The sequence below is a fragment of the Lolium rigidum genome, chromosome 2 (genome assembly GCF_022539505.1).
Source record: "Lolium rigidum isolate FL_2022 chromosome 2, APGP_CSIRO_Lrig_0.1, whole genome shotgun sequence".
In the NCBI taxonomy this organism is placed as follows: domain Eukaryota; kingdom Viridiplantae; phylum Streptophyta; class Magnoliopsida; order Poales; family Poaceae; genus Lolium; species Lolium rigidum.
The window spans coordinates 227414973-227487061 of record NC_061509.1 but is presented as its reverse complement, the minus strand read 5'-3'; the positions used below and the strand labels follow the sequence as shown (position 1 = coordinate 227487061).

General features: G+C 44.6%; 2 protein-coding genes and 1 non-coding gene across 3 annotated transcripts; all 3 read right to left on the bottom strand.

Moving 5' to 3' along the window:
• Positions 1-7190: 7190 nt before the first annotated feature.
• Positions 7191-7271, bottom strand: TRNAL-AAG. Its single transcript has one exon. It is a non-coding gene; the product is annotated as a tRNA-Leu (tRNA).
• A 15234-nt stretch (positions 7272-22505) lies between these two features.
• LOC124688260 (MYB-like transcription factor ODO1) lies at positions 22506-23642 on the bottom strand. The gene is made up of 2 exons (XM_047221961.1): positions 23335-23642; positions 22506-23241 (listed from the first exon to the last, which is right to left on the bottom strand). The coding sequence occupies exons 1-2, from the start codon at positions 23595-23597 to the stop codon at positions 22710-22712; spliced, it is 795 nt and encodes a 264-aa protein (XP_047077917.1). The 5' UTR covers positions 23598-23642; the 3' UTR covers positions 22506-22709.
• A 3338-nt stretch (positions 23643-26980) lies between these two features.
• LOC124693068 (mediator of RNA polymerase II transcription subunit 23) lies at positions 26981-52699 on the bottom strand. Its single transcript, XM_047226522.1, has 21 exons — positions 52544-52699; positions 52414-52457; positions 52009-52108; positions 50958-51920; positions 49868-50102; positions 49427-49644; positions 48092-48305; positions 47528-47814; positions 46981-47064; positions 46699-46793; positions 46443-46605; positions 46123-46368; positions 45437-45604; positions 45244-45357; positions 45000-45125; positions 32774-32919; positions 31430-31673; positions 30585-31350; positions 30261-30442; positions 27540-27643; positions 26981-27406 (listed from the first exon to the last, which is right to left on the bottom strand). Exons 1-21 carry the CDS (start codon positions 52682-52684, stop codon positions 27205-27207), a joined length of 4842 nt encoding a protein of 1613 aa, XP_047082478.1. The 5' UTR covers positions 52685-52699; the 3' UTR covers positions 26981-27204.
• Between the last annotated feature and the right edge of the window lie 19390 nt (positions 52700-72089).

The window sequence follows — 72089 nt, the reverse complement described above, 5'->3', positions numbered from 1 at the left end:
GAAGCACATAGGAGAGAGATGAACCACATAGCTACCGGTACAGCCCCGAGCCTCGATGGAGAACTACTCCCTTCTCATGGGAGCAGCAGCGGTGATGAAGATGGCGGTGAAGATGGCAGCGGTGTCGATGGAGAAGCCTTCCGGGGCACTTCCCCGCTCCGGCAGGGTGCCGGAACGAGACTCTGTCCCCCGGATCTTGGCTTCGCGATGGCGGCGGCTCCGGAAGGTTTCGTGGGTTTCGTCCAACGTAATAGGGTTTTCGCAACGGAGGCTTTAAATAGGCGGAAGGGCAGCCTCGGAGGGGCTCGGGGCCACCACACCATAGGGCGGCGCAGCCCCCCTCCGGCCGCGCCGGGGTGTGGTGTGGGGCCCCCGGGGCTTCCCTCGGCGGCTCTCGGGTGTTCCGGATGGTTCCGGGAAAAATAGGAACCCGGGCGCTGATTTCGTCCGATTCCGAGAATATTTCGTTACTAGGATTTCGAAACCAAAAACAGCAGAAAACGAGAACCGGCACTTCGGCATCTTGTTAATAGGTTAGTTCCAGAAAATGCACGAATATGACATAAAGTGTGCATAAAACATGTAGATATCATCAATAATGTAGCATGGAACATAAGAAATTATCGATACGTTGGAGACGTATCAGTATTCACATCCGTGAAAAAATGCCGCTTGCAACACACTGGACACAGTACAAGAAAGATGCAACTCTCAAACATGTCATTCCTCATGCTATAAGTACAGTAGCGGTGAGTCCTGTACAATCTTGGTTTAACCTAATTAGTATGCTACATGATCAACTATCTAAGAATCTACCGATTAATGCATCACTATTTTGCGGGGAAAGTTTAATATGGACAAAAATGATGAGGTGGCTCAAGATGTGTGCACCGATATGCTGCAAGTTAGTATTCGGCAGTTCCGATATAGGCTTAAAAAGGAGTATTGGCCGAAAATTAAAAATCTCACACCTGGAGCAAGCATATCTCAAGAAGCCAGGTCATGTAGAAGAGAAAAGCTGGAAAGAACTGGTGAAAAGATGGTTTGATGAGAAGTACCGGGTACATAAACGTTATTCATTTCAATAACAGACTATCGAATTCTTACATTTCTCCGATCCGGATAAATAAAATGCATGTACCGAACATAGGGACTGTGTGTAATAAATGGAAAGAACAGAGAAGCCGTGAAACAGTTCCATACCACTGGATCTCGAAGCTATGTTGCTCACTGGGAACATCTAGTAAGTGTTCTGAATTTCCCAATACAGTTCATACTTCTGTCATACACAGTGTACAATGGTAATGTGCATTCTACATTTTTTCAAGCAGAAGGCTAAGCAACAGGAAGAAGAAACCTCTCCAATTGAATTTTTTAGAATCACACACACTAACAAGGATAACATTATGAGTGCTGAAGCAAAAAGTGCATATGTAAGAAATATTTCTTATTAGCACAATATAATATAATCCAGTTTTGTATGTTGTCCATGCAATGATTGTAATCTTTATGCAGGATCAAATGGTGGCAAAAAAGCGGCGCCACGCAATGAAGATGAACCTGATTTGACTGATTTGCAAATTGTTCAGCTAGTTCTGAGCGAGAAAAGCCCATCCACCACCTGCAACAAGACATTCCTACCAAGATTGGGCGTCGCAACAAGTTCCGGGAAGTCTTCCGTCTCGCCTACACGCATCCAAGAGCTACAACAAAGACCGCGGATCAAGAGCGGAACTCCATACGAGCAGCTGAAACGTACCACGGTGAGATGCGAGCAAGACTGCAAGAACAAGATGAAAAATTTGAAGACATCGGGAAGAAGCGAGGAGGAAGAACTTGAAGCCGTGAAGAAAGCCCAAGAAGAAAAGACTCGGCTTATGAAAAGAGGTCGACGTAAATGGATGCCGTGCTTAATTTGCTCTTGAGGACATCCCAGCCACCATCCATGTCTCAATCCCGGGGCAACTAATCTATTGCACCACCGTCCTACAACATTATTAATCATAGGTCTTTTAATTTCTTTGTGTTCCAATTGTAATTTTCTTATGAATCTTTCGGTTCGTGAGAGACATATATACTTCTTGTGCCACCATTTAAGTATGATATTTATTGTCTACTTTTTGATATTTCGCCAGTTTTTTTGTTCCCCAAATTTCGCAAATAATTCAAATGCTCTCAAATTTCATCAAATTCAAAAGGTGACGGAAAATGTCACAACGTCACTGTTAAATGAAACCACGTGGCACCAATTTCTGGTCCCACTTGTCAGAATTTGTGGGTCCCACCAGTCAGCATTATTGGGACCCATATGTCGGCAACAACCTGGTCCCACTTGTCTGAATTTTGTGGATCCCACCGGTCAGAATATTGTGGGTCCAGACTTGTCATAATATTTTGTGGGTCCCACCAGTCAGCACCATGCCGGTCCCACATGACAGATATACATGTCAGCGCCATCGGACCCATGTTGTCAGAAGCCAAATGGGACCCACATGTAAGGCCACGTATGCTTTTTTTGGACCAATCAGAAACTTCGCAAGATTTAGATATTGACGAAAGTTGCAATTTTTCGTGACAAACCTGTCTGTCAACAATGAACCTTTGATGTTGACGAATTTGCAGGTCGTCACCATCAAACATTTGACGTTGACGAAAAAATGCATACCGTCACCCCCGATATTTTATGACGGAGCTTCCTTGACGAACCCCATGACGATCAAATTTTGTCACCGCGAAGTAATCCTTGACGAAAATTGGCCTTAATATGACGAAAGTGATTTGTCAAAAAAATTGTTTTCCTTTGTAGTGATTGTTACTTTCCATTATGCCTAACTAGTGTAAACAAGAAACCAAAAGATGCAATTGCAGGATCTAAAGGAAATAGCTTCGAGCACTCACACACCGGCAACAATGCTAAGAAATAACTTAGTAGTCGGAGGATGTGAATACCTTTTACCTTACCTCCCCGGCAACGGCGCCGTGAAAATAGCTTGATGTCTACTCACGCTTCTTTTCCCGTAGACGGTGTTGGGCCTCCAAGAGCAGAGGTTTGTAGAACAACAGCAAGTTTTCCCTTAAGTGGATCACCCAAGGTTTATCGAACTCGGGGAGGAAGAGGTCAAAGATATCCCTCTCAAGCAACCCCGCAATCACGATACAAGAAGTCTCTTGTGTCCCCAACACACCTAATACACTTGTCAGATGTATAGGTGCACTAGTTCGGCGAAGAGATAGTGAAATACAAGTAGTATGGATGTATATGAGTGGTAATAGCAATCTGAATAAAATATGACAACGAGTAAACATGCAACGAACGATAAATAAGCGGTGTTTGCGGTATTGGAAACAAGGCCTAGGGATCATACTTTCACTAGTGGACACTCTCAACATTGATCGCATAATAAATAATAACTTCTCTCATTTGTGCTACATACACTCTTTTGTTGGATGACAAACACCAGTCGTTGTGTAGGGCTACAAGAGCTCCCACAAGCCGGAGTTAACAAGCGCCACAACATTCAGCATTCATATTTAAGTAACCTTAGAGCATAATAGATCTTTGCAAAATAGACCGAGTACTAACATAGCATACACACTGTCACCTTTACACTATGAAGGGGGAATAAATCACATCAATACTATCATAGCGATAATCAACTCCATAACCTACAAGAGATTATGATCATAATCTACGACAAGAACCACACGATGCATACACTGTCACCATTACACCATGCAGGAGGAATAGACTACTTTAATAACATCACATGAGTAGCACATAGACTAGTAGCGATACAAAGCTCATATGAATCTCAATCATGTAAGGCAGCTCATGAGATCATTGTATTGAAGTACATAGGAGAGAGATTAACCACATAGCTACCGGTACAGCCCTTAGCCTCGATGGAGAACTACTCCCTCCTCATCATGGGAGCAGCAGTGTTGATGGAGATGGTGGTGGTGTCGATGGAGAAGCCTTCCGGGGGCACTTCCCCGTCCCGGCGGCGTGCCGGAACAGAGACTCCTGTCCCCCAGATCTTGGCTTCGCGATGGCGGCGGCTCTGGAAATTTTCTCGTACCGTGGCTTATTCGTCTCGAGGTTTTAGGTCAGGGAGACTTTATAGGCGAAAGGGGAGCCTCGGAGGGGCCCTGGTGGGCCCACACACTAAGGGGGCGCGCCCCACCCCTTGGTCGCGCCGCCCTGGCGTGTGGGGCCCCCCTGGCTCCTCTCTGGTACTTCTTCGATGCTCTGGAAGCTTCCGGTGAAAATAAGGTACTGGGCGTTGATTTCGTCCGATTCCGAGAATATTTCCTTACTAGGATTTCTAAAACCAAAAACAGCAGAAAACAGGAACTGGCACTTCGGCATCTCGTCAATAGGTTAGTTCCAGAAAATGCATCAAAACGATATAAAGTGTGAACAAAATATGTAGGTATTGTCATAAAACAAGCATGGAACATCAGAAATTATAGATACGTTGGAGACGTATCAGGGCACGACCAAGATCACGACGGCACCCGTGACCACCATCATCACGATGGCGCCCCCGATCATCATCATCGTAGTGACGGACGTGTTCATCATCATCGCAGCGAAGACCGCGGTAATCATCATCGCGGCGAAGACCGCGGTAGTCATCATCATGGCGATGTCCACCGTCATCGTGGCATCGGTCACCATCATCACGATCAATCACGTCGTTCCCAATCATCATGGCATCGTCCTTGGACAATACTTCACAACAATCAGCATCATGGAGGTCACCGCGGGAACCACGATTACCACGATCAAGAGACCGCCCACGAGGAGAGTCAACACGGCCACGACGAGCGGCATTAGCCGATGGAGTGAAGGCAGTCTCGTGACATGTTTCGGCAAGCATATTCTAGCGCATATCGTGAGAACTAATTTGACCAAATAAATCTTCGAGAGGTAGACCGGGGTTGGCATAAATGGTGGAGGCAAGCGAGTTATAGGATCCATCTAGGCCATTAACAATGTACCCGACCATCTCAACTTCCGTGATGGGTTTGCCAACGGCAGCAAGCTCAGAGGAGAAGCCCTACATCTTGGCAAACCAATCTGGAATGGTCATGTCGTGCTTCTTCATGTTATATATTGAGAGCAGTGGGGAGGTGGTTGATCTTCGTCCGCGATGCCGAGGAGAACATGTTGGTGATGACGCTCTAGACATCGACGGTGGTCTCAAGCCCAATAATGTGGGCAAGGAGTTCCGGCGACAACGAATTCACAAGGAACCTGTGCACCGTGGCGTCCGGGGTGATCCACGCAGCATAGGCGGGATTGGGGACTGTGAACTTCTCGATTTTATCATCTTCAACTTCTAGGGTTTTCACAGGCGTGACGTCGGTACCATCGAGCAAGCCGAGGACCTGAGCACCACGGAGGGGCTAAAAGACTAGGGTTTTCTAGAAGATGAAATTTTCCCGAGTCATTTTTTGGGAGGGAGGAAAGCCGAGAAGACTCGACAATGGGAGCGATGACGAGGAGGACGCCATGGCTGCCACGAAAGGTGCTTGGTGCGGTTTTTCTGGGTTTTTTTGGGCGGTGGCGGCGAATCCTGTGGGCACAGTTACCAGCGGTGGAAAGTTTTTGAAGATAGGTTTTCGATTTGTAGGGTGGCGGCGGCAAGGGGAGAACCTACGGCGACTGCAAAAATTTTATAGATCAATTTCGACGACTACTAGGTCATGGAAAAGGTTCGCTCTGATACCATGTTGAAAGACTAGGTGAAAATGATACCCTCCTAGGCTCATGTTGCTTATTTATATAGATGAGATATAGCTCTCACAAGCGTGTATACTCTTTGTGCAAAAAAAAAGTGTGTATACATAAGAAGGTATAGTATTGGGTGGAGTACTACTCCATACCAATATGTATACGGTTTACCACCGCCGCCATTAACGTTCCATCGCTGTTAGAGACAGAACATCAATCCTTGACATCGGGTGGAGGAAGGCAACATGCGTCAGGCCACTAGGGACACACCCGACCTAAACGGACCGCGACCCAAATTTTATCACGAACCGAGCCAAACGGACCAAAATGGATCGCCATCGCCCCGCTAGAGATTCCCTTACTTCGGAGAGACACGCGTCATGCGGAGCATCACTAGCACGCGGAATGAGACCTTCACAAAGGTTGGTCAAGCTTGGTCTTCTCATAGTGGTATCGAGGGAGTATATACACACCCTAAATTTTATATATAGAAAATAGGAAAATGATGTATGGAGCCAATGGGCCCGGCCTGATAGGGAATCTCCGGTTGGACAATGGAAGTATGGAACGCAGGAGCAGTGTAGGCCGTAGAAATTGGGCCTCAAACTGAATCGGTCTGACTCCCTACTAATAACCTCTCTCCGATGGAAGAAAGAAAAAAACCGAATCTGTCTGGCCTAAGGCGATTCCTATTCGCCGCTTATTGCGGGAGCTAACTGGGGCTCCGCACAGGGCGGTGAATGTTGGGCCGGCCCATTAGCACATCAGTCGGTTTTTGTTTAGGTTTCTGGGTATGTTTTTTCTCGGTTTTTTATTTCGTTTTTCGTTGGTTTTGCATGTCAAAAATTTTAATTTTTTTTAAAGAAATTGAACATTTTCCAACTTGAACATTTTTCAAATTTGAACATTTTTCTGTTTTGAACAATTTTTTTTGTACAAGTTTGAATTTCAATTTTTTTTCAAAATTTGAACATTTTTAAATATGAAATTTGTCATTTTGGACCATTTTAATTTTGTAATATTTTTAGTTCGAACTTTTTGAAATTCGAAATTTGTTCAATTTTGAAAATTGTTCGTTTTTAAAAATCGTTCGATTTTGAAATTCGTTCGGTTTGAATTCTGTTCTTGAAATTTGCTCAATTTTGAAATTTGTTTGTTTTTAAAAATCGTTCAATTTTTAAATTTGTTCATTTTGAATTTTGTTCCGTTTTCGATTTTGTTTCGATTTTGTTTGGATTTTAAACCAAAGTATACTCATGCTGGATTGTTGTCACTTGTCACGTAGACAAAGCAAAGACAAAGTAAATGGGCCCAGCCCACGGGAGGTTAGTTGGAGCGGAGCTCACGTTCGCTCCCGCTTAAAGCGGTGAGTAGGCGCTCCCCTGGCCTAATACAGTAGCGAGGACTGTTTAAATTAAACGGGAAAAAGGCGTGTCGCAAAAAAGATTAATGTTGAGAGTGGGATTTGAACCCACGCCCTTTCGGAACAGACCCTTAATCTGCCGCCTTAGACCAACTCGGCCATCTCAACAATTATTGATAACAATATAATCCGTTCAATAAAAATTTAATTACGGCTATTACTACGACCCAAACGTGACAAAAATTCGCAACATGCGGAGGGATATATTCGATCGGTAACACGTATGATTTACCTGACGATCGTTCTATGCATCCTCTTGTTTTATCTTCCGCAACCAATGGTCCATGTACTCTCATCTATATGCTTGCATAGTATTTTTTTTCAACGTATATTTGTGCAACGTATACACTGAAATCTGAATATCAAACCCTCATGCCTCATTTGGAAACAATGAATTTATGTGTTCTAGAGTATATAATCTACCGCATTTTTGGTGAATAAACTTTGATCACCCGATCCTCTTCTCTCTCCCAAGAAACGCCAGCGTAAGAAACGTGAGATGCACCTCATGTCTAACAATCTCGTCAATCCGACGTGTTCCTATGGTTTTACTTAGGCTTACATTACTTAAAAATAGGCTGCCAAACGGGCTAAAGAGTGTATTTTCGAGTAATGGTCAAGGCTGGTAAAATACACATGTATCCACCTAGAAACCTGGCTGCCAAACAAGGCCTCGCGCATTCTTAATTTCTTATATCTAAATTGGAGGGAATAACAAAATTGTAAGAAAGATATCTCTATGCAACATATCATGTGGATCTTACAGAGAGAGAAAACAGAGAAAACAAATACTTTTTTAGGGGAGAGAGAAATCGTATGCTAAATGAAGGATGTGCAATCGCCACACTGCACCGTTATAACTATCAACTGATGGGCCTCTCAAAGTTATCTAGTACCCCTCCGATTATTTTAGTTTTAGATACATCGATGCTAAAGAAAATTATTATGGATCAGAGGGAGTAATATATTTTTTATCAATGACAACGGAATGTCTCAAAGTTGGCGAGGCTGCACTCTAGCGGGTGGCCGCCATGTGCAGCTTTTGCATCCACCGGCATCGGCTATGTGCCCCTTGTGGCTCCGAGTCAACAAAGTAAGCGTGATTCACCTGAGAAACGGTCAAACTTGCATATATTTTCGGTAATTCTCCATCGGGCCGGCAACTATGGGGCAGCATGAATTCAGCAAAAACTTAAAAAAAATTTGCGAAACAATCGGGATTGCACAGCATGTATCACAACAGGGCACACGGGACATAATTTTTTGTCTTGATTTTAGTTTAACGGATGTAGCCATCCAAAATCCAAAGCAAGATGAGCAAGCTGTTCTCTAACGCGTGCAGCGGGAACCAGCGTGACGTGGAACGTCACAGTCCCATGTTACTACCCACGCACTCACGCTGACTTGCGAACCAACTCCCCACTCGTCGGCGCCGGGCCGCCGGCGTACGTACGTGCAGTCATTCCTTTGGCCATCCTCGATCCGCCATTTCCTCTCCTGCCTTTGCTTCCAGCTCCTCCGAATCCCAATATTCTCCTGTCCGTTCCGGCCGGCACGTAACAGCGGCGCCGGCAGCGGCATGTCATGCACTCGTGCCTACGCGGCGAGTTTGCTTCACACGCCAGCATCCGATCGAGCGTTGGTGCGCATCGCGGTCCATGTCATGCGTGCTAGCGAAAATACAGCGGCATGTCACATTGGCATTGGCATTGGCATTGGCAGTTCGGCACTGCACACAGGCCATGCCATACCGCCATGCCACGGCAGAGGAATGCTGTAGAAGGCTTTGGATGGAATGATAGTGGAGGAAAGGCAGGATGGCCGGACCCGGAGAGGATAAGCTAGTAAAAGAAGCGGAGGCGGGGCAGGGGCAAGATCCACCGGCAGCCACTAGCGATCTACGCCATCATGCTGCTGGCCTCGCTTTGCAAGCAGAGCTAATCTATGTGTCATCACGGGCGGTGTCTGCTGCGCATCCATCTCATGTCACGCACGTCCCCTCTCGGCTCTGGCGTTTTCGTTACCCAAATCAATCACACGCACTCGGGATCGAGCCACTTTACGTTGCCGTCACATCCGTCGACAACAGTAGTTTCCCATTTTAACCAATAGCTGGCTAGCTTGCTGCATGTATGTGTGTGGTGTTTGGTGGAAAATGGTACCTGAACTCACGAGCTTGTGGGTAGAACGTGTCAGTAAAGCACACGGTTGACTAAACTCGTCAGTAGGGATTTGGAGACATTATGATCATAGTACTAGTGTACTACTACTTAATTAGAGTTATCATAGGTTACTGCCATGCATAAAAGAAAGGCGATGTGTCGTTTTAATTAACGATGAGAGAGATCGTAGTGGTATTATAGGTTGACGTTGTATCATAGCATGTAGAAGTAGAATAATTAATATCAAATAGATCTTGTATGCAATCTTACGGTGAGATTCTATAAATCAATAATTATAATGAGATTACGATACTTCCGCCATTCACAATCACCCCGCGTTCTGGATTTAGTCAAACTCAAAATTTGTGAAGTTTAAGCAAGAATAGAAGAACATTCATAATTTCAGTTGCATATAATTTAAAAATGTATACTTTATGACGATTCTAATACAATATATTTTATATTAGATGTCGATATTTAGAAAAAGTCGCAAGATCGATGATGTTTTTTCATTCTTCACGTGAGCAGAGACTTTAGGCCAAATCCATTTTTTAAAACAAGGCAAAAGATTTGCCATTTTTATTAATTAAGGAGAAATTTAAGAGGTCTTACAAACCAAGACTTGACCAAAGAGTTAAGTCCAAAAAGAAGAGTCTACTCCATTTTTGAATCACTTTTTTGGGTCGCTCTTCCGCAAGTTCTTTCTTAGCGGTGAAATACATGTGCTGACAATTCTAATACAATAGATTTTATATTAGATATCAATTTTTTTTAAATATCAAGTCTTTGATAAAGTTTGACATTGACTAAGATCAGAACGCGAGTAAATCGCGAAGAGAGGGAGCATACACTAGTATCATATGCATGATATTACTACCCACAATGATTTGGGGCTGGTGGATCCTAGTGCCCTTTTAGATTTGATTAATTTAACATTAGCTAAGGTAGACCGTAGGCGCTTTGATTGAACTAATTAGGGTTTGCAGGTGGACATAGTGCCCTTTCCGGCTTGATTAATAAACACTGACTGGAGAAGTCGTTACAACGGAGCTGCCTGCAAACTGACACCGGTCGGATTTGGGAGTTTAAGGATGAGCAAGCACCGCCCCATGAAAGACGGCACCCAACTTTGGGCAACAGCGCACGGTTCCACCCGACCCAATGACTCAAATATTGCATGCAATCGTTCTACCAACCCATCCATCTTCTTCCCTACGCAGAGGCAGCAAACCCATCCATCCTCATAGTCTCATAGATAGACAAAACAAAGAAGAAAAGCGTCCGTGAGTGTGGTTTGGTGTGGCCCAGGATTAGATCCCGGGCAAGCACGATTAGATCCCAGTTCGTTGTCGCATCATTGCGGCGTTTGACACATCGCCGCCGCTTTACCTTGCATGCCCATAAGCAAGACAACCTTTTCCATGGCCCATTTCGACGTACGTGAGCCCCTCCATGGCGGGAAAGAAAGAAAGAAAGAAAAGCGCGCCGCGGAGGACCGCCGCTTCGGCCGCCGCCAGCCACCTGGTGCCCTGCCGGCCGCTCGACGCCGGCCAGCCGCGCGCCTGACACACACTCGATCGCTCATGCACATGCATCTGTGGCGTATTTCTCAGCATCATAACCTGTCGACGATCAACATCATCGACAGACATTCTGGCCGGCTGGCTGCATCCATCTATCATGCTCATGCCATTCTTCGCAGTGCGCTTTGAGATGTGAATGATGTGCTCCGCGATTCTTTACAGATGGACCGATGTATGCCATATTCCACAGGTTTTCAGATTTCAGAGAAAAGCATGATTTAGGTGTCAAGCTCCCACTGGTTAGCCCTGAAGATGCACATTACGCTGATCGATGAGTTTGCTTGCAAAAGCCTAGTGCGATTGTGCGATTTGTTGCAATCAGGCTCCACAAGGGCACCAGGAGCTGTAGCGGCGATTTACACAAAAATAACCCAAAAGTGGAAGAAAAGCACAGACTGACCCTCCGGCGAAACTATTTCACCAATCTAACCCTTTTGTGTGGCGCCCCTCCCACGGGCGCCACACATGCCCATGTGGCTCCCCTCCTGCCGGCGCCACACACCCAGCCGACGTGGCCCCCTCGCCGCTGAGCTGGTGCGCCCGTCCGACGTGGCAGCATGTGTGGCGCCCCTCCCAACGGCGCCACACATGCACTTGGAATCCCCTAAAACATACTGTGGGACAAATCCTCTGGGACTTAGCCGTTTTGCGAGCTCGATGTGTGGCGCCGATGACACGGGCGCCACACTAGCATGTGTGGCGCCGATGCCACGGGCGCCACACATAGAGCCTCGCAAAACGGCTAAGTCCCAGAGGATTTGTCCCACAGATGTTTTGGACCCAATGGTTCAAACAAGTTGGCATGTGTGGCGCCGATGCCACGGGCGCCACACTAGCACTTGTGGCGCCGGTGTGAAGGGCGCCACACATGGACTTGTGTTGAAAACATGAAAAATCCTACCAAACTCCAACAGATTACGAGTACAACATTGGACACAACAAGTAGAAATTTCATGACAGACACATATAACACTTCATACGTCACATTGTAGCACGTAGATTCGAACAACAAGTAGCATTACAGACCATGGTTCGAAATGACATAGGGTTCACAAATCGATACTTATGAATATAGAGTTCACAACAACACGTAGCACATCCTAGTAGCGTCCTCGACGTGCCGTCCTCGTGGGCTGCTTCCGGACGGCCATCCTCTTCGTCCGCTGCCTTGGCTGCTCCTGCTGCTGCTCCTGCTGCTGCTGCTCCTGCTGCTGCTCCTGCTCCTCCTCCTCCTCCTCCTCCTCCTCCTCTGAAGAGAACGGCTCGTCGTTCCTCATCCTCGACATAGCTGATCTCCGCGGCGGCCCGTCATCCTCCTCAGTGACAACCTTCTTTCCTCGGTTGACATAATCTTCCGGAGTGTACCGGTTTGGAGCCTTGCCCCTTGGCTTCAACCGGTAAGCTGACCGTTGCTTGGAGGTACGCTTCGGAAGTACAGCTTGACTCAGAATTAGGTCGTCCTCAGGAGGAATCTGCACAAACATGAACACATGAGATTACAAAAGTTGAAATTAGTAAGAACATGTTTCACAGCAACAAAATAGTCCATACATGTTCTTCGGAAGAGGAGGATGTAGGGATTTCGCCTTCGCGGCAACCTAGCAAGTTCGCTAACCGCCGCATCTTTCGTGCGGTGTTCACGCGTCATGGAACTCACGGTTACAAAGCCACCAGAACATAATAGTGTACATTCAAAGTTGGTGATCATACCTTAATGAAATTCCGCAACGGTGAAACAGGCTTTTCATCTCTGTGGCTCTGGTCCCACATAGTCTCGCACTCCTCAGCGGTTTTTTGGATCTCCTCCCGCTGTGACAAACATAGCATACACAATTTGCGGCTGGTGGTGTTCAACAAGCCACATGCATATGAGTGGGCAGCGCATACGCCAGAACCGCGCCTCCTCCGTGCACTTCGGGTTTAGGTCAGTCATCGCCGCGCCAATACGGTAGTAGCTACCATATGGCTCCCATTCCACCTGCAGACATACAATTATTTAGTAGATGCCGGTAGAATCAATCAAAACTAGGATTGCAACTCCGCGGTGATCGGTTACCTGCTCAGCGGTAAGAGTGTCCAACTCCGCGAGTGTACTGCCCGTACATGACCATTGGATCGCTCGTCATCTCCGAGACATTGTCCCAAAGGTATGCCCAAGTGGGCTCCCGATCGGAAAGTGAGGGAAATGAGGCCATGGCGTCTCGTTGAGTACCCCGGGACGCCCAACCGATAGGCGGTCCCAGCTCCATACGGAAAGTAGGAGCATGCATCCACCAATACCGCCGCTCCCGGTCTTGCTCCCGATCCTGCGACAAGTCTTGCTCCCGGTCCTGCGACAAGCTTCGTCCAACTGCGTACATAAGATATTTGGTTACTACTTTGTGTAGCGCACTACTATAGGAAAATAGTACATAGAACAAATCATCACCTGCCGGTAGAGGTAGGCAAGTGCCGCTGTTCCCCAACTCCACCGGGCGTCCAACACCGTAAGCGCCTTCAGCCAACACCAATGGGCCAGCTTACCTCCACTGTCAGGAAAGAGAGTCCTGGAAATCATGTACCATAAGTACACGCGGGCGTACGTCCTCCGAGTGTCCTCGTCGGCCTCTATGGGGCATTCTGCAAAGTTAGTTCTGATCCAAGTGAAAGACGCGCCGGCGGGAACTCTCTCCTTTGGATTTTCCGGCGGCGGAGGAGCCCCGCCAATAAGGTCCTCCATCTGTCCGCGCCACCCATCGGAAGCTGTGTTCATACAAAGTGGCTCGCCTCGAATAGGTAGTCCAAGGATCATGGAAACATCCTCGGAGAGTAGGGGCCATCTCGCCGGCCCTCAAGTGGAAGGTGTGAGTCTCCGGCCTCCACCGGTCGACAAGGGCGGTGAGTGCCGAGGGGTTCATGTGTGGCCCCCCACGGCTTACAAGGGATATGAACGGCATAAGACCGGTAGGCCGGATGAACTCCGTGTACCTCTCGTCATAAGGTATATCCGGTGTGCCATGGTAACGAATCTTCAAAGGGTGAAGATCCGTTCCCCTCTCCGTCATATGAACAGCCCGGTGGTCCCTGTCGTACTCTTCATCCAGAAGCCACACCATCCTACATGTATGAGCAACACATACAACATATTATGAGCCATTCATACCAAATATGAGCAACACATACATGAGAATATATCCAAATAAGCCATCACACATACATTCCTAACAAATATGAGTTATTCCATCAAAAATACATGAGAATATATCTAACTTTCGAATCACATATACATCACACATACATGAGAGTTCATATCCAAATACATCACACATATGAATTTCGTAAGACATACCATTCCTAGGCCCATAATAGACATATGTAAGACAATAGAATGCATTTGCTAAAATTTCAACACATACATGTAAAATTTCATTCAACACATCTAGGGTTCCTACATATCTAGGGTTCCTACATATCTAGGGTTCCTACATATCTAGGGTTCCTACACATACACATTCAACACATACATAGCCATTTCAAATCTAGTTTCCATGTCTAGGGTTCATGTGCAAATCTAGCAAGATCTATGAAATTAGTGGATGAATGTGAGGGAATCGAAGGGGAATACCTTGAGGAATGGAGGAGGAAGGACTTGGCCGGCCGGATCTGACGATTCCTTGGTCGATTTGGTGGGGGGCGGAAGGGGAGGCGGGCGGCGGCGGCGGTTGGGGGAGAAGCAGAGAGAAGAGGAAGAAGAAAGAGAGGGTCGGGCTGGGCGCGGGCGCGGGCGCCACACTTAAGTGGATGTGTGGCGCCCGTGGCATCGGCGCCACACATGCTAGTGTGGCGCCCGTGGCATCGGCGCCACACATCGAGCCTCGCAAAATGGCTAAGTCCCAGACGTTCCGGAGCCCCTGGATGTTTTCGACCGAAAACATGATATAAGTTGGCATGTGTGGCGCCGTTGGGAGGGGCGCCACACATGCTGCCACGTCGGACGGGCGCACCAGCTCAGCGGCGAGGGGGCCACGTCGGCTGGGTGTGTGGCGCCGGAAGGAGGGGAGCCACATGGGCATGTGTGGCGCCCGTGGGAGGGGCGCCACACAAAAGGGTTAGATTGGTGAAATAGTTTCGCCGGAGGGTTAGTCTGTGCTTTTCTTCCACTTTTGGGTTATTTTTGTGTAAATCGCCAGCTGTAGCTGAGGCCCTCCGCATGACAAGTGGCTTGCCTCCGCGCCAAGCTGCTCATGAACCGGGTGGCAGGTGCATTGTCCTGTTCAAGCAATGGAAAGCAAGGTACATAAACATCGGCCTCACGGCCTCATCTCCTCACGTCAACATATTATTCGTGATGTAGTCCTCCCCATGTACTACATGAATAACACAATGCCTTTGACGATTTCAATGATCCGAGGAAAAAGATCAAATCACTTAAAATTGCACACCACTAGCTCAGAATTGATTATTTCTTAGTGCCAAACCTCACAGTGACAATTTAGAAACGCCCATAGCTAGATGGTAAACCAAAGAATTGAAAACAAAACATGACCGGAATATAAGTCGCATGGAAAACCTATTATGTTGTGATCCAAATTCATATTAAGGGTCGAGCGGAGAACGAGGCTCGTTGCCGGAGGCTTGGGCTAAAACGGAGCGGTACAGATCGATGCTACCATCTATATATACCTCTTGTAAGCCACCGGCTAGAATTTATCAGAATATAAGATAACCATCGGCTTTTGTAAATACTTCTCGATTTAGTAAAGAATTTGCTAGCTTGCGTCCGTGATTTATCCCCCTCTGTGTTTGAGGGGCTTTCCACATTAAATTTTATGTCTTCACTGTGATTTCTTTTTCATTCTTCGTTATTTGCTTGTCGCGTTTATAACAAATCCTTGCACCACATAGGACATGGACTTATTTTATGCGGCCACTACAATAACGGTTCGGAACGTTGAAAGAGCCTCCTTTTGGGAGGCGCCTTGGCTTCATGGGAGAAAGAAAAAAGGGGTTGGCCCAATTGTGATGTTTGCCCGCTTTGTAAGAGAGCCCCGGAAACAATCACTCACCTTCTTGTGCATTGCCGCTTCACCGTCGAGCTTTGGGGGTTCATCAAACATTGGGTTCGTATGCATTCCATTGATACCCAACAATGGATGGGCCTATCCATTCAGAGTTGGTCGTTCAAGATGATGGATGGTTCGTTCCCAAACCGCAAGGCGGTGGCTTCACTCATATTACTCACTTCGCGGGAGATATGGAACGAACGAAACGCAAGAATGTTCACAACAAGCATACCCCAATTACAATCATCCTCGACAAGATAAAAAAAAAATCTCGCCATTGGGTTACCACGGGGGCAAAAAACTTGAGTGAACTGATGTCGGGAGAGTAGTCCCACTGCATTCTTTTTTATGTGCTAAGTTCTTATCAAAACTTCTCCTTAATTAATATAATGGGCCAAAGCTTTTGGCCCCGTTTCAAAAAAAAAAACAGCCGGTTTATAAACTATCACAAACATTTTGTTACTCAATGTGCATATTGCTATACCCATTTTTTTTCTTCTTATGTTTGGCGGCTTCTTCAATGTGAATCGACGGTAGGAAGGCATTGTTCCAATAAAAAAAAATACAATGTGTCTAACGGTTTCAGTGATCTTAGGGGAGGAATTGTATCACCTAAAATTGCACTCTATTAAGCTCATAATTGAATAATTTTAGTATGGCCTTAATCAGATATTAGCTCAATTTGGTTATTACACATACGATTTAGAGAAGTTGATAGCTAGACATTGCTCAAGGAATTGCATATTTAACTGGAATATAAGTCATCGGGACATTAGAGAGCGACACTATGAACACTAGTCAAAATTCTCTTTGGCAATGGAGAAGGGGTTAGTCCCCACGACCCTGATGTTAAAGGCTCGTTGGCTAAAAAGGAAATAAAAGGGACATGTACATTTGTCCAATTCGGATGAAGTAACACAAAGACATTTGATAACTCTGAATCGTTGATGGAATATTTTTAGTACAACCTTAATCAGGTCAGTACAATTTGGTTATTACACATAAAATTTCGAGAAGTTGATAGCTAGACATTGATCAAAGAATTGCATATGTGACTGGAATATAAGTCATAAGGATATTAGAGAGCGACACTATGGGCACGGGGTTAAAACTCTCTCCGGAAATAAAAGGGACATGTACCTTTGTCCGATTCGGATCAAAATAACACACCGACAATGTATAGCTCTGAATCTTCGTTGGCTTAGCGTTTGTTTGGAAACGGTGCAATGAGAATTTTAAGATTTTTGAAATCTCATATTTCTGTCACTGACCAATTACATATTTGATAGGAGCTTAAAATATTTCATAGCACAAGAAGGAGTATATCGACACCAGCAATTTCATAAAAAAATAAAATTTTCATGTCTGAAATAAATTTAAAAATTTCAAAGGAAATAAGCAGTTTGAACTTAACCATATACGACAAGACTAACACGCTACACAATGAAGTTGTTCAGCACACAGATGCAATTTCAGCACCTTGGACTTTGCTTCTTCAGAAACGAACTTGAGATCTCCCAGCCCTTCATCGAGATGTGAATAATATGCTCTGCGATTCTTTACAGATGGACCGATGTATGCAATATTCAAGAGATGTTCAGAAGGGCTCGCAGAGCATGCTTGAGTTGTCATTTGTCAAGCTCCCACTGGTTAGTTCCTGAAGATGCACATTAGGATGATCGATGAGTTTGCTTGCAAAAGCGTAGTGCGATTGTGTCCTTGTTCTAAGGCTCCATCAGGAGCTATAGCTGAGGCCATCCGCACGACTCGTGTCTTGCCTCCGCGCCAAGCTGCTCATGAACGAGCTGGCAGGTACATTGTCCTGTTCAAGAAAAGAAAAGCAGGGTACATAAACATGCATGGGGCTCACGGCATCATCTCCTCACATCACACATTATTCGTGGTGTAGTCGTCTCCATGTACTACAATGGATAATAGAATACCTTTCACGATTTCAGTGATCCAAGGGCGAAAATCAAATCACCTATCAAGCTGCACTGTACTAAGCTCAAAAAATGAATATTTTCCAGACCCTAATGAGATGCTAGTACAAGTTAATTATTACCCGGTGACTATTTAGAGACGTCGGTAGTTAGACATTGATCCATGTCATTGAAAATGTGGCTGGAATATAAGCCAAAGTCAGTTAGTTTATGAACTGTCACAAACATTTTGTTAGTATGGGTACATATTGCTATAACCTTTTTTTTTGTTTCACGACCTCTCCGATATAAATCGATGGGAGGAGGGAATTATTCCAATAAAAGGATATTCTCCATTGTTAGGGCTCACGTTGTGCAAAAGGCATACCAATGTGGATAATTTTGCAATAAAAAGGCTTTGTGCATCACTGGATGCAGAAGCCGGGGTTTCACCCCCATTTTGAAGGAAAAAAATGCGCATCAATTTTATGGCGAGGGCGGAGGTTTCAACCATTTGTTAGCTAAGAGAACACAAACCTCATTTTATCATCTCACTTTCCTTGAGCTCAGCAATTATCATGGTTGACAGTGTTGTATACATCATAGCAATTGTATACATCCTAGCATGGCATGAGAAGAAAAAGGTTGGAGTACTTCTACAGGATAGTAGTACTCCCTTCGATCCATAATATTTATCGTTGAATCGTATGTATCTAAACAAAGATAGCAGTACTTCTACAGGATAGTACTTCTACAGGATAGTAGTACTCTCTTCGATCCATAATATTTTCTACAGGATAGTAGTACTCCCTTCGATCCATAATATTTATCGTTGAATCGTATGTATCTAAACAAAGATAGCAGTACTCTCTTGATTACTTCTATTCACCCATTCTACCGACAAGTATAGTAGGTAGGAGTATTGAAATTCAATTCGGCTCCCGGGTGCATATGCTCCCTGTACCAAAAACTTATATTTTCAAATGTCAAAAAAAATTGACAAAAAATTCTACATGTACACTTTCATAATATAAGTGCATTCGCCAAGTTTCATGAGGAACCAATATGTTTTGTAGTCCGTGTAAAAAAGAGAAAAATTATCTTCTGAAAAGCCATATTTTAAGCATTGAATTTTGTATTTTTACACACGTCACACGAAAATTTGTTTTTTGATGAAACGACTTTGTAAGCGTGTAGCACGTGAAGATGTACGTGTAATTTTTTTGTTTCAACTTCTTTGAATTTTCAAAATGTACGTAACATGCATTTTAAAACAAAGAAAGCATATGCTTTCATGTGTCAAAACACCACTTCCGAGTAGATTCTACTCCAGAAAAGGATAAATGGCCGAATTTCCTGAGTAACCTCGTGTTGACACAGCAGTGAGTCAGTGACACGCGCCCAGCACCCTACACAAATAGGGACACAAGAGGTGACATGGTCATGACGCCACGCTGAGGTCACGCCGATAGACGACGCCGACCGAGCGAAGAGGAAGACATTCGCGCAGGAGATCGAGTGCAGCAACTGCTGCAACGATCAGCTAGCAGATGTGGGGGCGCCCAGCTTAGCTAGGGACATCAGCTTTTCCCAAAGCCCACTTCCCGGCACATCACCTTCCCGTCGGGCATATCTGTCGGTCACGCGCGCGCGCGTGCGTGCCGAGCGGAAGCTATCACCGGCGACGCGCCGATCCGGCTGTCCCTCCTCCCATCTCCGGCCGGGCTCCGCACGGCGCCGGCGAGTGACCGGGCACCTACCGGCTGACGGCTGACGACACGGCCTCGGGAAAAGGTTGACGCCGATATATCGGCCGTGGAACAGTGCGTCTACGATTGTGGTTTCTGGTTCTTTCACTCCCTTAATTTTTCGGTACATGGGTGCTATGCACCACATAATCCCTAAAATTCTTAATAATTTTAATAATTGAAAAAATCAAATCCCCCTAAAAATAAAAGATATTTGGGCTCGAAATGGTTCCCACGGTATGCTGAGCAAAAAAAGACAAATTTACGACGAGTATAGAGTGAATAGCACATAGACTTGGGGATTTCCGATTTTGCATTTTATACCTAGGATACAATAAAAGTAATTCCCTCGCAAAATATATTTATACAAGTATAATACTTAGTCATATTTGGTTCACAAAAGGATTCGGATTCTCAAAACTTTTTTCTGAATTACCAATTTTTTTGGATGTACCGGGTGCTTGGCACCCATGAGCGTGGATGTATTTTGCCATGTACATTCTCCGTTAGGGATTATAAGGGCGATGGTCAATTTGCTAAGACAAAAAACTCCATAATTCAGCTTATTGATTATTGTATGTACCAATAGTTTCACATGAGAGAAGAGAGAGAGACAAAAATAGAACATGAATTGAGAGAGAGCGCGCAATAAGTAAGACAAGTCTTATAATGTATAACAATTTTAAAAATCTCACACCTTATTATCCCTAACAGATGGAGTGCGATGGAAGGATTAGGGACATGCTTACAAAGTTAAATAGGTTATGCTTATTTCTAGATTAAATGCCTAATTACTCCTTCATCCATTTCAAAATGACTGTCATGGATTTATCTAGATACGCATATGCGTCAAAATTAATGTGTCTAGATACACGTGAATTTAAATAAATCAATGATACTTATTTTGAAATGGAGGAAGCATCTGCCTTGAATAAATAAGCACCGGTGATTGACAAAAATAAATTTGCTTTTGTAAGCATGTCTCTTAAACACCTTGCATTACACCAAATACAAGTATTTTTTTCTCTCTCTCTCTCGTCACCGCGCTAGTACACGCACAAACTTTAAAAAAAATAGTGAAGTGTTTACTGTTTACTTCCTAGTATTTATTCTTACGTTATTTTTATTTATTGCACGCCACGTTTTGTTTCTAGAGTTTTTTATGTTGTGCCAAATTTTATCTCATTTAGTCATTTGCCCCACAAGTCAGACCGATGAGAACAGTGAGTCAACTGCTCACTAACAAACATAATACCTCCACAGGGTATCCCATTGAGGAGTAGTTAAACGAGTATTTTGTATCGAGTAAGTAGTATAATTTTAGTCAAATGTAAAAAAAATATTAAGTTTGACCAATATATGAAAGAAAATGTCAATATCTACAATATCGAATAAATAAGCTATAGACATATATTTATGGTGGATGATCTACTGAAATTTATTTGGTCCCATAAATATTGATATATTTTTTTATATCATTGTTCATGCTTTTATAAGACGTTGACTTTTGACTAAATTTATATATCCCCTCCATCTAGAAATAAATTATTTGGATATGTCTAGATTCGCATGGGCAGATACATGAAAATCTAGATAAATCCGAGTCAGTTATTTTCCGGACGGAAGAATTGCAACGGTCTACAGTTTCATGTTGAAAATATTTCGCCCGGCGATCCACTCTTCGAGGAAAAAATAAAAGTAAACATGTTCATGACATCTGTCACGATGTCAATCTTTCCTGTCCAAGAGGTAAAAGAACATGCATATTGTTTGGAAAGTGGAGTGCCATCTCTCAACAAATTCTTCCGATAACGGAACTTGGGATCCATCCTGGATATGGAATGAGCCTTTTTCTTAGTGGGAAATGAGCTCGGGAAAGAAAGTAGACCAAAACAAATTGAGCCTAGCCTAAAAAGTGAGGATCCTATGAATCGCCGACTTGTGATAAACGTACTTTCTATGAAGGAGTATAGTTTGCCACCTCATTCCACATGTAACTGGAGAGAATCCATGTCCTCTTGGTTACTCGGTTAGCGGTTACTATCACTTTGTGAGAAGCCAAGAGTGAAAAGATGTGTTTGTTAGACCGAAGGGCCAATTTTCGAAGAGAAAAACATCAAAGGGCAAAATCAAGGAGAATTTGTAATGATACAAAATTTTGCGACAGCAGGACATTGTTCTTTTGAGGATAGTACCTTTTTTTAGCAAATGACATGAGCCGAAGGTTTTGGGTTCGTTTCAAAACACATCAAGGCTAATTATTGGTGTATAATGTCCCACTGGAAGGATACTTTTGCAGAACTGGCAAAGAGAAGATTTACGGTGACAAGGCTGCGCCTAGAAAAAAAAAACAGGTTTGCAGAGAAGTGCTTCTTAAGATCATTGTTTTTTGTTGGGATTATGTACAAGAAGGATCCTTTTGTGCATTGAACCTTTCTTGTTACCAGATGGTTGCATGGTCATATTAGCAAGAAACATTCAGAAATTAAGTATAGTACTGGTGCTAAAGAACAGTACTCACAATGCTTAATCCAGGCTGGTCCCGGAACTAGTGAGCTTTTCTTCCAGGGAGACTCTGCCGCAGTCTATCATTGAGTGTGCACAAATACTATACTATCGCAATTCAACCATGCGCATAGAAAATGCTTTTCTTGACAAAAGGCTTAACTTTTCGCTTTCAGGATCGAATATGTTTATTGGTGCGAGTGGGAATGTTTGTTTTTTTTTGCGCGTGTGCGTGATCCTGTTACGATGTGTTAAACTATATACTCCCTTCATTCGATAAAGATTTTCTAAGATTTATTAACATCTAAATTTTAATAAATCACAGACAACTTTCATGAAACGAGTGGGTGTCAATGGAATACAGTGACCATGCGATTTTCACAAAACACACTGGCCATTTCTCCCATTCCATATCAACAAGCAAGCATGCATGCATGGACACATGGACACGACGAATCTTCTCCTATGAAACCGAAGAAAACAGAGCATGGAGAGAGTGAATGAGTGAGAGGAAAACAGAAGAAAGAAAGGGATGAACCGAGGTGATCCACCTGACCCAAAAACTAACTCTAACCCTCAAGCGATCACATCCACACTTCCTGGTCGAAGGCGACGTCTGAGCAATGGTCGAAGAGATCGACGCCAATGTCGCCGCCGCCGCTGCCGGACAAGATGCTGGCCCAGTCCATGTCGATGAGGGCGTCGACCTGGAAGAGGTCGACGGGGTCGGGCCAGTCCACGACGTCCGCGCCACCGGGCGTGGCGACGGAGGCCGAGGCGGACGAGGATGAGCAGGAGGACGGCGACACGGCAGCGGACGCGGAGGAGGCAGAGCAGGCGGCGCCCTGCTTCGGCTCCGCGTCCTCGTCTTCGTGGGCGCCGGAGCCGGCCGGTTCTTGAGACGAAGGCTTGGGCGGCTCGTCGCAGTCCGCGTGCTCGGGATCTGGCAGCAGGTCCTCAAGGGGGTCGTCAGGGCGGGTGGCGCAGGGGACGACTGGCTGGTGGGTGACGGGGTCGAGGCCCATCTTCTTGAGCTTCTTCCTGATGTGCGTGTTCCAGTGGTTCTTGATCTCGTTGTCCGTCCTCCCGGGCAGCCGCGCCGCGATCTTGGACCATCTGGACACGCACCACACAGAACCAGAATTCAGAATCCATCCACGACGCGAGCGACATGCATGTTTGAGGAACAGCATGCATGGGAGAGCATACCTGTTGCCGAGCTCCGCGTGGAGATCAATGACGAGCTTCTCCTCGTCGTCGGAGAGGAGGCCGCGCTTGAGGTCGGGGCGCAGGTAGTTGGTCCACCGGAGGCGGCAGCTCTTGCCGCACCGGAGCAGGCCCGCGAGCTTGGGGACGAGCCTCCAGCAGCAATGGCCGTGCGAGAGGAGGAAGGCGACCAGCTTCTGGTCCTCCTCCGCCGTCCACGGCCCCTTCTTCAGCCCCACCTTCGCGCAGCACGGCTGCCTGCCCATGTCGAACCTGCCTGGGACTGGGAAGGGAGGCAGCCCCTGCTCGAGTCTCAAGGCGAGGCAGGGAGCGAGTAAAAGCGGCGGCCTTAATTTGGGAGCAGCGCGGGGGATAAATAGCTGCGGCCGGAAGTGGAAATGGGCCACGCGCACGTGTCAGAGGCCACTCGTACGTGTGAGCCTGCCTCTGAGCTGATCTAACCCACACGGATCACGGATGGATTCTGTATACTGTTGCTGCTGCTACGTTCCATATTAACTGTCCCAGATAGATACGCATTTATCTTTATCTGCACGTATTTCACTTTTTTTTGCATGGTAATACAATTTTCATTGATAAATAAAAGATGAGATACAAAGTACGTATATACCGATCTTACCGATCTGAAAAGATAGGATAAACCTATGTGGCATATCAATCTTCGGCACCACTGTAGCTGCCACCAAGAAAAAAATGGACATATCACCTCTTCACCTGAGCTCGACGTGACTCCATCGCTGATCATCAGCTTTTCGGATCTCCAATGTAGTTTGCCATAGGACAAACCATTGTCGTTGAAAGAATCAGACCAGGGCAGCATGTCCCTGGACACGCCATCGAACTTCGGCACTAGCACCCACACGCACGACGATATCGGAGTAGGGAACCGGAACCATCAGCCTTCAACCACGAACCCACCACAAGGTGCACCATCTTTCCGTCACCAGTGCAGACCACCGTCTGCACGTACTCCTGGACGAATCCTCTCTGCTCCATCTTGGCGCCGAAGACAACGCCGCAGCAACGGGGACAGAACAGGAGGAAAAAAACCATCTGATGGAGTCGTCACCGCCGCCTTGCCGACGTATTTCACATTAACTATTATAGATTTACATAGATACTAACATTTAAGCGTATATACATGCGATGTACGGAGTAGACTGAATGGATAGAACAAAATAATCAAAAGTCAAACTAGAGCGGGCAACAAATCATACCGTGCTTCTTTCTTTCTTTCTTGCACAATATTTCCCTTGCTACCGGATGGATTTAAGCTGTAATAAGTATAATTATGTTAGTTTGGAGACTACTTTACATATTCGCTAGTTCTGAGAATTAAGTTCATCATCAGTTAAGTTCTATATCGTTAGATTGCGTCGTGATTCATGTATATAAGTTACAAGTTGGGTTGTAACTTAGTTTTTTTCAGTTACAATTAGTGTTGCAGTTAAGATTTTTTCAGTTACATGCAACCAAGAAAAATGATTTGGACCGTTAGATTTTTCCGAAATGGGAACTGAGTCATGGTCTCTGCATCGACATGATGCATACGGCCTTTATTGCTTTATTAAAGAATTCAACATCCAGTACAACAAAACTTATTACAACTCACGGATCACTTAAGATCGATACATGTATCAACCATCTAAAAAGAGACAACAGAAGAAAAAAACGCAAGTAAATTAGCATGTGAGCCTACAATCAATCTGCCAACCGTACTGAGATTTGCTTTGTGATTCGTGCTAGCCATAAGTTGCAATACGAATTGCATCTAAAATTTAATGACATCATCTAATTACGAAAGAAGTTAGTTCTCAGAACTGAGAACTAAACAAACACATTTAATGAATGTCTTATGCATCTTTTCGATAAGAGAACTGAGATGTTATCCCTATTTCGAAAAAGCAACATACGAATATAGACAAATCTCCCACACGAAGGCAATGCTAGAAGGTGCACGGCACCGCCGCCGGAGCCAGAGGCCTCTTGGTAATCAACACGGCAATATTTTTGAAAAAGAGGTACTAGTCTTCTTGTTTGTTCTCATTCTCTGAATTAATGAGCTGATGGGGATCGAGAGATTACGAAATACGACAAGTTTCTACTGAAACGTACTCGACGTGTAGCATCGGGAGTTAAACTAGCGTGACAGGCACCTGCATTGCTCCTTGAAGACTTTAAGGGTGTGTTTGGTAGCTCGGGGCTGCTCAGAATCTCTTTCTCCCCTCAACTATGCTGAGCTCAACTATGGTGAGTTCAGATTTTTACCCTTGTTTGGTAGACCGGGTGTGTTGAGAGTTTCTCAGCTGAGAAGCTGTTTGGTTGTCACGTATGAGTTGAGCTGTGCTATACAAAAATAAAAAGCAATCTGGTCCCTGAATACAAACGGTCAAAGCAATCAGGTCCCTGAACAAAAAACTAAAAAGCAATCGGGTCCTGGTCGTCGCCGCCGGCGAGGGAAGCCGTCGCCGCCGGCGAGAGAGCCGTCGCCGGCGAGTGGAGCCGCCGCCGGAAGGGGAGTCCCTCCTGCTCCGCGCCTGGTGAGGGCGAGCTGCTCCCCTGCTTGATTGCTGGTGGAGTATGCGTGCTGGCCTGTGGAGGCCAACCCCGCGCCTCGCGCCGGCCTCCCCGGCCGGGCCCAGCAGCGCCGCGGAGGCCAGGAACCCCGCGCCCAGCGCGAGCACGCCCCTCCTGCCGGCGCCGGTTGCCGACGCCGCCGCATCGGAAGATGCCGACGTGGACGGGGACGCGGAGGAGCTTGGTCGGGCGCGGCTGTTTGGTCGGGCGGCCGGAGGCGACGGGATTGGGCTGGAGCCTGGAGGCCATGGCGGCTCGCCTGCGGCGGCCATGGCTGTGGAGGCCTGCGGAGCTTGGACGGGGACGCGGAGGAGCTTGGCTCGGGCTCGGTGGAGGGAGAGAGATGGGGGAGAATGGGGACGAAGAAAGGTGGGGGCGCGTTGACCCCTGCGCGCTCGGGCTGAGTTGCGGCCTCGCGGGGGCGTGTTTTCGGGCGAGCAGAGCCGGGATGAGGAGCGAAGCTCAAAAGCGAAGCTCGATTTGAGCTTCGCTCGTGGGCAGGGCTGCGACCCCTTTTCCGTATTGGTTGGGAGTTTCTCTGTTGGGCCGAGCCGGTCTAACAAACAGGATCTCCTGGGTAAAAGTGGGATGAGGAGAGAATATCTGAGCTCCCCCAGTCTACCAAACACACCCTAAGTGTTTCCGATCTAGCCTTCTTGTTTCGAAAACGAGAGAAACGACCTCTGATGTCTACGAGACAGCTGACTCTGGTGAGCTGCTCACTGCTACAATTGTAGTTTGCGCAGGAGTACAGAACATGTAAGGAGTATTAAACTGAAAAGAATGAAAATTTGGGCTAACCCATATCGGACAGAGAGATGCTGCCGTGCACGCTGCGCTCCACTGTAACACGATGTCCACGGTTCAGAATACATTGGTATTTATTACCCATAAACGAGAACAGTCCTTGGCGCCTGCTCCGTGACAACCGTGCAAGCATGCAATGCAATGTGATGCTCAGCTTAGATCAGCATCAGAATGGTAAGCCATGACAGTGACCGTCAACCAGACGAGGCATTGTCTTGCACCATTACAGCAAAACAGGTACCCCTAGTACACAACTGTCTGCTGCTAACTCCTGCCAATGGATTGCAGAGCTCTGGTGGGACGTATTGAGTTGACGATACATATAATAACGCAATTTGCACTAACGAACTAGTACTACGACAGTGCTAGATGGTGTGTCCCTAACCATTCTGATAAGATCCAGATTCCAGTCTGGAAGTTACAGGTTACAAATGCTTGACGTTCAGGCCTGTACAGCTTACATCAACGTTAGGACGGGTGCTGCACTAGCTTTGGATGGGTCGCTGCATAAATTGAGGAGTTTGGATCCGTCTTCAGGTGGGAGAGGAGGTGCTGCACATCAGGCCTAAGCATATCCACCACTTTCCCGCACAATGTCAATATCTCCACTTTAGGTTTGCTAGTACTCTGAACGGGGCCGCCTTGACCTTCATACATAACCGCATGATGCCTGTTTTACCAACAAGAAAATGAAGTGATTCATACGACAACTTGTACAGAGAACAGTTGAACGCAGAGCAAGAACATTAATATAAGTGTGTGCCAGAGAAATTTCAAAGAGAAACATGAAAAATATGTCTTACAAGAAGTCGATGATGTCTGAAATTTCGGATGCCTCTACATGAGGCGAGGACTGAGAATTCTTCCCAAATACATCTCCTAACACGTTGAACAACAAAGCCAATGTCTGCAGAACCCAACAACATAAGAAAATTAGTAGAAAATTAACAAAATATTATACTTCTTGTTTTTTTAAATACTTTCTTCATGCAACAATGTATTTGACCACCGGTGAAGCCAGTAGCGGCGCAGGGAGGAATGGGGTCAAGACAAACATTATCTTTTTTTTGGTACGAAAGTGGTGAGGGGATGCTATGGGCCATGGCCACCTCTGACTAGCATGATGCTCCCCGCCCATGGACAAAATCATGAAAACATTGGTCACGGAAACTTCAATAGCATATGTTGGTAGAAATTCTAGTACTAGAATTTGAGCTAACGATGAGTTTGTCTTGTCAAAAAGATGGATGAAAAATTAAATGGCATGGAAGGGGGTAGAACTAATTAATGGAGATGTGACCTAGCCAATTCATCAAGATGTGGTGACAAAAGAATGGATGTACTGGGATACAGAGTATGTGATGGATAGACCACCCACAAATAAGGAGGCTAGGTAATTACTCAGAAACATTTTGGAAGGCTTCAAAGTTTTTTTTTTTTACTATGGACGTACTTGTTGGATGAAGCAGTTAACTACTAGCTAGCTAGTGCCAAGTTTGATGGGCTTTTGCACCATGTAAGGATACACGTCGTCAGCCGGCACCGCCTCCAATTTAATTACCCCCAAAAAGTTCTTCTTGAAATTTCTTTTTTTAGGCAATCAGGATGCATGATAAATTAAGGAAACGGTTTTCCCTAAGCCTTTGGGTAATGTGCTTGCCTCCTTATTTATCTGCGGGGTATCCATTTGATATTCTATATTCCATTCCATACAATTTTTCGTCATCACATGATGATGATTGATGAACAGGCTTGGTCACAAATTCCATTAGTTAGCACCATTTCATGTCAATTAGTTTTTATCAGAATCTTCATGACAAGACCAACACATCACTAGCTCAAATTATACTACTTGAATTGTATCATGTATACTACTTGAATTGTATCATGTATCATGTATGACCAAGTATCAAACACGACTCAACATAATCCAGTGCTACCGATAAATCTGGAACCTCAGTTGAAAATTTTGCACCAAACTTAATTCTAACGACCACATATATGTGACATTGCAAGAAAAGTCTTTTAAACGGACGTTAGTGGTCATCTTTTTTCTATGTTAAATATCACGCAGGATACAATCAAACTAATTTCCTATCTATCCTTAGTGTTTTTTTTCATGGTACCCTATTTATTTGAAGAACGTAGCAGCAGTTCGATTCATGTTGTGAATTTGTGATGTGTTGCCATGCATGCTTTCTTTAGCAGCCTAATCTTAGTTGTATCACTATACGTTCAATCAACCCTAGGTATGGCAAGATCAATGTGAGCCCTATGGTGGAGCCGGCGCATCGTATCGGCATCCCATGTTGCAGTTGCAAAGCCTAGACAGGCGGGTGGCGACCATGGGCCATGTGTGCTAGTAGCAGCTAACTGGGCGGCCAGCCCACAAGCACGAGAGGCAGTGAGTTCAGATCGACAGCAAGATCGTCCTCGCAAGGCCATATTGGTAGCCAATCAGACCCAGGCAACATCTGCAGGACACATACTGCAGCGCCATAGGTCATCTAATGTTGTGTGAAACTAGTGTTTGTTTTTTGTACACTGAACGAATGGGATGAATGTAAGTAAGTTGATTTACCATACGCTTATTTGTGTTACAGATAGCTGCTCATTTAATTGCATCGATGGGATCATCACCGTCCTAGCTACAGCCTACAAGTTTACAAGTAAACTTTCCAAGCTACAAGGCTACGGGGAGAGCAAAGACACAAATATTTTTTTTTCCATGAGGTCTAAACTCATCCCCTGTTCCAACCATATACTCCCTCCATTCCAGGATAATCAATGTTATAGTTTTGTCCTAAGTCGAACTACTTCAAGTCTGACCAACTTTTAGAAAAACATATCAACATCTGAAACACAAATTTGGTTTTATCACATTAATGATACAATAAATATTTGTACTATATTGATTTGACGTTGTGTATATTTAGACGTTTTCCCATAACTTTGGTCAAACTTAGAACATCGATTATTTTGGAACAGAGAGAGTAGTAACTATTCCTATATAATTGGCAATGCCTTTTTCTTCTGAAACAAAAGACAGAACACAAGACATTAAGATGCCAAAATGATGAACATGATATTGCTTTGATGGTTGAGATTGCAGGTACAACATACTCCCTCCGTCCACAAATAAGTGGACGTGCGGGATTTTCAAGATAGATTAGCAAAAGGGAAGATGCAAACCAACATCTCTCTCCTCTTTAATTCTTTCACCTCCAATAAGCTAAGTGTATGTAGAAAATTAAGATAACATGTGCTGAATAGTATTGGGTTTGATTTCCGTGCGATGAGAAAGAAATAATTGTTGCTACTTTAAAATGCATTGGGAAGATAGATGTACACTCTTTTATGGACAAAGTTTGAGGCTAAATGTCCACCTATTTGAGAACGGAGGAAGTATATTGTTTCAATTCACAACAGTTAGAAATCAACTCCAAGTTCATTATGTAAACTGTAAATCCCAAAGAACATGTTTTCTTAGTAACCAGTAAGCAGGTAGGGAAAACAAGGCATACCTTCATGAATAGAGGTCGAGCAAAGGCTAGACGAGGCAATAAGGGGCCCAATATGCGAAACGCAATTCTCAACATGGCAACTGAATTCACTGGCCGAAGATGTTTGATGACGGTATGTGAAGATTCCAGCCACTCTTGTGGAAGATTGCTAAAAAATGAGTGTAGAAGGGCAACAATATTACCTGCAATCAAGGCAGAACAAACATATAATGTGAGCGCAAAACAGCAGCAGCATATAAAATAAATGCTGAGCTGAATGGACCCAAATATTGAAGTTGAATTTGTGCAAAAAAAACACAACAAAACTAAAATGTCATACAGTACCTATGGCTGTCGATGTATTATCTTGAGAAGCCCATGTTGGGTCCAGAAGTGCATAACCAACAGCAGAGTCAAGCTCTTTAACAGGTCTGGAACTGTCAGCAAGCCAACGACAATCTTTTATGATTCGGGCTGCTTCTGAGTATAGTTGCATGTGAAATTCTGGTGGGAGTTGTGCCAGCAAGAAGCCACATGCTTGAATCATCAAAACAGATAATTGCTGGCAGGAGTAGCCACTTCTAGAAACAAAGTTAGCACTGATTCCACTTGCAGAAGTGTTTGCTCGGTTGGCAGCTGCAGATTCAGCACCCCCGCCTGAAGGTGAAGTTGGCAGCCCAGAGTTCTGGCCCAAACCACCAGACATTCCTTGACCACTATTTGATTGTATAAGCGTTCCTTGTACATGTGCTATTAGTTGAACTAGAGAAGACACTATTTGAGAAGCTGGCACAGAAAGTGACAGAATCTCAATAGCTGCTGTTTCCAAAACAAGTTGTGTATATGACCCAGGATCCTGATTTTGATAAAATGCCCTCTGACCATCAGCATTACTACTTCCACCAGCTTGCGCAGATGCATGAGGCTTGCTGAAACTTGTGCGTGCTGTATTTCCAGAAGCATCTGCTGGATTTGATTTGGACTTGCTACTCAAAGGAGGTATGACATTATTAACAAGGCCTAGCAAAAGGTTGGCAAAGTATTCTGGTGGTGGGCAAATAGAAGAGTTTGACGACCCTAATGTTTGAGCAAAGGAATCTGAGAAAGGAGTCTGTAAGATGTTCACCGTTAGTAATGAATGAAATAAGACAGGGAGAAGAGTTCCATAGAAAAGAGAAACAGGGGTTTACCTTGGTGCTAACACCCAGCACGTTGAGGATCCTGACAATTAACTTGCTTGGAAGATGACCATAGAAGTATGCAAGAATATCGCGCACAAATGTAAATCTTAGTGGGTGGAAGGCGAGAAAGGTAGAATAAAATGCAAGAACCCTGTCTGCGATATCTGTAGCATCATTCTCAATAAGCCTATAAATTATCAGCGGGATGACTGGAAGCAAGCGGGCAGCAATGTCATCGAAAAAAGGCGGATATCTGCATTAACAACGCGACTACAGTGAATCAAGCTTCTATAACTTGCATAGAACCCCAAAACGGCAAAACCCTAGTACAATATTATTTTCAAAGTAAAATATATTGAAATCAACATAATTTGTCATGCTACGAGACTACACGATTGTATAAACAAAATATGATACTATCAGAGGATATTTATCAGCCAGGGGCTTCAGGCTAGCACTCCCTTTGTTAATTTTACAAACACCAGCATCAAGAGAGGCAACACATTGCTCGCTACCCCATGTGTCCCAAATTGGAGACCCACTAATCCTTGGTCTCATCTTATACCTTTTTACCATATGCCCTTTGGCCCTCTAATCTGGAGCAACATGTTGGGACTGTTGGCATCGGGCCAAGCAGTGTATTGGAAGAATTGTCCAAATCAAATCTGAACTTTGATCAATTTCATAACAATGTATTCTTAATACTACAGAAGCATGCTCATAAGAACGTAGTTCAAAATAGAAATCTAAAGGTACACTTTTTTCATCACTAAACCTATATAATGCTTTACTGATTATTACGAGGATTTTAGAAACAAAAAAATCAAACATGACAAAGGTAGTTATGTTTCTTATATCAGGGAAGTAGATATATAACCCACTGCTAAAATAAAATCCAATCGCAGCAATAACGTAAAGAAAAGCATCTAACATCCGCACTTACAAATTCAGTAGATCAAAAGCAAGTGGCCACATAGTTGGGACTTGGGAATAAGACAACGATTTCTCAAACCGGCGAGATTCAGGCAAAAACAAGGATGGTACAATTTGAGGCTAAGGAAAATAAATGGATAAATACACATCAACCATACCAGAAAAACGTCCCTTACTAAAGATGAACTAACCACCATGGTGCCCTCAAATTTATCAAGAGCTCCAAATACATTAGACCTTTTTGTACCAGGCAACGAGACTAACAAAAAAAAGATTCATGAAACAGCTAGCATGTATTGCAATTCAGCAGACAAATACTATTAGAATGAACCTGCTTTATGCATGTGTGCAACGAATAAATCATATATCATGCAAATTTGAAATGTTGGACTTGAATATCAGTTAAAAGATTGGAATTACCGGTCCTTCCATGAGAGATGGTTACCAAGAGCTTTCTGGAGCTCAGCTCTTTTTGGATGTTGATTTTTTAGCCAATGCTCGGGAGAACGAGAACTGCAGAATGCTTTAATTCTGTGCTGAAGTTCCGGTCTTTCAAGCAGACTGATCTGTAATGTTAAATTTACAATTAAAGCAAGTCCAAGGTTTTGTATGCACAGGTGAAACAGCTAGTAAGTAGTAACATTAAATTTATCAGAGTATAATGCCTTCTAAGTACCAAAGTACCTTGGTATACACAATAGAAAATATAGACAGTTATAGTAAAACTAGCTAGCTCAGGCACTGGTTGTTTCTCAATGACCCTGTTTATTGGGCTTCATGCTTTAGCTTGTGGTGCTTCTAGTCCTCCGGAAGCACCAACTCAACAAACACCTAATGTTTTTAACTGCGCTTGGTAGAAGCACTTGTCGGTTTTACACTGGAGTGGAGAAGCACATATATAAAAAGAAATGCTTCGCAGTTTTCCCTTTTCCCATCCCTAATCTAATCTCCTCCCATCTCAGGTGTGATGAAGCTGCCTAAGGTTTGAGAGAAGACAGCAGCAGCAGCCGAACTCCACCTTTGGCACCATCCGTGAGTCCTTGCCACCCTCCTCGCACACCCATCAATCCCAAGATCTTCCACAATTTCCATGTCCTATGCCGAGCTGGAGCTGAACCGCCAGCTACCGCGAGTCTCCGTCCTCCGCTACTCCCAGATCTCCTCTGCCCACGGCCGGTAGTTGCCCTTGTGCTGCCCTTCCATCCTCCCTTTGTCAACTGTTGCTGCCAGTCCTACCGGTGACAGATGCATTCTGGAGCTCGCTGTGCTCGCACTTGTGAAAGAACATTTCCCGCCCTTTTGGGTTTTGTGTGTTTGATGTCAACACTAGGTATATATTTATGTGCGTTGATGTAGACAGGTTCAAGATTTCATGATATATACATGGCTGGTGGTATTGTATGTCAGTTCTGAAGATTATGCAGGTTTTTCATCTCTGGCGGAAGTTCCGGCCCCAGCTGGCGGAACTTCCGCCCTGTTGCTTCCAGTAGTGGCTCCTCAGCGCCGTTTTTCCTTGAAGGTTTGTTCGCTGGCCGGAAGTTCCGGTGCAGTTGGCCGGAAGTTCCGGTCAGCGGAACTTCCGCCCAACTTCCGAGCAAGTTCCGGAAACGTCAAAAATGTGGCTCAGTATGTCCAGTATGGTTTTTCTGGAATTCCAGAACTTGGTCACCGGAAGTTCCGCCCTAGTTCCGCCCCAATCTTTTTTGACCAGGTCGCCTGATGCAGAATCTTCCAGGCGGAAGTTCCGGCCCTCCTGGCCGGAACTTCCGGTGTTACTAAAAATCGTCCAAACGGTCAGATCTGAGAGCTCCAATCATATAAATAGCTCTCTTCAATCATTGCACAAAAATCTGCCAAGCTTCACCACCATTAGAGCCACCTCAAGAACTCAAGATTTGCAAGATCTCCTTCCTCCCCCAACCAAAGCTCTTGATCTTCGGAGATTCGAAGGAGAAGACACCGATCTACATCCTCACCGAAGCGATTTACATTTCCCCTCATTTGTTTGAGGGCCCCCTTGCTAGTGTTCCTCTTTGGATCCCTAGTTGATTTGTGTTGATGTATTGTTGTTGATTGTTGTGTTGTTACAGATTCGGGAGCCTCCAATTTGGTTGTGGATGTGTGCCCCAAAAACTTTGTAAAGGCCCGATTTCCGCCTCGAGAAAATCCCTTAGTGGAAGTGGGCTAGGCCTTCGTGGCGTTGCTCACATTAGACCTGAGTGAAGTCTAGACGTACCTTCTTGCAAAGGAAGGGAACTACGGGAATCAACTCCGTGTCTCCGTGTGCTCCACTCTCGGTTACCTCTATCCTTTATCTCCTCTATATTGTATTGCTATATCTTGCTTAGTCGTTAACCTTGTCATATAGGGAAATTCACATAGTTGCATATCTAGAGAATTTACCTTTGTGTCAAGCCTAAATTGAAAAAGAACTAAAAATTGGTTAGCACCTATTCACCCCCCCCCTCTAGGTGCGGCATACGATCCTTTCAATTGGTATCAGAGCCTCGGCTCTTATTCGGGCTTAACCGCCTAAGAGTATGCCGGACGATGGGCCTATGGAAGAGGCCGCTAAGATGGTCTCCATGGATGACTTCAATTCGTTGAGGTCCTCCATGGAAGCTCAAATGGAAGGCATGAGAAAAATGATTTCCGAGCTTTTGACTCCGGTCCCTCCCATGGCTCCCGCCGTAGAGGTAAAGGACACGGGTGTGTTAGAAGAGGGAGGTGCTTCGGCATTACCCTCCGCTACCAAACCCGTGGATGGTGATAACTCAACTACTATCAAATCTCCCATTGTATCTCCTAGGGGAACTAGTGGAGGTGAGAGCTACAATCGAGTGGCTCTGCCTTTCCTATCTCCCGATATCCCGGTTCCCCATCCTCATATGAACATTAGGGGAGACCCACCTAAGTTTAATATGAAAGATTACGATACATGGCAATTTGAGTTTCGTTCTTATGTTCGTAGTGCCACCAATGAACTTTGGAGAGTCATCGTGGAAGGCTTCAAGCCATACAACCCCGACAAGTTGACTAGAAGAGAAGCGGTTGATAGTCAACTCAATGATACCGCCTTGCACATGATTCAAACTAGTGTGGGGACAAAAGAATTGTCTCGTATTCGGAATTACACCACCGCCAAGGAAGCTTGGGATGGTTTGGCCACTAGTTGCATTGGAAGTGATAGCATGAGAAGGAACAAGTACAATTCTCTTCGGAATAAAGCCGAAGGATTCATGAGGCTACCGGATGAAGATCATGAAGACATGTATGCAAGACTCATCACCGTTGCCGATGCTTTCCGGAATGTGGGTGCCACCCACATCAATGACTCTTGGATCAAGGATAAGTACATTGATTGCATGATGCCATTTGAACCCATTGATGTCAAGACTCTTGTTGGGAGAGAATGCTATTCCTCTCTCACATCTCAACAAGCCGTGCACGAGATGCAAGCCCTCAAGGTGCTCGAGCAAAACTCCCATGATTCTCGCAATCGTGCCATTGGTATGTCGAAAGGGAACAATCTTGCCTTGACGGTCAATTCCATGGAAGTGATCCCTCAAGAACAATATAGGGCATCTTGGAGTATGACCTATCCGGAAGACTTGGAATTCCACTACAATGATCACATGGCCTTCCATGTAAAATCTTTTTGGGTTGATCCCTCCAAGGCCAAGGAAGACAACATCAAGAGAAACAACAAAAGTGGGTTCACTACCTTGGGTCCAAGAACAAGATCATGCTACAATTGTGATGACAAGCGCCATTTCATCGCCGAATGCCCCTATGAGAATAGGGAGACTCATGGTGGAAGACTCATTCCCAAGGATAAGAGCAAAGACTCAAAGGGGCAAATATTCAAAGGCCCCCAACAACAAGAAGTTCTACAACAAGAGCAAGAAGGGCAAGAGGCCTCCAAGGATTGTGCTAGTGACTAGGGAAGAATATTCTTCCGATGAAGTTAAAAGTTCTAGTGATGATGAAGACGAAGAAAGCTCAAAGGAGGTGGCCGCCATTGTCACTACCAACATTCCCTCTTCATCTCTTTGAATCCCCCAATGAAAGTCCTCATATCAAGAATGCACATTGCTTCATGACAAGGTCCACCTTGGACACATCTATTGTGCTATCAACTCATGAAGAATATTCCTCCGGAGATGAGGATGTTGTTGATGAAGAAGATGATGCCTCAAATGGATTGGTTGCTCTTGCCTCCCTCTCCACCAACTCTTCATCACCAAGTGAATCCACCAATGAAGTCATTCATGTGGAGGAAGAAAGTTGCCTCATGGCTACATCCTCCGAGGTATCATCCCCTAACCCCTCTATGCCTAACATATCAAATGATCTAGGGGTGGACCATGCTAGTTTAAAAGTGAAACAAGAAATGCTTGAGTTTAATGAGTTCATTCTTAACTTACAAGGTAACACCAAAAAGCATGTTTCTAGTCTCATGGTTCGTATAGCTAAACTAAATGATACTCTTGAGAAAAAATGTCAAATAGAGAGAGAAGACTCTCTTGAAATTCATGCTCTTAAAAATGCTCTTGAGGAATGTCAAGAAACTATAGCTTCTCTTGAAGAGCCTCAAGATAAAATTAACAAGCTCACTAAAGCTAGAGATCTTGCTAGGGCTAAGACTAAAGTGCTTAAAAAGGAAAAGGCCCAATTTGGTGTTGATCATGAGAAACTTGTGAAGGATCTAGATGAACTAGACAAAGCTCACAAAGCTTTGAAGAGTGAATACACTCTCCTATCCAAGTCAAATGAGCAACTTCAAATTAGGCTTGCTTCATATGATGTACCTAGTTCCTCTACCCCTTCATGTGATCATGCAAATATTGTTGAGGAAAATGCTAGGTTGAAGGATGAACTTGCTAAGGCCTCCTCTCCCCAAAGTAAACTTTCTTTGGATGATCTTTTGAGTAAGCAGAGATCAAACAATGGAAAGGAGGGCCTAGGTTATAATGCCAAGGTAAAGAAGGCAAACAAGCAAAAGGCACAGCCCGCACAAGAGAAGAAGAAAGCTATCACCAATGGTGAAGCCCCTAAGGGCAACACCATTAATGATGATGATGCGGAAAATGCTAGCCCTCACTATGTTCTATTTAAAGATTATTATGGTGATGTTTATGCTAAATATGTTGGCCCATATGATGGTTATGTTGCTTGGTCTATTTGGGTCCCAAAGACCTTGTTGCTAACAAAAGAGGACCCATTGAGAAATGGCTACCTAAATCCAAGAATTAATCTCATGTAGGACTATGCCGCCGGAGGTTCAAAATGGGTACTTGATAGTGGATGTACAAGTCATATGACCGGCGGCAAGAACCTCGTCAAGGAGTCGACGCCCAACATAAACAATATCACCGTCTCCTTTGGCGATAATTCTACATCCGAGGTATTGGGTTTTGGCAAGGTTGTGGTTGCACACAACATAACACTTGTGGATGTCATGCTTGTCAAAACCCTTGGTTACAATTTGCTTTCCGTTTCCGCCCTTGGCAAGATGGGTTTCGCCGTCTTTATTGATAATGATATTGTGGTCCTCTTGTGGAGCAAGACTCTAAAAGTCGCTTTCGTTGGGTATCGCGAACATAACTTGTATGTGGTGGACTTTTCGGGGACCACCACTTCAAGTGTGATGTGCCTATTCGGAAAGGCGGATGTGGGTTGGTTGTGGCATCGCCGCTTAGCCCATGTCAACATGAGAACTTTGCAAAGTCTTCACAAGGGGAACCATATTGTGGGACTAATGGAAAATGTTTCTTTTGCCAAAGATCGTGTTTGTAGGGCTTGTGTTGAAGGCAAAATGCATGACTCTCCACACCCAAGCAAGACTATCATCTCTTCCAAGAGGATCTTGGAGCTCCTTCATGTGGATCTCTTTGGTCCTACCACTCATGCAAGCTTTGGTGGGAAGAAATATTGCTTGGTAATTGTTGATGACTATTCAAGATACACTTGGGTCTTCTTTCTCAAATCAAAAGATGAGACTCAACAAATCTTCATTGACTTTGCCACCGAGGTTCAACGCCAACACAACCTCCTTATTATGGCAATAAGAAGTGACAACGGCTCCGAGTTCAAGAACTACACACTCAATGATTTTCTTAGTGATGAGGGGATAAGACATCAATATTCCGTTGCATACACCCCTCAACAAAATGGTGTTGCGGAGAGGAAGAACCGGACTCTCTTGGATATGGCAAGGTCTATGATGGCGGAATACAAATCCCGCTATAATTTTTGGGCCGAAGCCATCTCCACCGCTGGTCATTCTTCTAACCGGCTCTATCTCCGTAAGGGCTTGAACAAGACTCCATATGAAATACTCACCGGCAACAAGCCTAATATCTCATACTTCAAGGTGTTCGGGTGTAAGTGTTTCTATAAAATCAAAGGAGTTCGTTTGTCTAAATTTGCTCCTAAAGCTTTGGAGGGTATATTTGTTGGTTACGGTGCCGAATCTCACACTTATAGAGTCTTTGATATATCTTCCAAGATTATCATCGAATCTTGTAGTGTGAAGTTCGAAGAAAATGATGGCTCCCAAGTGGGGCAAGTTGATGTATGTGCGGGTGATGAAATACCTCAAGATGCCATAGTAAGAATGGGTGTGGGATTTTTCCGCCCCATTGAGGGACACGGTGTGGCGTCTCGGGAAGGACTATGCTCTACCACGGTGGAGCCCTCATCTTCTCAACATCAACAAACCCCATCTCTTGAAGCTAATGATGCACCAACCCAAGAACAAGAAGAAAACCCTCCCTCTCATGTACAAGATCAAGGACAAGATCAATCAAGGATTCATGATGGCTCCGATGAGTTTCCATTCGATGTTTGCACTTCACCAAATATTGTCCAAGATCAAGCACATGGGGTTGAGCATTCTCAAGAAATTGAGGAAGCTCAAATTGAAGGTCAAGACGGGGACCCAAATAATCAAGTTGATCAAGTGACACCTCCACGGCCTAGAAGAACCAAGGAGGAGATCGAGGCCCGTCGTCTAGCAAGAAGAGAAAGGACCCTTGAAATTCTTGGACACACACATGACAAGGTCCTTGGTGATGTTCGAGCAAAGGTTTCCACAAGAAGGCAATTGGCTAACTTTAGCAATCATCATGCTTATATCTCCTTAGTGGAACCTAAGAAAGTATTTGAAGCCCTTGAAGATACGGATTGGTTGGAAGCTATGCACGAGGAACTCAACAACTTCAAGCGCAACAAAGTGTGGACCTTAGTAGAGAAGCCAAAGGAGTGCCGCAATGTTATAGGCACTAAATGGATATTCAAGAACAAGCAAGATGAGTTTGGAAATGTTGTGAGGAACAAGGCAAGATTGGTGGCTCAAGGTTTCTCTCAAGTTGAAGGAATTGACTTTGGAGAAACTTATGCTCTCGTGGCTCGCCTTGAGTCCATCCGTATCCTTCTTGCTTATGCATCGCATCATAACTTTAAGTTACAACAAATGGATGTGAAAAGTGCATTTCTTAATGGTCCTTTGCATGAAGAGGTTTATGTTAAGCAACCCCGGGGTTCGAGGATCTCAACTTTCCTAACCATGTCTACAAGCTTGATAAAGCACTTTATGGTCTCAAACAAGCTCCTAGAGCTTGGTACGAGCACCTTAAAGAATTGTTGGTAGACCGTGGGTTTGATGTTGGGCTAATCGATCCCACTCTTTTTACTAAGAGGGTAAATGGGGAGCTTTTCGTTTGCCAATTATATGTTGATGATATTATCTTTGGTTCTACTAACCAAGCTTTCAATGATGAATTTTCAAAGCTTATGACCGATAGGTTTGAGATGTCTATGATGGGAGAGATGAAGTTCTTCCTTGGTTTTGAGATCAAGCAATTGAGAGAAGGAACCTTCATCAATCAAGCAAAATATCTCCAAGACATGCTCAAGAGGTTCAAGATGTCCGAGTTGAAGGGTGTAGCCACTCCTATGGTTACTAAATGTCATCTTGCACTTGATCCCAATGGTAAAGAGGTGGATCAAAAGGTATATCGCTCCATGATTGGATCCTTGCTTTACCTTTGTGCATCTAGACCGGACATAGTGTTGAGTGTTGGTGTGTGTGCAAGGTATCAAGCTTCTCCTAAAGAGAGTCACATGATGGCTCTCAAAAGAATCTTTCGATATTTAGTTGATACCCCAAGATATGGTATTTGGTATCCTAAAGGCTCAAGTTTTATTCTCAATGGATACACCGATGCGGATTGGGCGGGAGACAAGGATGATAGGAAATCAACCTCCGGGGCTTGCCAATTTCTTGGTAGGTCCTTGGTGTGTTGGTCTTCTAAGAAGCAAAATTGTATATCTCTCTCCACCGCCGAAGCCGAATATGTTGCCGCTGCGAGTGGATGCACTCAATTGTTATGGATGAGGCAAACTTTAAAGGAATACGGTGTCATTTGTGACAAAGTGCCTCTATTATGTGACAATAAAAGTGCTATCAAGATTGCCTATAATCCGGTGCAACATTCAAGAACGAAACATATTGAGATCCGGAATCATTTTATTAGGGATCATGTTGCCTGTGGTGATATTGAGCTTATCTATGTTCCTACCAAAGACCAACTTGCCGATATATTCACGAAGCCTCTTGATGAAGCAAGGTTTTGCTATTTGAGGAATGAGCTAAATATCATTGATTCAAGGAGTATAGCTTGACCATCTTGCAAACACACCTTTGTCTCAAAACTTTATTTGGTTTAGATGTGGGCATGGAGATAGGGGGAGTGCGGTTTAAACTATTGAGCTATCCCTCCCCCCATAATGCCAACATTAACGAAATCATTCTCTTTATATCATATAATGATATGTGAGCTTCAATGATGAGTAGTGGTTTTGGGCCCAAGATATATCTTCGCGGTGCCATGCCATAACACTCATATATATGGTGGCCTAGGCCACCACACTCTTCTTTGTGAAGAGTTGGAGTAATTTGGATCTTAATTGGTTTTCATTTGACATCTCCTTGTTTTATATATGTGCTTCGCTACTTAACTGGCCGAGGACGGGGGGGCAGTTTCTGCCTCCCACTTTTCCCCTATCCAAGATCTGTTCGTGCTCTCTCTCTCCCTGTGGCGGCTGCAACTTCTCCGGCCGGATCTCCTTCCTCTGGCGACCTCCGCCGAATCGGCTCCGTGGATTGGCATCCCCTCCCTCTCCTCCATCATGGCTCCTCCCGGTTTGTGCCCTCTCCCTCTCTATGTGTGGGTAGACCTCACTAGATGAACTATAGGGCATACTCTAGGTTAAGCTATGGTAGAACATCTCTAGATGCCTTTTCCCTACCAGATCTTGCATAGGATGTTGTGGTAATGCAGTTCACAATGCCATTCCCGCGGATCTGGTGAGAAAATGTTGTTGTCTTCGAACAGCCGGATGTTCCGGCCCTGTGCGCCGGAACTTCCGCCCCGGGGCGGAACTTCCACCGGTTCTCACCGGAACTTTCGGCCTGGCCAGTTTTCTGATGTTTACTCAGTATTCTGTGCAGGCTCTGGTTGTTTGATCTCCTTGTCTATGTGCACTCCTTGTTTGATCTCCTTATTCTTGGAAGCACCTGTGATACATATATGATACATGAGTGCACATGGACAAGGAGATCAAACAACCAGAGCCTGCACAGAATACTGAGTAAACAGCACAAAACTGGCCAGGCCGGAAGTTCCGGTGAGAACCGGCGGAAGTTCCGCCCCGGGGCGAAACTTCCGACGCACAGGGCCGAAACATCCGGCTGTTCGAAGACAGCAACATTTTCTCACCGGATCCGCGGGAATGGCATTGTGAATCGCATTACCACAACATCCTATGCAAGATCCGGTAGGAAAAGGCATCTAGAGATGTTCTACCATAGCTTAACCTAGAGTATGCCCTATAGTTCATCTAGTGAGGTCTACCCACACATGAGAGGGAGAGGGCACAAACCGGGAGGAGCCATGATGGAGGAGAGGGAGGATGCCAATCCACGGAGCCGATCCGACGGAGGTCGCCGGAGGAAGGAGATCCGGCCGAGAAGTTGCAGCCGCCACAGAGAGAGAGCACGAACGGATCTTGGATAGGGAAAAGTGGGAGGCGAACCGCCCCCCCGTCCCCGGCCAGTTAAGTGGAGAAGCACATATATAAAAAGAAATGTTTCGCAGTTTATTTTTGATCATTCCTTGCAAATACTTGTGTTGTCATCAAACACCAAAAAGGGGGAGATTGAAAGAACATTTCCCACTCTTTTGGGTTTTGTGTGTTTGATGTCAACACTAGGTATATATTTATGTGCGTTGATGTAGACAGGTTCAAGATTTCATGATATATACATGGCTGGTGGTATTGTATGTCAGTTCTGAAGATTATGCAGGTTTTTCCGCCCTGTTGCTTCCAGCAGTGGCTCCTCAGCGCCGTTTTTCCTTGAAGGTTTGTTCGCTGGCCGGAAGTTCCGGTGCAGTTGGCCGAAAGTTCCGGTCAGCGGAACTTCCGCCCAACTTCCGGGCAAGTTCCGGAAACGTCAAAAATGTGGCTCAGTATGTCCAGTATGGTTTTTCTGGAATTCCAGAACTTGGCCGGAACTTCCGGTCCGCCCTAGTTCCGCCCCAATCTTTTTTGACCAGGTCGCCTGATGCAGAATCTTCCTGGCGGAAGTTCCGACCCTCCTGGCCGGAACTTCCGGTGTTACTAAAAATCGTCCAAACGGTCAGATCTGAGAGCTCCAATCATATAAATAGCTCTCTTCTCCAAAGGGACAAGTTCTCTTCTCCAAAGGGACAAGTTGCTCAATCATTGCACAAAAATCTGCCAAGCTTCACCACCATTAGAGCCACCTCAAGAACTCAAGATTTGCAAGATCTCCTTCCTCCCCCAACCAAAGCTCTTGATCTTTGGAGATTCGAAGGAGAAGACACCGATCTACATCCTCACCGAAGCGATTTACATTTCCCCTCATTTGTTTGAGGGCCCCCTTGCTAGTGTTCCTCTTTGGATCCCTAGTTGATTTGTGTTGATGTATTGTTGTTGATTGTTGTGTTGTTACAGATTTGGGAGCCTCCAATTTGGTTGTGGATGTGTGCCCCAGAAACTTTGTAAAGGCCCGATTTCCGCCTCGAGGAAATCCCTTAGTGGAAGTGGGCTAGGCCTTCGTGGCGTTGCTCACAGGAGACCTAAGTGAAGTCTTCGTGACTGTTGGTCTGGCTTTCGTAGCGACCACACTCCTCCGAACGTAGACGTACCTTCTTGCAAAGGAAGGGAACTACGGGAATCAACTCCGTGTCTCCGTGTGCTCCACTCTCGGTTACCTCTATCCTTTATCTCCTCTATATTGTATTGCTATATCTTGCTTAGTCGTTAACCTTGTCATATAGGGAAATTCACATAGTTGCATATCTAGAGAATTTACCTTTGTGTCAAGCCTAAATTGAAAAAGAACTAAAAATTGGTTAGTACCTATTCACCCCCCCCCCTCTAGGTGCGGCATACGATCCTTTCAACTTGCTGTTAGAGTTCTAGGTGTTTGTTCATGTATATACTGTTGGAGCAAGGTTTGATATGCGAGTTGTGCATGTAAAATAGATTAGAAGAGAGGACAGAAAATAAAATTACGAAGTCGATGGGTTCCAATAAAGTCCTTGTAGATTATATCTGAATCCATCTCAGGCTGTGAACACTACCAGCTGACCAACTCCAGCTGTTTCTCAGATCTTACTAGCTCCAGCTGCTTCTCTGTAACCTCCAGCCTAAGCAAACAGAGCCTCATACAAGGTATATCGTTGTAGTCACTGACTCACGGTTGTACTACTCTTGACAATCATGGTTGGTAATGGTATAGATTTTCACCGAAAGACTAAGTTATACGCCTATACCTAGGCATAGAGTAGGGTACTCTACGCCTGCTCCAACAACAGTGATATCGTAACATGTTACTATTTTGATGACTAATACAAAAAACTATAGCATGTTACCAACTTACCATATCCAAGTTGTTTAACAACTTGCATAAGCTTTGAAAACTGCAAATAGGATATGAAAAAAAGGACTATGTTTCAACTAAGCTATACCTACATACATATAGAGTAGGATACTCTATGCCTACTCCTAAAGCACTTTGATAGAGTAATGTGTTACCATAAGGTGTCCACATGCTGCCCATGTGTTACTATCTTAATTACTAGAACAAAAAAACTGTACCATGTTACCATATCGATGTGTTTAACAGCTTAGAAGAGCTTAGAAAACTGCAAATGTGATAGCCAAAGAAATGTAGTTTTCAACCCTTAACTCTGGCGAAGGTCTACAATTTCCGACCCTAAACTTGAAAACAATTCTGTCCAGTGTCTCAAACTAACGAAACAATCCATTTTTCACCCTCGGGGGTAATTTCACGAGTGGTTTCAATTGGCGTGGATGCCACTAGTCCGCCACGTTGCTACCATGTCATGAAGAAAATCAGTGAAGGGTTGAAAGATAGGATTAGAGGCTTTAATATTTGACCATGAACAGCTTTTGAAACAGTTTTTAGTAGAATGTTCAAGCTGTAACAATTGATAAATGGTCAATCGTAACTAAAACTGGCTACAGAAAGCATAATGGTCATGATTTTAGAAATATGGGATGCAAACTGAATAATTTTAAGAGGACTTACCACAAGACGTAAAGCATAAGGATCATCATCCCTGTCAATAAGAGCTAGCAGCAGAATGTCCAGTGGAAGTAGCTCGTGTGTCCAAATAAAGAATGCAAGATTCGTGATTGCTTTGGAAAGTAAATCCTGCATCAGATAAGTGCCAGAAAATATTACACACGGACTACTAGAAAACGAAAACCACATAAACAAACAACCAAAGAGACAACTAACAAAATAACAAAAAGTGAATATCTTGAGTCACCTGCGCTGGATGCCCTCGTTGAAGCTCAAGCTGGATATGATGCAGAAGAACATCTACCATTGTATAAATATTTGCTGTAACTTCTTCAGGTGAAAACTCTCTCAAGACACGAGCCTGCATTAAGATCCAGCAACACATATAGAGTAACAGAACACAGCTGTATCAAAGTTATCAGACACAAAAATAGACATACAAGATTTGTGCTGTTGATCTCAAGATGTCCGTTCATTAGCATCCAAGCACCGGCGCAAAGATAATGACGATGCTGAGCAAAACTGTGGTTCAAATAAGTCATGACATAGTTCGGCTCAGCTGATGGTGACAGTAGCTGGTTGCATTGATTGATAACGGTAGTTTCTGCCTGAAAGGAGAGTATTGTCAATACTGAAGTGAAGAACAACATGACCTGGCACAGCGTTTCATCTTATAAACATGTGATAGCAACTTAAGGGAACTAAAATTTATGCTAGATTGGGAATTTTAAGACCTTTGGTGATCTGAATACACTTATTCACACAGCCAGAACAAGTATATGGACTTGCTGTATTTTCAGGTCACAAGAACTCTATTTGTCCAACTTATATCCATAAAGTAGCAAAGCACTATTAGGTAATAATATCATCTGGAGGTGTAAGAACTTGAGGGCACTTAGAACATAAAAGGATGAACAAACTACCGATAAATTCTCCACCAGTTGACTTTCCACAAATAGGAAGAGCAGCTATTAGTTATTACATGCTTAAAAAATTTAACAAAAGAAGTATCATTTGGCAATCCTCAATAAAAATGAACTATAAACCGCCCAAGATAGTGATGAGTAGATGCATACAGATATAAATGGCCAAACACTTGTCCCAAAAAGAAATAATAAAATGATACCTGCTGCCATGCTTGGATAGTTTGTCCCCTCTTATCCATCCTCCCCATTAAGAAATCACGAATAAGGGGAGGAAAATAACGTAAAGTCTTTTCTGACCAAGTATGCTGACTAGTTGCCATAATTTGCTCTAACAGTGGTTGAAGATAAATCATGTGTTCAACCTCCGCAATTCCACGTGTCTTGATGGTGATAGCAAGGCTTATTATGGTTATGCGATTAAGCGTTTCAGTGAACTCGGTTGGTCCCTACATAAACATAGAAGTTCACTCAATGGACTAGTGATAGCCGAATTTCCAAACAAAAGCAAGTAATATTTTACCTTTAACTCTTTTTTCACCAAAAAGAAGTCTCTCAGTGAGAGAATTAAGTTCATGCACAAATTTTCAGCTAATCTAAAAAGGCGATGTTCTCCACGTTTTCCCTTAATCATTGATATTATCTTTGTGACATCATACATCAATGCTTTGCTTTTTCCGTGATACCTAGAAAAGAACCATGTTGATGTAAGAAAAAGGTACAATGATACCAATAAAAGGCACAAATTTGAGGTTTTTCTAAATTAGGTTGAGAATGACCTGTACAGAGGAAGTAGTCTGTAATTCAGTATCTCAAGCAGGAGCAAAGACACACCAGATTTGCTCAGAATAGATGGAGATCTTTGGGTTAATGTCTGCCAAGTTTAAATAGTACGAACATATCAGAATTTCCATATAACTATGATTTGCACAAAGTCAGAAGATGGGGCCTTTTGGCTTACAAGTTATAGTCACAGGAAGTAATTCAGAAATCAGAGGAAAACAGCAGTCACAGTCTGCCACATAAATATACAGATCACCTTAGTAGGCAGCAGGACTTACTGTAAAATGCGGACGAAACAATGAATGGGGTGTTATAAGCAGCAACCTCACATAGGTTTCCACCATAGCAATGCTAGGAACAGCCTATCAAAGAACAGAGGTAAGATTAGGGTAGCAATATACAAGTTTGGAGAATCTAAAGACAGGTGAATATTAGTAATGGCAACAAAAGAACAGATAAGTGTGATTATATGCATACTTCTAGAAAGATATATTTCCAGTTAAGATTACAAATGATGTCATAAATTTAAAATAGATGAGTCACTGGCTCACATATTGTTAGCAAAACTATATAACATATAAACTATTCATCAATTGCTATTTAGATGAACAGAAGATTTATGCACAGAATTCTTTTGATCATGTGAAAGAAAATGTGAACTAAATTATTTTCTACTTCTGTTCTGTATCAGCTAATGTATATAAAACCAATATTAACAAAATCTTTAGTCCCAATAAAGTTGCGGTAGGGTGTATAAAAAAATACAGAACAGAAATATAAAATTAAATAGGGTATTAGCAGCAATGTGAACTTTTTAGGTTTTACCTGGCCAAGAAATATAGTCTCTTCAAGCTGGAAAGCAAGCTTCAAACAAAGGTTGATAGACAACCCAGAAAGCAGCGTCATTGACAAGGGGTAAGTTTCACGCATCATCGTCATTCTTTCATTTGGTTGCATATTGGGTCCCTGAATGAGTTCTGCCCCTCCAGCTGATGTAAACCAGTTCATGACTGCGTCGCATGCTGGTTGTGCCATGGTGAACGAGAGAACCCAAAACATGCCCATGGCCCGTTCATCCAAGTTCATAAAATCTATCATTCTCTCTCCCGAAGCTATCATTTCAAGGGGGAAATGCATTTAAATCATATAGAGATACATGATGAAATGCAAAATGTAATAATGGTGTGCAGCTAAGCATCTCTCAAATAAATAACATGCATCGCCTGAATTGTGAATTCTGGTGCTATTATGTAATGCAAAGAACAAGAATTTTCCTATATTTGATTAGTTAACTTACCTGTCTACACATTCTTAACGAACTCTTAAATTAGCAGCATTTTTACAAAGCAAAAGCATGATGGTAAATCCAGCCATCCAGGGGACAAGTACCTTTCGTCGTCTGTTTCCACCACTCATCTATCTGTTTGCCTTTTTGAAGCTGATCACTGTTCAAATGCTCTCTAATTGAAGTGTTGAAAGACCAAATGCGCAAAGTTTGGCTGCTACTTATGAAATCAAGAAGAATACTTTGAGGGCTGATATTATTAGGATCGAGGCTCTTGTCTTCTTTATGGAACGAAATTATCTTGCGTGTTGTTTCAACCTGATAAAACAAGAATAATTAGAACGATCTTATATGGATACAATGAACTTTTAACTGGGAAACTGAAACAAATACAATAAAACACATAACAAGGTTAGCATACAAAATACTATCCAGTAAAACAAATTGGTAACCATTTAAGTTTTAACAGCTCTTACATGTGAAGTTAGTCCAGCTGAGTTAGTTAAGCACTGTTATTAATTCTAACAGATTGTCAGCTGAATAAAGTGTCTTTCATATTTCCCAACGGAATAACCTTCTTACAGCATCCTGCCATCAACTAAACAATTGCATTCCACTTCCCCCTTTCATTCCAGACCTCGATGAACTTCATGATCTTCGGCAATTCCTCCTCGGCCATCATGTTACTCAGGAAAGCAATGACCATTTGGCACTACCCACGGGGCAATACTTCCTTTTCGTCCAGCAGATACTATGATTCAACTTTTCAGCATGGTCAACTCCAGTGCCCATAAAATGGATTCGGGACTCCAAATGTACTTCCAAGCTTAGGGCCTTTGCATACACTCTTCCTGAATGACAAAATTCAACAACAGAGACATGCTTCTTAGTTCTTAGGCATATCATTCACGTGTCACTGAGGATTCGAACTGCGCACTCTGCAACTTAGAAGAACTGGAAACCAGGGAACATCTTTTCTGCAGCTGCCCCTTCAGAAACTTATGTTCGAATGACATTGGATTATCTTTGGACACCAACTCGGATACACACCATCTTCTTTGATCAGCCCAGACCCACTTGTAGAGGCCTTTCTTCATGGAAGCTTTCCATCGTAGCAGGCTGGAGCATCTAGAAGCCGAGGAATACAGAATCTTTTAACAGCATAAATCCTAGTGTAGGCTCTTGGCCTTTTATGTTTACAATGGAAATTATCTCCTCTTAAGGACACTTGCTTGATCCCCCCCCCCCCCCAGATTAGCATAGCCACCCTCCCCTTTTGTACATTCTATGTCAGTATCTTCTTCTAATAAGGTTTTAATTAAATCTACTGCTTGGTACTCCCTACAGGTAATTAAAAAACTAAGCAATTGCATTTTAATAAAGAAGAAAAGAAAAAGAAAAAAGAAATGTATAAAGATCATCATACAAGAGAATATCACCTTCCTTGGGTCTGAACTAAGTGTGTTCATCACAATCTCAATACGGATAATCTGTGCAAGCAACCAGGTGACATGATTACTGCGTAAAATCTGTTGATCACCATTTGCTACTCGAGACGCAAGCTTGTCCACAAAATCAAGAAAATCAATACAGCCACTTTTCATTAGGAAGAAAAAGATGTCTGCGAACAAAAGCCAATCTTGCCAGCACTGAGTCTCTGCAATAGTATGACAGAACTGCAATGAGAACACAGGCAGTAGGTAATAGCTGATAACCTCAATATTTTCTTTAAAGCAAAAGTTGCATGCCACAAAAAGGCCTTTAGTAAAAAAGGGGGTATACCCATGGAAACTCGAATCCTATCAGCTATCCACTAGAGAAATGAACTTATTGTACTTGAATATAGAGATAGTGGAGCTCAGTGGCTCACATATGCTAACCTGAGTTAGTTAACTTCAGTAGTTCAATCGTCCTGTCAGCAACTGCCTCACCAATCATATCCGGTGAGAAAACAGCTCCTGGTGTTGATGTTTGAGAATGTGACCTGTAACAAGGAGCAACAAGAAGAACACGTCTCCACCAATCTGGTGATGGAGTTGTGCGGAGAGCGTGCCTCAAGCAACGCAGAGCACGTTCCCAATCTAAACCCCCCTTAGGAATAGAGTTTGCAAGATCCTAAACAACAATGCAACATAAGCTTTGGTATCCAGCCCAGAACAATATTAGGAAGAAACTAAGAAAATTAAATAAATACTTATATACATAATCCCGCCAAGTTTGCTGCCTAACAGTTCTGAATTCTTTCACTTTTTCATTTAAATTATTCATGCTTCTTGCATATAATTATGATCAGCCATAATAATGAATAATACAACAATAGCGTGCAAAACACCCACAAATTAACAATAATTTTTATATCAGCAGTACTGAACACAACTAAACCATAGCAATAAAAATACTGACCCCTGTGAAATTAAACATAAAAACTTTTAAAACATTGCACTTGAAATATACCAGCTTCAGTCACTAATATGCATCAAGATGGTCACAGGAGAACGACTAATATACATAGAAGTGTCTGACTGGCCACGTGAAATGTCATTATAGAATCTATCTCCAGAATGCGTTCACCTTATTTCATTATAGAACAGATAAATGGTACAAGTAGGTGTTTTATATAGGAGACTGAGAACTGGGAAGGAAAATTAAATCAAACTCCATCCATGCAAAATAGATAGCATATGTTTTTCAAATCTTGTTAAATAGTGTGGTCGTACATTTAATTATCCCTCCCTCATTCTCCCAATGATTTACAATGATGTTTCAGTAATTTTTCTCAATGTTTGCTTAAGTTTATAGACTATGATAAAAAATAATCCCCAACAAAGTATTGCTGCAGGGAGGGAATAGCAAACATTGTGAGATCGAATGGAGGCTTCAATGCATTGCATAAGATAACAATGTAAACAAATACGGGAAAAGTAAGCATAAAATGAAAGATGTGGCTGCTTGCTAAAAGAGTAACATTACCTCTCCATGCAGTGGCTCTCCCAGAACACTAGGATAAGTAATGGGAGAATAACGCAAATTGGCTACAGATTCGCCAGCTATGCTTGGGTAGGATTGTGACAAGAACCGATGGGTTCCAAATGTTGGGCAATGAAGGTGCTGATCCAACATCTGCATGTGCATACACACCATATCCCTCCTCCTATGGATCTCCATAATGATGCAAATTAGAGCATCATCATCAGGAATGTTCTCGAGAAACTGCAAGTTGCTGCGAACAAGCTCATAGAATGGAACACGACATTTGTCTTCATCAACCAAAATCCAGATCACATCTAAGCATAGATGCATCCATTCATGCACGGGCCTTTCAATCCTAGTTTGCGCTGGATTGGCTTCATCCACGCCACGGGGTCTCTGGTCCCAGTTAACCAACCAATTTACCATATGCTGGAAAGTCACGGCATGGGTAGCTGGCTTCAAACTGGACTCTAGCCCGGCTAAAATGATCCTACAGGATAAATGGTAGAGATAACTAGTTTCTGCTCCCCTGCCAGACTGGTCACCTCTTGATGTGGTACCAAGCTGCCCAAGATTAGCAAACTCAGCAGCCTTCATGGGTGACACATTTGCACCTACAGGTTGGTCAATACCAGATTGAGTAGGAGATCCTATAGCGTTCATTGCTGATAAAGGAGATGTAGGATTTGAAGCGTGAAAGCTTGGAGCACTTGGTGCTGCAATAGCTGAGGAAGAAGATACAGGGCCACCAACAGTCACAGAACCCCCTTGCCCCGTTGGTGCCTCAGCAGAAGAAACTGCACTGAGTAGAGATGGAATGAGGCTGTCCCATCTAAGGTGGCCACGAGCACACAGACACCGCGTAGCAAAGAGCAGGAACTCAGATCGTGGAGCGTGGCTACTGCATTGCAGAACAAATGAGATGAGAACTGATTCCGTGACTGCCTGTAACTGCTCCTGGTCCTAAAGAAACATGAAAATATAATCAATTTCTTCTGTTATTTTTGGTCCTGTGGTCAAAATGACTGTTTGTGTAAATGCTTCTGCTTACTGGAAACCGTGTGCGCAACTGCTCAAAATCCAAAATAAACTGCTCGTCCCGGGGAGGCAGATCTCTGTTAAGAGCAGATACTCTCTTCTGCAGCTTGTTCCTGAATAATTCAATTTTTACAGCACATTAAATTCTGCAAAAACTTATTTACTAAAACTGACTCCCCTGTTCAAATTACAGAACAGTTCCAGGAAACAATTTACATGACAGATAGCTACCAAATAAGTAGCACGGGCTAATTCAAAAAAAAAAATCAGCATAATATCGCATTCAAGAAGGCATCGTCTATCATACGACCTCAAAACAACTAATACTATGTTACTCACTAATCCAACCGAATTCGCACGGAGTACAGTTCACAAATAAATTCCCAAATTGAAGGCCACGGGAGAGAAGGCAACTTACGAGGTCTCATTCGCCGGGTCCTCGGCCCGCTGCTTGGAGTTCATCTGCAAAGCCACACACACACACCCAGGGTCAGAAGTAGCGCTCGCAGACGCGTAAGCTAGGGATTGGGGAAGGGAGGGGCACGCACACCGAGATATAGGGTGAAGAGATCGGCGATGGCCGGCCGCGCCGGGTGCTGGTGGAGCTGCATCTGCCGCTGGTGCGGAACCACCGCGGAGGCCGAAATCGCCGGAGACAGCGGCTGCCTCTGCCCGTGGCCCCCGTCCATCGCAGGTGCGTCGTTCCCGTCGCCGGCGACCGGGAGGGGAACGTGGGGGAAAAGGGTTTAGTTAGGACTGAAGCACTGTGAAGCAGCCTGATGCTTTCGCGTTTTGGGAAAGATGGAATTGACGGTGGGATGTGCTTGATCTGAGCCGCTACTGCCAGAGATTTGAGCAACACAAAAGGGCGTGTTTGGTTCCTCGCCGAAGTATTTTTACTTTTCACATCTAGCTGGCCAAAATTCCTGCATTTTGATTTTCTAGCTTATTTTTACTTGGCTGCATGATTCTTAAAGCATAATTTTGTTTGCACGAACGCTCAATTCCACCAAAGAGAAAAGGGAAACGTTGTTGTTCCCCGGGGAACAGCGTTCTAATCGTTCTGCTGCGTGGGCGCTCCACGTGCCAGTATGGGCCCCACCCATGTTCTTCGCTCCTTCCTTATCTTTCTCCCAAATCGATTGGAGCCGCACAGCCACGCCGTCGTCGCGCACCGCGCTACCGTCATGCGCAGCAGCCGTTCCTCTTCAGCCGGCGCACCGCCGCGAGAACCTCCCCGTCTCCCTCCAACCCCCGCTCGCCGACCTCTACCGCGGGTGCTCTAGCTAGTGCGCTTCCAGCGAGGCCTATCTCCTACCTCGGGCGAGGATGGGCTCCCTCAGCCGCTGCCGCGTCTGCCTCCGAGCTCCAACTCCTCCTCCTGCTGCAAGCTGTCCGCCGCCGCCGCCGAGGCAAGGCGCGGCCGCCAGTGCTACGAGCGGCAAGCGCCACCGTGGGTGCTTCAAAGAGGCCGCTGGATTGCTGCAAGGGGCCGACGCCGGAGCAGCTAGCGGCCACCGTCGATGCTACATGCAGCCGCCGCTAGTGCTACTTCAGGCTGCCGCTTTTGCTACATCCTGCCTCTGCCGCTGCTACATCTGCGCCGCTACAAAAAGTCGCCAGCGTTGCTACACACGGCTAGCCACGCCGCTACAATTGGTCGTCGGCGCTGCTACATACGGTCGGTCGCGTCGCTACAATCGGTCGATGGTGATGCTACACAAGGCCAGTCGCGCCGCTACAAAATGTCGTCGACGCTGCTACACACGGCCGGCCGCGCCGCTACTCAAGTTCGTCGGTGCTGCTACACACGGCCGGCTGAGCCGCTACAAAAGGTCGTCGGCGCTGCTACACACGGCCGGCCACGCCGCTACAAAAGGTTGTCCGCACTGCTACATGCGGCTGTCCTCGCTGCTACAAAAGTTCATCGGCGTTGCTACAGAAGGTCGCCATCGCTGCTGCAAACAGCGCTGGAGCTGCTGCAAGCCGTCCACCGCCGTCGTCGCTACAACGGCACCGGAGCTGCTACAAGTGCAGTGCTAGGAGTACTCTACGGCGGGGTACGGCGGCGATGCTGTTGTGAGCCACCTGAGTTTGGTCGGGGATGGTGGGGAATTTTATATGCTTTTTTTGTGCAAGCTGTGCGGTGTAGGATCATGGGGTCCACCCACGTGAGAGGAACAGAGACTCGTTCGCGTGGGCTTTCTTTTGACTCGTTCTTGTGCTCCATCTGACGGACACGCGCGCACGGCTGAGTTTGATCGGGTGGCTGCGGACCCGGGGAATCGGGGATTTGATCCCCCGGGGGACGCTTAGCACGACCCAAGAGAAAAGCTCGTGCGTCCCTGAAAATTCGACGGGAGAAATTATGCCACCACCCACCGCTTTGAACCTTTTATATCACCGCTCGACTCACCCGCAACACAATCTTCCCTCCCCCACCCCACCACCACCATCAAGCTCCCAGTCCAGGTGTGGCGGCGTGCCACCGATCCACCACCACGTTGTTGCCCCGTACACAAGCCCGCGGTGCCTTACCTTGCTGCTCGTCACCAACTCGTCGACTGCGACGAAGACCACGGCGACCAAAAGGTCCTCTACTCCATCCCCTTGATGCTTCTCTTCACCAACGAACCAGAGACGACTACGGTCGCTTCCTTCCTCTGATCTGCTGCTGCTCTGATCCGCTAATCTCCTACTGCAACCACAACATGCTCCTCTTCACCGGTCCCCGGGCGTCCACAAGGTGTTTGGTAATTTGCTCACAAGAAAATTGTAGTGTTGCTTCAGGCCGATCCTTGTCCTTCTCTCTATTCTCTGTAATTTTAGTCAGTTGAGAGACCGTGTATGTTGGTTTTTGAGAATTGGATTGTGGCATGTAGCTGGCTTCTTTATGTGTACGTACAAGTGAAAGCTTGTCACATGTGGGTTGCTTTTTAGCTGGAGGCAAATAACATCATCATGAATCTATGAATGGAAAATGATACAAGTACAAATCCAACTCAATGTTAAGGATTACAACAAGATTCCCAATGATGATGGTGGTGATGATGATGAATATAATGATGCTGGTGATGAAGATGAGGATCTAAGAGTGCATGGAGCTACCATGTGTGGTTTTGGTAATTAATTATAATCCATATGGACTAATGTTTGCATCGAGTTATACTTGTAGGTTTTGTCCATAGCCAACGCTTGAAACATAATTGCAATAAGAAGAAATTGACAAAGATCAAGTGATAAGTGTGTCTTGAAGAAGAAGATTTGGTGAGCTCTCATGTGTATCTTCAAGAAATCAACAAGATAAAGAAAGAAGAAATAGCGTGCAAGTTCAAGATGAGCCATCCCGATGAGATCATGAGCTTGATGCTTGCCATCCATATGGTTTTCATGAATATGTGAAGATGCGCCGAAGAAGAAGCTTCCCCATAGTGGAGTATGGGAGAGAAATCAACAAGACCTTCATGAAACAAGCACAATCGAGAACGGTCTTTCATCTTGTCGCGGTCAAGATCGTCATCATTTAGCTCAAGTGGAATACGTAAGGTTAAGGTTTTCTCTTGATAAGGTTTCTTTCTTACCGGTATCATGGTATTGTTGGGAGACCGGTTTATAGGATAGATGGTCGTATTATCAAGAGGGCTCTCGAGTGAGTAACTCGATCGTATCATGGTGTTGTTGCTAGCTTCAAGATAACCCGGATCATCAAAATCGGAGTCTCTAGATGCAAAAGTTCTTAAAGTTTTCATAACAGAATGTATGGACGATTCACAAGGGCGGAAGTTCCGGTTTTGGGGGCGGTACTACCGGTGGGACGGTAGTGAAAGGACGAGATATCGACTAGAGGGGGTGAATCGACGTTTTAAAAACTATTTGTTGGAGATATGCCCAAGAGGCAATAATAAAAGTGGTTATTATATATCTTTATGTTTATGATAGATGTTTATATACCATGCTATAATTGTATTAACCGAAACATTGATACATGTGTGATATGTAAACAACAATGAGTCCCTAGTAAGCCTCTTAACTAGCTTGTTGATTAATAGATGATTAGTTTCATAATCATGAACATTGGATGTTATTAATAACAAGATTATATCATTATATGAATGATGTAATGGACACACCCAATTAAGCGTAGCATAAGATCACGTCATTAAGTTATTTGCTATAAGCTTTCGATACATAGTTACCTAGTCCTTATGACCATGAGATCATGTAAATCACTTATACCGGAAAGGTACTTTGATTACATCAAACGCCACCGCGTAAATGGGTGGTTATAAAGGTGGGATTAAGTATCCGGAAAGTATGAGTTGAGGCATATGGATCAACAGTGGGATTTGTCCATCCCGATGACGGATAGATATACTTTGGGCCCTCTCGGTGGAATGTCGTCTAATGTCTTGCAAGCATATGAATAAGTTCATAAGAGACTACATACCACGGTACGAGTAAAGAGTACTTGTCAGGAGACGAGGTTGAACAAGGTATAGTGTGATACCGATGATCAAACCTCGGACAAGTAAAATATCGCGTGACAAAGGGAATTGGTATCATATGTAAATGGTTCATTCGATCACTAAAGTCATCGTTGAATATGTGGGAGCCATTATGGATCTCCAGATCCCGCTATTGGTTATTGGTCGGAGTAAGTACTCAACCATGTCCGCATAGTTCGCGAACCGTAGGGTGACACACTTAAAGTTGGATGTTGAAATGGTAGAACTTGAATATGGAATGGAGTTCGAATATTTGTTCGGAGTCCCGGATGAGATCCCGAACATCACGAGGAGTTCCGGAATGGTCCGGAGAATAAGATTCATATATAGGATGTCATTTTATGTGAATTAAAATGATTCGGAAGGTTCTATGGAAGGTTCTAGAAGGTTCTAGAAAAGTCCGGAAGAAACCACCAAGGAAGGTGGAGTCCACATGGGACTCCACCTCCATGGCCGGCCAACCCTAGTGGGGTGGAGTCCCAAGTGGACTCCCCCTTAGGGGCCGGCCACCCCCCATATGGAAGGTGGAACTCCCACCTCTAGTGGGAGTCCTAGCTTGGGAAGGTTTCCCACCATATGGAAGGTTTTGGGTTCGGGTCTTATTCGGAGACTTGTAGTCCAACACTTGGGGCTTCCACCTATATAATGAGGGGCCAAGGGGAGGGGCCGGCCACACCAAGACCACAACCTGGCCGCCCCCTTTAGTGGCCGGCCACCCCCTCCCAAACCCTAGCCGCCCCCTTCTCCTCCATAGCTCCCGCGTGCTTTAGCGAAGCTCCGCCGGAGTTCTCCACCACCACCGACACCACGCCGTCGTGCTGTCGGATTCAAGAGGAGCTACTACTTCCGCTGCCCGCCGGAACGGGGAGGTGGACGTCGTCTTCATCAACAACCGAACGTGTGACCGAGTACGGAGGTGCTCGCCCGTTCGTGGCGCCGTGATCAAGATCTTCTACGCGCTTTTGCAAGCGGCAAGTGATCGTCTACCGCAGCAACAAGAGCCTCATCTTGTAGGCTTTGGAATCTCTTCAAGGGTGAGACTCGATAATCCCCTCGTTGCTACCGTCTTCTAGATTGCATCTTGGCTTGGATTGCGTGTTCGCGGTAGGAATTTTTTGTTTTCTATGCTACGTTATCCTACAGTGGTATCAGAGCCGTGTCTATGCATAGATGGTTGCACGAGTAGAACACAATGGTTTTGTGGGCGTTGATGCTTATGTTATCTTTAGCTTGAGTACTTTGCATCTTTGTGGCATAGTGGGATGAAGCGGCTCGGGCTAACTTTACATGACCGCGTTCATGAGATTTGCTCCACGCTTGACATGCAACTTGTATTGCATAAGTGGCTTTGCGGGTGTCTGTCTCTCCTACTATAGTGAAGATTCAATTTACTCTTCTATTGACAACACTAGTATCACCGTTGTGGTTCATGTTCGTAGGTAGATTAGATCTCACTCGAAAACCCTAAACCACGTAAAATATGCAAACCAAATTAGAGAACGTCTAACTTGTTTTTGCGGGGTTTGGTGATGTGATATGGCCATAATGTGATGATGACTATGTATGAGATGATCATTATTGTATTGTGGCAACCGGCAGGAGCCTTATGGTTGTCTTTAAATTTCATGTTGAGTAGTATTTCAAAGTAGTTGTAATAGTTGCTACATGGAGAACAATCATGAAGACGGCGCCATTGACCTTGACGCTACGCCGACGATGATGGAGATCATGCCCGTTGATGATGGAGATCATGTCCGTGCTTTGAAGATGAAGATCAAAGGCGCAAAGACAAAAGGGCCATATCATATCACATATGAACTGCATGTGATGTTAATCCTTTTATGCATCTTATTTTGCTTAGATCGCGACGGTAGCATTATAAGATGATCCCTCTCACTAAAATTTCAAGATAATAAAGTGTTCATCCTTAGTAGCACCGTTGCCAAGACTTGTCGTTTCGAAGCATCTCGTGATGATCGGGTGTGATAGAATCAACAAGTGCATACAACGGGTGCAAGTCGGCTTTGCACATGCGGATACTAAGGTGGCCTTGACGAGCCTAGCATGTACGGACATGGTCTCGGAACACGTGATACCGAAAGGTAGAGCATGAATCATATGATTGATATGATGAACACTTTGAGTGTTCGCCATTGAAATTACATCTTGTCTCGTGATGATCGGGCATAGGTGTGATGGATTTGGTTCGTGTGATCACTAAGACAATGCGAGGGATATTGTTTTGAGTGGGAGTTCACCTAGTTTTTAATTTTGTTAAATTAAAATTTGAACTCAATTTGTCATAAACATTAGTCTAAACTATTGCAAATATGTTGTAGATATGGCGTCCCCAATCAATTTTAACCAGTTCCTAGAGAAAGAAAAGCTTAAGAGCAACGGTAGCAACTTCACCGATCGGTTCCGTCATGTGAGGATCTTCCTCAATGGCGGAAACCTGCAATATGTGCTTGATGCACCGCTAGGTGACCCTCCTGCGTAAACCGAAACCGATGAAGTAAAGAATATTTACGCGACTCGGAAAACTCGGTACTCTCAAGTTCGGTGTGCCATCCCGTGCGGTCTGGAAGCCGATCTTCAAAAACGTTTTGAGCACCACGATCCACATGAGTTAATCAATGAGTTGAAAACTATCTTTGAGACTCATGCGGCCGTGGAATGCTATGAAGCATCGAAACACTTCTTCAGCTGCATGATGGAAGAAGGCAGCTCCGTTAGTGAGCACATGCTCGCCATGACCGGGCATGCGAAGAAACTCGATGACTTGGGAATAGTGATTCCTAACAGATCGGGGATTAATCGTGTCCTTCAATCACCGCCACCTAGTTATAAGAACTTTGTGATGAATTACAATATGCAGAACATGAACAAAGAGTTACCCGAACTCTTCGCCATGCTAAAATCTCGCTGAGATTGAAATTAAGAAAGAGCACCAAGTGTTGATGGTCAACAAGACCACCAGCTTCAAGAAACAGGGCAAGTCTAAAGGCAAGAACAAGAAGAGTGGCAAGAAAGCCGCCACGCCTCCCGTGAAACCTAAGGCTGGCCCTAAGCCCGATGCTCGAGTGCTATTACTTGCAAGGAGAAGGGACACCGGAAGCGTAATTGCTCCAAGTATTTGGCGGATCCGAAGAGCGGCCTTGTCAAGAAGAAGAAAGAAGGTATATCCGATATACATGTTATAGATGTTTATCTCACTCGGTTCTCGTACTAGTACCTGGGTATTTGATACTCGGTTCGGTTGCTCATATTTGTAACTCGAAACAGGAACTAAAGAATAAACGAAGACTACCGAAGGATGAAGTGACGATGCGCGTTGGAAATGGATCCAAAGTCGATGTGATCGCTGTCGGCACACTTCCTCTACATCTACCTTCGGGATTAGTTTTAAGCCTAAATAATTGCTATTTTGTACCCGCGTTGAGCATGAACATTATATCTAGATCTTGTTTAATGCAAGACGGTTATTCATTCAAGTCCGAGAATAATGGTTGTTCTATTTTTATGAATAATATCTTTTATGGTCGAGCACCCGAAAAGAATGGCTTATTTCGTTAGATCTCGATAGTAGTGATACACATATACATAACATTGATGCTAAGCGAATTAAATTGAATGATAATTCTACTTATATGTGGCACTGTCGTGTTGGTCATATTGGAGTGAAACGCATGAAGAAACTCCATACCGATGGATTACTTGAATCACTTGACTTTGAGTCACTTGATAGATGCGAAACATGTCTGATGGGAAAAATGACTAAGACTCCATTCTCGGGTATGATGGAGCGAGCTACCGACTTATTGGAAATCATACATACGGATGTGTGCGGACCAATGAGTGTAGCATCGCGCGGTGGTTATCGTTATGTTCTAACCTTCACGGATGATTTGAGTAGATATGGGTATATCTATTTAATGAAACATAAATCCGAAACTTTCGAGAAGTTTAAGGAATTCCAAAGTGAAGTAGAAAATCAACGTAACAAGAAGATTAAATTTCTACGATCCGATCGCGGAGGTGAATATCTCGAGTTATGAGTTTGGCATGCATTTAAAGAAATGCGGAATACTTTCACAATTGACACCGCCGGAAACACCACAACAAAACGGTGTGTCCGAACGTCGTAATCGAACTCTCTTAGATATGGTTCGTTCTATGATGTCTCTTATCGATTTACCGTTATCATTTTGGAGTTATGCATTAGAGACAGCCGCATTCACTTTAAATAGAGCACCATCAAAATCCGTTGAAACGACACCGTATGAATTATGGTTTAATAAGAAACCTAAACTGTCGTTCCATAAAGTTTGGGGTTGCGAAGCCTATGTAAAAAAGTTACAACCGGACAAGCTAGAACCCAAAGCAGAGAAATGCGTCTTCATAGGATACCCTAAGGAAACTATAGGGTACACTTTCTATCACAGATCCGAAGGCAAGATTTTTGTTGCTAAGAACGGAACCTTTCTTGAGAAAAAATTTCTCACTAAAGAAGTGACTGGAAGAAAAGTAGAACTCGATGAGATTGAAGAATCTCTACTCGTTGATCAGAGTAGCGCAAGCACGGAAGATGTTCCTGTGCCGCCTACACGGCAACAGAGGAAGCTAATGATAATGATCATGAAACTTCAAATGAGATAGCTACTGAACCTCGCAGATCGACAAGGGAACGTGCCACTCCTGATTGGTATGATCCTTGTCTAAATGTCATGATTGTGGATAATGTAACGGCCCAGAGTAGGACCCCTAATAGATTTGCCTGTTCTTTTCTTTTTGTGCATCATCATTCATCATGCATCATATCACCCATGTTTCTAACAAATAAAATTATTTTGTAAACCCTAGATATTTTGTTTTACTTCTCATATGGGTTATATAATAAAACCCTCCTCTCTCCTTTTCATTTAACAAAACCCAAAACAAATGATATTTGCAATATTTTGAACAAACTAATTTAATAAAGTATGGTTTGAAAAATGCTGGCCGGTTTCCCTGTTTTCCTTCATATCCCTCCATCTTTGTTTTACCTCCATTCTATCTTTCTCTTGTGTGCTCTCCTATGCAAGTACGTGACAACTTCAGGAAAATATAATGGCTGGCACTTTTCCGTTTTCTCTTCTCCACGAAGTATCCTGGAGCAGCCCGGCCCAAGCCTCATCGAAGCAACCCACCTGATCCAGTTTCCAATCACATAATCCTTGCCATCTTCTTCTTCATTGTACGGCACGCATCCGAGCGGAGCCACGTACTCCACCTGATGGATGGGACGGACGTCCTTGCCGCTGCCAGCTCTATAAATCCCCTTGCAGCCTAGCTCAGAACCCTAGTTTCTTTCCCTCCCGCCGCCGCTCTCTGCGTCCTCTCTTTTCTTCGCTGTCTCCCTCGCTTCGCGATCTCACACCGGCGTCTCCGCTCCATCCGGGATGGCCGCGACACCGTCGGCAAGCACAGCTTCGTCGAGCTGCGCCTTGGTCTCTGCCATGTTCTACTCCGACCAGCACCGGTTCCCGCTTCCTCGCTCACGTCCTCCTCTTCCCGGCGTTCGCGGCCATGCAGCACCCGCTCACCATCCACTTCTCCGACGTCCGCGTGCACTTCGCCGACCTCGTCCGTGCGTCCTCAACCTCCGTCGACGCCACCTGAGCACGGGATCGAGTCCGCGTCTTCCCCTTCTTCCTCAACGTCGTCCTCACGAAGCAGTAGCATCAAGGCCTGCTCGTTTGCGTCGCCGACACCGTCGTCTACCTCGGCTCCGTCTTCGTCCTCGTCGCCGGCAACCTCCTCCTCGTCTCCGACCACCCCTAGGTGAGCAGAAGCGCTCCAGCTACCTCTCCTGCATGTCTCTACCCTCTGGATCGGAAGGAACACGAAGAAGAAAACGAAAACGAAATCAAAAGGTTCCAGTTTCGTCTGTTTCACGGTCTCAACTTTCGGTGTAGATCCTCGCCGGCACAGGTCACCCCAACACAAGCTTCTTGTTCCGATAGATGCACAACGTCACCCTCTTTCTGTTGATCTTTGAATCGCCAAAAACGGTGCAGTATCGACGACGCCATCTTCCTCCAAAGTTGGCTCCAGAAACCGTTTTAGATTTCAGATTCAGTTCGCTGTTTCGCCACTCCGTTTTCCGACGACCCTCCACGTCGACTCCCTGCTCCGTTTTCAACCTTTCATGTCCCATTCGAATCATGGGATTTTCCTTTTTTCTCAACTACATCAGAACTTCGTCTAAAACTGCCCAGATCCCTCGCTTTTTACGCTTTAAAATATGTGCAGTTTCGCGTCTACAGGAAAACGCAAGTGTCAATCTTCAGTTTCGAGTGTTCAAAGTTTCAGATATCCCACGGCCACACACCATACCTTATCTGCACCCTGTATGAATACAAATCAGAATCAGCAGCCACTGGCTACCATCCTTATCTCTGCCGCGCAGCCCCGAGTTCGAATCCCCTTTGGCGCAGAGAAACCCACCTTTTTTGCTTTGTGCCACGCTGGCGCCTACGTGGCGTGGAGCCACACCTGTCTGTGTCTCTGTCTAGCTTCAGCTCGGTATAAACCACCTTTTCTTTTCTCTGTTTTGTCTAAATTCCAGAAAATGCTTTTATCTTGCACAATTCATATCTTTTAAATGATAACTCGAAATTAAAAGTGTTATATATGAAAATTGATCAGAAAAATGTGCTGAACATGAATATGCCATCCATTCGTCTGTTTGCATCTCGCATCATGTCGCGCGTTGATAGTTTCGCATATCCACCTCACATATATGCGGAGTATTTCGGACACCGACTATGGTTTCCCCCGCTCCGTTTAAATTTGAAGTAGCGCACCCTTGCCATGTGTTGCCATGCTAACCAACACTTAAATTTGCCGTAGAAATGCAACTCCAACCTAATTTGATTGTCTGGGGTTCCGACTCCGATTAATATGAATAAGTTGCACCGCATCATCTTTGCCATGTCATGCATATCATCTTGATCATGCCGGTTCTTCTTCCGTAGTTGTAAGATTTGCATCCGATGTTTGTTGTAGCGTTTGCTTCTTCACGGATAGGATCACGAAGTGGTGTTGTGAGATACGACAAGTTCTTCTCGAGCCTTTTCACAGGCGAGCCCTCTCTCTTCACCTATTATACATTCTCCCTCGCATTGCTATCCTTATGTTGCGCTTCTTTATCGAGTCACGTGTCCTATTCCACTTGTTTACCATAATAATCCTATATGTATCATTCCTTAACCATAGCCGTTGCTTGATGTTTGAGCCTTGCGAGTCGTAGGCGTGTTTAGTCTCTGTTGTTTATCTCGATCTATTATCGGGATATGTTGGGTTGTTGGGAGGTTATCACATGATATATCAGTTGTTGGAGATACATATGCTTTACTTAATTGATAACAACTAAAATTGTAAGCAGATGCATCTGTGAGCCCCTTTGCGAAAGCATTGGAACTTTGACTCACTAATGTTCCCTAGGACCCGAGTTCTTGTTATCTGTTCCGAGACTGAGCGCTCTAACCACACGTGGGTATGTTTATTGGGTCTCCCCTCGACCACTGCCGGAATCTACAGCTTTGTCCAGTGACCACAACTAGTTTGCAATGTTTTACCATTTGTTGTTTGCGTGCATGCCAGCCTGTTACTTCTTTATTTTGGGAAGCCCCTGGGTGCCTTGTATCCCTTGTTTCTGGTATGCACGTATAGGTCGTGGAGCCTCTGCGAAGTGGTTTATCGCCCCAGTGTGTGTTTAAACCACCTAGCACGTTGACACACATAGCTAAGTCCGCTTCGGAGATACGGCCGGACTTCGATACGGGTTCAACTTGGTTAGGTGGCTTCCTGGACATTGTTGTCGTGAAGGAGAGTGCGAGTCGTGATATCCACCTGTCGCAAGTGGGTTGAGCGTGCGTGTGGCTACATTTGGGCACCCCTACAGGGTTAAATCTTATCGATAAGCCGCGTCCGCGGTTATGGACGACTTGGAATTGTATGGCTTGATCATAGAACAACTTACACCTTATACTTGTTGTTAATAATCTGATAATAACTTGCGTAGTAATATAGCATTACTACAACCGATACCTAATAAAACTTGTCCACCGTTGAGTGCCTTTTACATTCCCTCTTCGCTTTGTTGAAGGGGATATGTGTATTTGGTCAGGTTATGTTTGTGTAGTATTTATCCGTTACCTTGTGCGCTCTCTTATCTTCTCTCGAGTAGACGGATGTTGTAGCGTGTCTCTATTGGTTATAGTTTTGTCGCCGCTAAACCTACCATATAGTCCCAGGCGATATATATATATACTCGCCCGGCGAGCATAGCCATTTCTAGTCTCGCTAAGTACGTGTCGGAGTTCGTTCCTTGGTACTTACTCTCGCCTTTTCCCTTTCTCTTTTGCTTCCTTCCTTTTTTGGCAACCGATGGCCCGACTTTGACAGGTACAAGATGACGACGTTAGAAAGGTTACCCTTCCGGCTTGACCTGGGCAGGGTTATGGACGCCACTGGTTATCTTCAGGACTCTTAGTCCAATTTGTATCTTGTCCGTACTCGGACATATTTGATCTTCTGTATGATTTGGATCTTGTATTGTATATTTGTATCTTGACTCGTTGGAGTCGTTGTTGTAATATATATGTTTCTTGTGGGCCCTATTGTAATCCTGTTGTAATGTTACCGCTCGTGATTGATTCCACCCGCATCGCGTGCATGCTTCGGCGTGTACGAGGCGCTTGGTGGTGCGTCTCCTAAAATCGATATCGTGCGGATTTCGGCGGATTCGCTGGGATCCTCATGGTACCGGTTTTGGGGCGTCACAAGTTGGTATCAGAGCCTCAGGTTGACGGTACCCCACTAGTCCAGCCTTTAGGATAACCTTGCCAACGGTCGTTGAGTTTAGAGCGTCCAAACTATTTTCTAAAACTCGTTGGATAGTTCTGATTAGCTCTGATTTTTCCCTTACCTCTATTCTTTCCTTCTTACCTATGCGAGTTTTGAGTCTTTCTCTCTTATCTGAGTTTTTCCGAGTCTTAGGTTCCGACGTTGGTTGGACGATCTTTGCCCTCAACCTAATAGGTCCGATCTTCGGAGGTTCCCGATGAAAACGCATCATCAATTGCGGAACAACAACTCTTGTTAGTGGTGTCGAGGAGGTCGACATGTCGCCTGAAGATCCGATAGTTCACCTCTCTTCCCCCCGTACCTGGACGTGGGATCTCGGGGCGCGATCCCTTGTTAGTGGTGTCGATTGTAACGGCCCAGAGTAGGACCCCTAATAGATTTGCCTGTTCTTTTCTTTTTGTGCATCATCATTCATCATGCATCATATCACCCATGTTTCTAACAAATAAAATTATTTTGTAAACCCTAGATATTTTGTTTTACTTCTCATATGGGTTATATAATAAAACCCTCCTCTCTCCTTTTCATTTAACAAAACCCAAAACAAATGATATTTGCAATATTTTGAACAAACTAATTTAATAAAGTATGGTTTGAAAAATGTTGGCCGGTTTCCCTGTTTTCCTTCATATCCCTCCATCTTTGTTTTACCTCCATTCTATCTTTCTCTTGTGTGCTCTCCTATGCAAGTACGTGACAACTTCAGGAAAATATAATGGCTGGCACTTTTCCGTTTTCTCTTCTCCACGAAGCATCCTGGAGCAGCCCGGCCCAAGCCTCATCGAAGCAACCCACCTGATCCAGTTTCCAATCACATAATCCTTACCATCTTCTTCTTCATTGTACGGCACGCATCCGAGCGGAGCCACGTACTCCACCTGATGGATGGGACGGACGTCCTTGCCGCTGCCAGCTCTATAAATCCCTAGCTCAGAACCCTAGTTTCTTTCCCTCCCGCCGCCGCTCTCTGCGTCCTCTCTTTTCTTCGCTGTCTCCCTCGCTTCGCGATCTCACACCGGCGTCTCCGCTCCATCCGGGATGGCCGCGACACCGTCGGCAAGCACAGCTTCGTCGAGCTGCGCCTTGGTCTCTGCCATGTTCTACTCCGACCAGCACCGGTTCCCGCTTCCTCGCTCACGTCCTCCTCTTCCCGGCGTTCGCGGCCATGCAGCACCCGCTCACCATCCACTTCTCTGACGTCCGCGTGCACTTTGCCGACCTCGTCCGTGCGTCCTCAACCTCCGTCGACGCCACCTGAGCACGGGATCGAGTCCGCGTCTTCCCCTTCTTCCTCAACGTCGTCCTCACGAAGCAGTAGCATCAAGGCCTGCTCGTTTGCGTCGCCGACACCGTCGTCTACCTCGGCTCCGTCTTCGTCCTCATCGCCGGCAACCTCCTCCTCGTCTCCGACCACCCCTAGGTGAGCAGAAGCGCTCCAGCTACCTCTCCTGCATGTCTCTACCCTCTGGATCGGAAGGAACACGAAGAAGAAAACGAAAACGAAATCAAAAGGTTCCAGTTTCGTCTGTTTCACGGTCTCAACTTTCGGTGTAGATCCTCGCCGGCACAGGTCACCCCAACACAAGCTTCTTGTTCCGATAGATGCACAACGTCACCCTCTTTCTGTTGGTCTTTGAATCGCCAAAAACGGTGCAGTATCGACGACGCCATCTTCCTCCAAAGTTGGCTCCAGAAACCGTTTTAGATTTCAGATTCAGTTCGCTGTTTCGCCACTCCGTTTTCCGACGACCCTCCACGTCGACTCCCTGCTCTGTTTTCAACCTTTCCTGTCCCATTCGAATCATGGGATTTTCCTTTTTTCTCAACTACATCAGAACTTCGTCTAAAACTGCCCAGATCCCTCGCTTTTTACGCTTTAAAATCTGTGCAGTTTCGCGTCTACAGGAAAACGCAAGTGTCAATCTTCAGTTTCGAGTGTTCAAAGTTTCAGATATCCCACGGCCACACACCATACCTTATCTGCACCCTGTATGAATACAAATCAGAATCAGCAGCCACTGGCTACCATCCTTATCTCTGCCGCGCAGCCCCGAGTTCGAATCCCCTTTGGCGCAGAGAAACCCACCTTTTTTGCTTTGTGCCACGCTGGCGCCTACGTGGCGTGGAGCCACACCTGTCTGTGTCTCTGTCTAGCTTCAGCTCGGTATAAACCACCTTTTCTTTTCTCTGTTTTGTCTAAATTCCAGTAAAATGCTTTTATCTTGCACAATTCATATCTTTTAAATGATAACTCGAAATTAAAAGTGTTATATATGAAAATTGATCAGAAAAATGTGCTGAACATGAATATGCCATCCATTCGTCTGTTTGCATCTCGCATCATGTCGCGCGTTGATAGTTTCGCATATCCACCTCACATATATGCGGAGTATTTCGGACACCGACTATGGTTTTCCCCGCTCCGTTTAAATTTGAAGTAGCGCACCCTTGCCATGTGTTGCCATGCTAACCAACACTTAAATTTGCCGGTAGAAATGCAACTCCAACCTAATTTGATTGTCTGGGGTTCCGACTCCGATTAATATGAATAAGTTGCACCGCATCATCTTTGCCATGTCATGCATATCATCTTGATCATGCCGGTTCTTCTTCCGTAGTTGTAAGATTTGCATCCGATGTTTGTTGTAGCGTTTGCTTCTTCACGGATAGGATCACGAAGTGGTGTTGTGAGATACGACAAGTTCTTCTGCAGCTTTTCACAGGCGAGCCCTCTCTCTTCACCTATTATACATTCTCCCTCGCATTGCTATCCTTATGTTGCTCTTCTTTATCGAGTCACGTGTCCTATTCCACTTGTTTACCATAATAATCCTATATGTATCATTCCTTAACCATAGCCGTTGCTTGATGTTTGAGCCTTGCGAGTCGTAGGCGTGTTTAGTCTCTGTTGTTTATCTCGATCTATTATCGGGATATGTTGGGTTGTTGGGAGGTTATCACATGCTATATCAGTTGTTGGAGATACACATGCTTTACTTAATTGATAACAACTAAAATTGTAAGCAGATGCATCTGTGAGCCCCTTTGCGAAAGCATTGGAACTTTGACTCACTAATGTTCCCTAGGACCCGAGTTCTTGTTATCTGTTCCGAGACTGAGCGCTCTAACCACACGTGGGTATGTTTATTGGGTCTCCCCTCGACCACTGCCGAATCTACGACTTTGTCCAATGGCCACAACTAGTTTGCAATGTTTTACCATTTGTTGTTTGCGTGCATGCCGACTGTTACTTCTTTATTTTGGGAAGCCCCCGGGTGCCTTGTATCCCTTGTTTCGGTATGCACGTATAGGTCGTGGAGCCTCTGCGAAGTGGTTTATCGCCCCGGTGTGTGTTTAAACCACCTAGCACGTTGACACACATAGCTAAGTCCGCTTCGAGATACGGCCGGACTTCGATACGGGTTCAACTTGGTTAGGTGGCTTCCTGGACATTGTTGTCGTGAAGGAGAGTGCGAGTCGTGATATCCACTCGTCGCAAGTGGGTTGAGCGTGCGTGTGGCTACATTTGGGCACCCCTGCAGGGTTAAATCTTATCGATAAGCCGCGTCCGCGGTTATGGACGACTTGGAATTGTATGGCTTGATCATAGAACAACTTACACCTTATACTTGTTGTTAATAATCTGATAATAACTTGCGTAGTAATATAGCATTACTACAACCGATACCTAATAAAACTTGTCCACCGTTGAGTGCCTTTTACATTGCCTCTTCGCTTTGTTGAAGGGGATATGTGTATTTGGTCAGGTTATGTTTGTGTAGTATTTATCTCGTTACCTTGTGCGCTCTCTTATCTTCTCCGAGTAGACGGATGTTGTAGCGTGTCTCTATTGGTTATAGTTTTGTCGCCGCTAAACCTACCATATAGTCCCAGGCGATATATATATATATACTCGCCCGGCGAGCATAGCCATTTCTAGTCTCGCTAAGTACGTGCCGGAGTTCGTTCCTTGGTACTTACTCTCGCCTTTTCCCTTTCTCTTTTGCTTCCTTCCTTTTGTCGGCAACCGATGGCCCGACTTTGACAGGTACAAGATGACGATGTTAGCAAGGTTACCCTTCCGGCTTGGCCTGGGCAGGGTAATGGACGCCACTGGTTATCTTCGGGACTCTTAGTCCAATTTGTATCTTGTCCGTACTCGGACATATTTGATCTTCTGTATGATTTGGATCTTGTATTGTATATTTGTATCTTGACTCGTTGGAGTCGTTGTTGTAATATATATGTTTCTTGTGGGCCCTATTGTAATCCTGTTGTAATGTTACCGCTCGTGATTGATTCCACCCGCATCGCGTGCATGCTTCGGCGTGTACGAGGCGCTTGGTGGTGCGTCTCCTAAAATCGATATCGTGCGGATTTCGGCGGATTCGCTGGGATCCTCATGGTACCGGTTTTGGGGCGTCACAGATAATAATGATGAAGACCCTGCGACATATGAAGAAGCGATGATGAGCCCAAATTCCAACAAATGGCAAGAAGCCATGAAATCCGAAATGGGATCCATGTATGATAACAAAGTATGGACTTTGGTAGACTTACCTGATAGCCGAAAGGTCTGTCGAGAATAAATGGATCTTCAAGAGAAAAACAGATGTCGATGGTAATATTACTGTCTATAAAGCTCGACTTGTCGCAAAGGGTTTCCGACAAATTCAAGGTGTTGACTACAATGAGACTTTCTCACTCGTAGCGAAGCTAAAATCGTGAGGATTTTGTTATCAATAGCTGCATTTTTCGATTATGAGATTTGGCGAGATGGATGTCAAAACGGCGTTCCTTAATGGAGACATTGAGGAAGAGTTGTATATGGTACAACCCAAAGGTTTTGTCGATCCTAAAAATGCCGACAAAGTATGCAAACTTCGACGTTCAATCTATGGACTGAAGCAAGCATCAAGAAGTTGGAACCGACGCATTGATAAGGTGATCAAAGACTTCGGGTTTATACGAGTGTCATGGAGAGGCTCGTATTTACAAGAAAGTGAGTGGGAGCTCGTAGCGTTCCCGATATTATATGTAGATGACATATTATTGATTGGGAATGATATAGAACTATTAAGCAGTGTAAAAGGTTATTTGAATAATAGTTTTTCAATGAAAGACCTTGGTGAAGCATCGTATATATTAGGCATCAAGATTTATAGAGATAGATCAAGACGTCTAATAGGGCTATCACAAAGTACATATCTGGACAAGATTCTAAAGAAGTTTAGAATGGACGAAAGTAAGAAAGGATTCTTACCTATGTTACCAGGCAAGGTCTTGAGTAAGACTCAAGGACCGGCTACGGCAGAAGAAAGAGAAAGGATGAGTCAGATCCCCTATGCCTCGGCAGTAGGCTCTATCATGTATGCCATGCGATGTACAAGACCGGATATAGCACATGCTGTTAGTTTAACTAGCAGATATCAAAGTGATCCAGGAATGGAACACTGGACAGCGGTCAAGAATATCCTAAAGTACTTGAAAAGAACTAAGGATATGTTTCTTTGTTATGGAGGTGACCAAGAGCTCGTTGTAACAAGTTACACCGATGCAAGTTGGAACACTGATCCTGATGACTCTAAGTCTCAGTCTGGGTACGTGTTTATGTTGAATGGTGCTGCGATAGAGCTGGGCAAGCTCGAAGCGAGTGCACGGTGGCGAAATCCTCAACGGAATCGGAATACATAGCGGCTTCGGAGGCTTCATCGAAGCGGTATGGATGAAGAGGTTCATTGTAGAGCTCGGTGTGGTTCCCAGTGCATTGGACCCACTAGTCATCTACTGTGACAACATGGGTGCCATCGCCAATGCACATGAACCAAGGTCACACAAGAGGCTGAAGCATATCAAGCTACGTTATCATTCGATTCGCGAGTACATCGAAGATGGAGAAGTAAAGATTTGCAAAGTACACACCGATCCGAATGTAGCGGATCCGTTGACTAAAGCTCTCCCTAGGGCAAAGCATGACCAACACCAGAATGCCATGGGTGTTAGGTACCTTACAATGTAATCTAGATTATTGACTCTAGTGCAAGTGGGAGACTGTTGGAGATATGCCCAAGAGGCAATAATAAAAGTGGTTATTATATATCTTTATATTTATGATAGATGTTTATATACCATGCTATAATTGTATTAACCGAAACATTGATACATGTGTGATATGTAAACAACAATGAGTCCCTAGTAAGCCTCTTAACTAGCTTGTTGATAATAGATGTTTAGTTTCATAATCATGAACATTGGATGTTATTAATAACAAGATTATATCATTATATGAATGATGTAATGGACACACCCAATTAAGCGTAGCATAAGATCACGTCATTAAGTTATTTGCTATAAGCTTTCGATACATAGTTACCTAGTCCTTATGACCATGAGATCATGTAAATCACTTATACCGGAAAGGTACTTTGATTACATCAAACGCCACCTGCGTAAATGGGTGGTTATAAAGGTGGGATTAAGTATCCGGAAAGTATGAGTTGAGGCATATGGATCAACGAGTGGGATTTGTCCATCCCGATGACGGATAGATATACTCTGGGCCCTCTCGGTGGAATGTCGTCTAATGTCTTGCAAGCATATGAATAAGTTCATAAGAGACTACATACCACGGTACGAGTAAAGAGTACTTGTCTTCAGACGAGGTTGAACAAGGTAT

Bases quoted from the DNA above. Each gene is read 5' to 3' on its own strand.
- LOC124688260 (XM_047221961.1), bottom strand. From the start codon at position 23,597: ATGGGCAGGCAGCCGTGCTGCGCGAAGGTGGGGCTGAAGAAGGGGCCG. The intron at 23,242-23,334 runs GTATGCTCTCCC...GTGCGTGTCCAG, and splicing joins CACGCGGAGCTCGGCAACAG to ATGGTCCAAGATCGCGGCGC.
- LOC124693068 (XM_047226522.1), bottom strand. From the start codon at position 52,684: ATGGACGGGGGCCACGGGCAGAGGCAGCCGCTGTCTCCGGCGATTTCG. The intron at 49,645-49,867 runs GTTAGCATATGT...ATACTATTGCAG, and splicing joins ACTGAAGTTAACTAACTCAG to AGACTCAGTGCTGGCAAGAT. The intron at 31,351-31,429 runs GTAAACCCCTGT...AACATCTTACAG, and splicing joins TGCTGGGTGTTAGCACCAAG to ACTCCTTTCTCAGATTCCTT.